This window comes from Lissotriton helveticus, chromosome 11 (assembly GCF_964261635.1).
Source record: "Lissotriton helveticus chromosome 11, aLisHel1.1, whole genome shotgun sequence".
Taxonomy (NCBI): Eukaryota; Metazoa; Chordata; class Amphibia; order Caudata; family Salamandridae; genus Lissotriton; species Lissotriton helveticus.
Genome location: NC_136072.1, coordinates 523981560 through 524053648, shown reverse-complemented (window position 1 = coordinate 524053648; position 72089 = coordinate 523981560).

Below are 72089 nucleotides of genomic sequence, written 5' to 3'. Positions count from 1 at the left end.
TTGAAGTTTCGAGAGCTGGTATTTGTGAATGCCTAGGTACATGGTATTACAATAGTCTATGCAGGATAGAACAAGGGCCACAACAACTGTTTTCCTCAGGTCTATAGTAAAAAAAGGCAAGATTTTACGCAGCACCTTTAAAAGAAAATAGCAAGCAGATGTAAACTGGTTAATCTGAGCTGAGAATTTAAGCTGGGTGTCACACAAGAAACCAAGGTTTCTCTTTTTGGTGGCCGGGGTCGGACAGGGTCCCGCTGTTGCTGGCCACCAATATTGGAACCAGATGGGGGACCCTTCTGGAATTCCATGACCTCAGTCTTGTTGGTATTCAATTTGAGGTAATTCTTATGCATTCATTTCATGATGTGGCTTAGACAACTCTGAAATATGTCCACCAGCGAGTTGGTCATTATTGAAATAGAGATAATAATTTGGGTATTTTCCGCGTACGATACAAGTGAGAAGCCATGGTCCCCAATGATCTTGGCTAGCGCGGTAACATATAGGTTGAACAGAGTAGGAGAAAGGGCGGACACTTGTGGGACTCCACCAGGAAAATAGACATTTCCTGATTCTAGGGTATCCCAGCACACCATCTGTTGTTTAGCTGAGAGAAAGGAGGTAAGAAGGGTGAGTGCAGAGTCCCCAATTTCCCTTCGCCTACAACCGTCGCGTAAGTACAGTATGGTTTACCGTATCAAACACAGCTTACTGTATCGAACACAGCTGATAGGTCAAGTAGGATTAGGATGGCTCTGCCCCCCCTCATCAATTTGCTGGTGAATTTCCTCAGTAGCCATAACTAAGGCAGACTCAGTGGAGTAGCTGGAGTGAAAGCCATGTTGTGTTGGGTGGAGAAGATTATTGGTGTCTAAATATTTCATGAGCTCTAAGTTAATGGCTTTTTCGAGAATTTTGGCTGCTAAGGGAAGACATGCAATCGGGCGGTAGTTTGTAACTTCGAGAGGGTCCAAGACGGGTTCTTTAGAATGGGTCTAACGCATGCTTTCTTCCAAGAGGTCAGAAAAACACCCGTATTGATAGCATTGTTCAGGAGGGGGGTGAGTATATTACTGACTTTGTTCGAAACCCCATGGATGATGTTTGGAGGGCAGGGGTCAGTTGGAGAGCCTGACTTGATGGCCAGTAATAGTTCATTTACCCCGTAGAGAGTCAGTGGGGAGAAGCAGCTAAGGTGACAGGTGATAGATGGAGGAGTTTCTGAAGCAAAGGGCTGAGGTGAAGAGCAGCCAGCATTCAGTCTTGCTAGCTCCTGGTATATTAATTGGACCTTGGACTGAAAACAGATGGCCATTTTATCAACGATCCCTTGATCAGGAGAGAACATATTGCCCTGTTGAAGTTTAGCTAGTGCAATGACGGACTTGAAGAGCTCTCTAGTTGAGCTTGAGTGGGTCTGACAAGGTTTTCTCAACCTGAAGACCTTGCAAGTCTCAAACATTTGCTAAAAACACACATACGTCAGAGAAACACAAAGAGAATGTGCAATTTTTGGAAAGGTTTGAGGTTTACTGGTCATTGTGGGCAAAAAAGTAATCTGGGATCTACAAGAGGCACACCTTCCTGGATACCTCTGTGTGGTGTCTAGTTTTCAGAAATATTTGGTTTCAAAAGGTTTCCTTCGATGGCCACCAATCCCAGGCTCAAACACCCCCAGCTATCCCCATTGCTGATTTCTTAGTTTGCATTTTGGGGCCTTTGGTGTTGAGGGTGCTAGGACCAGTAGCACAAGACTGGTACTGTTTGAAACTTTGGGATCCCTGCAGATTCCAGATCTTTCCTTTAGACAAATGTGAGGAAAATGCATGATTTCAGGCAAAGTTTGAGGTTTGCAAGGCAGTGTGGGTAATTTGACCTCATGAGATCCACATGCAGCACACCACAATAGACATTGAGTTCCCTGGTGTATATTTAACAAACATTTCTGTGGTTGGTAGGTTTTGCCAAGAGACAATGTGCAAGTTGACAGTGAAAGTCAGAAAAGAGAAATATTATTGCACACAAACCTTTGGTCTACTCTGTCTACATCTCCCATGTGCTTGTTGTGGTCTAGAATGTACACTGGTTTGTGCACGTCTGCTTCCTGACCTCAAACAGTCACTGGTAAATTGGTTTCATCATGAATAGTTGTGAGCATATGAACATCCTTTCTGTCTGAAAATTTCAAAGCAAGTAGCTCATTGCTACCCAAGGCACTGCTCTGCCCCTTTGACACTTCTTGCTTGCAAGCTCATTAGGGTAAACTTTTACAGTTACCAAGGATTGTGCCACATGCTGTTGTGCCCACTTTTAACAATTATTTAAATAACAGTGCACCTGTGTTGAAGTTGTCAATGTATAAATTGCGACTTTTGTGAAAAAATAGTCTGGCAAGTTCTCACAATTATTTCACTGACTCTAAAAGTGAATGGTCAAACAGTGGTGTCAAATAAGGAATCCCTTATAGTGTACACCTTGAACCTATATGCCTATTCAGTGGCACTTTCTCACAGTATATATAGCTTTGTACCATAACGTGTTCTCTTGCTCAGTATATGCTGTTTGAAAACCAAATGGCCCTTGAATAGTCCCAGAGACTCAGCCACAGCGATATATCTTGACCTGTAAAATAGATCTCTGAAAAAAAGATCAATTAAGTGGTCAAGGAAAGGCCGAATCTTAAAGCGATGGTCACAATCAGGGTAATGTTGTAGCAAAGCTGTAGCATTATCCACAAAATGGAGCATCCACTGCAGAAGCAAACACAGATCTCTACTCAGGGTTGCTGGAAAAATAGCCTTTGCCATTAAGAGACTAGTATACCATTATAAAGACCCTGTTGGCTGACTTAGAAATCCTACCATAAAAGTTAAACCCCAGAAGTGCTTCACCTCATAGATGTTTGGGTAGTCTATCTGGTAGATGTAGAATGAGTCTTAAGAGTGGCACCAGTGTCCTTAAAAAATCTGAATATATATTGGTCTGATCAACTACATCATCCAATAACACATCATCGATAAAGAGTAGGAAGAAACTGATAGGCAGAAAATGTTCTATATTACACCTTTAAACACCACTAAAGACGGGCAAAACAGCTGCACCATGATTGGGGAAACCCAGGGTTCAACACTTCTAAAGGGAAGATTTACAGTCCCTAGCTGCAGTCCAGTTTGCTCATGCTGCACAACAGTACTTTCAATGCCCTCTTCTAGATGAGGCAATTTGTCATCGCTAATAGTAGATGTATCATCATATGATTCTTATTGGACAGAAATGTCCTGCCGGCATCTTGCACTTGGACCTCAGCCTCTGATGCAGAGACTGTCTCAAAACCATCTACGTAGGCAGACTCAAAAAGCAAACCAACAACTTGCAGAGCAGTCATCCTGCGGGTAGTCATGAAGCTTGCTAATTAAACTGTCACAAAAAAACAGGAATAGACAACACTGCATCAAACTAGAATTTAACAAATTTAGGTTATAACAAACAGTAACTATGACTATTGCACTATAAAGATTTGAAAAGAATATATCAATAAAAACCATACAACAAACTTTCTAGATACATAAATGCCTCTCACTTGCCACAGACAGAGAGACTGAGCACCAATTGCACCTACTCTGCACAGACACAGCAACCATCAGAGACATCCCAATAGAAAAGAAAAAAATACCACACAAGGCAACAGATTATAGATCTTGCACAAATACAAATATGAGTTTGGAACACAAAGAAACATAAGTTAAATATTCCAAAAATAGTATAACAGTAAAGAAAAACATTCAATCATGGAAAATATACTCCTTTCAAATAAACGTTTTAAAAACATTTCCTTACCAAACACATGCATCTGCACAAACTGCAGATCTACCAATGCTGAAACCGGTTGTAGTAATGGCCACCAAGTAAATCAAAAGCTTTGTGCTATTAAAAAAATGAAAAAACACTATGTTCACAAATGCAAATTGTAAGAAACAAAACAAATAACATTATAAAATGCAATGAAATCTGCCCCAGAGGGCAGATCAGCATCAAGAACGGCTGATTTGGCCCACAGGAGGGCAAAAACCAAAGACATAAAATATATATACAACTCCCTGCTGTCTAGTGAGTTTTCACACCCTGTGGGGCAGATTGGCCAAATGACTGATCCAGTGGTGTAGCAGGGGGGGCGTGGGCAGTCTGCCCCGGGCGGCATGAGTTTTGGGGGTGGCGGCTGCAGTTTTTACCCTTTCCTTGGTTGTCGTCTGTCTCTCAAAGCATGGTGGCAAATGCATAGATCGCCTCGGGCGGCAAAAGGGCTAGCTATGCCACTGGACTGATCCACCCCTGAAGGGGCAGCAAACAAACCTAAATATGTCCCCTACATGCATACATTATAATAATTCCTGGTGTCTGGAGTGTTTCCACACCCATGGGAGAGATCAGACCTAAATAATACCTGATCTGCCCCAAAGAAAGCACAGGGGATTGGACCATCTTGAGTAAGCAACCCTTGTCCAAGGGGAGGCTCCCGCTAGCGACAAAAAATGCCCAGTCACTTAGTGAAGCATTCCTGCTGCACAATTGCAGTCCCACAAGCAATGCCGTAGCAGGAATGCACATAAGAGAGACACTCGGTGTGTCTCTTGTCACCCGGTCCCACCCTCATCAAGAACACTCACTAAAAATATGCCCCCCTTTCAAGCCTCCTCTAAGCAAATGGCTTCTAGTGCCTCCCTAAGCACTAATCATGACGTGGGTATGACATGCGTGGGCTTATGTCATGGTCTCTCAGAGGGAGGTGTCAGGGGTGGCAGCAGAAGTGCTTCCACTACCATTCCCTTTGGGGCCTGTGACAGGAGGCCCTGCAGGGGAGCACCAGCCCTTCCACTGTGAATGGATGCTAGAAAGTGCTGGACACATCCTTATCACCTGGGAGGTGGCGTTGAGAATGTGTCAGCATCCGAAGATTTTTTTTTATTTTTTTAATTTATTTATTTTTACTTAAGGCGATTTTATATAGCGCAAACATTATCCGAAGGTGTCAGAGCGCTTTATTTAAGAACCAGTTGCGATACATAAGGACTTAGGATTACATGAGTTACATAAAAGATACAAACGGAAAAAATTGCAAATGTACAAGTTATAAGTCACACAAGGAAGAGATAGAAACAGAAAAAAATTGCAAATGTACAAGTTGTAGAGTCACACAAGGAGGAGATACAAACAGAAAAAAATAAATTGCAAATGTACAAGTTGTAAAGTCACTCAAGGAAGAGATACAAATGGATAAACTCTAAGGGGCATATTTACAATAAGTGGCGCATCCCTGCATAACAGCAGGGATGCGCCACTTATTGTGCGCCATGCCTATTCCAACATGGTTGCGCTGCATTTACAATGCAGCGCACCATGGGGCAAAAACGGCACAGATGCGTCACGCATCTGTGCCGTAAAAGTGTTGCATTGCTGGAGTTGCGTCGCAAGCACGACGCAGATCCAGCAATGCTCGGGGGGCCGTATTATTCCAATGCTGCGTCAATCCTTAAGTGACGCAACGGCGGCACAAAAGTGGCGCAAGGGGCTTGTAAATATGCCCCAAAGAGTCATATAGGAATGGTAGAGAGTATAAAGGTCTACTACATATACTAGTGGTTCGAGTTATCTCTATATACATATATATATACAAATAGTAGATTTTCTCAGGTCAGGACCCAAAAAACAAGGAGAGCAGAGTTCAATTAGGTGGGGTCGGAGGGGGACGCAGACACAGCACCAAGGGAGGGTAGTAGAATGTCTGCTGTTTCGCAAGATGGTGGACCAAGGACAAGAGCGACAACAGGAGACGGTCCTATAATGGCGGGGCGCAAACGTGTTTCCAGTCCAAAAGTTAGGAGTGAGTGCTCCCCTGTAGTAAGATCCACGGGTAAATATCCAAAGATAAAGAATATAAGAGACGATTTAAAGAATAAATGTAGAAGATTTATTCTTAACAAAGACCCATGAAGTCCTATGACAATCTGAGGATTCACTACACACTCTAGAATACAAATGTGTCATCGGGAACTTCTAAGTTTTAACATTCCTTAAAGATGCAATACATTTAAGTATAATAAAAGTAATCAACTTACATACTACATCCCCCCGGGCACCTTCGCCGGGGACCGGGCGTCTCCACCCGCATTTTAATGCATTTTTTTCCCGTGGGTGAGGGCAGCAAGGAGAGGGTGGTTTCTCCTCTTGGGGGCGGGGCGGCATCTTTCCCCGTTCCGATTCCTTTCCTCCAATGGATTCATTAATTTGCAGGGGTGGGGGCAGCAAGGGGAGGGTGGTGCCTGGGGAGATGCTGCCGGGGCTGCTGCAGCCTTGCATGGTGGAGGGGATTTCACCTTTCCATTAGGCAGAAATAGGATGAAATGCAGAGCAGGCATTTGTTGACCAAGTCCCTCTCATGTTCCCAAGGCAGTCTAACACCAGTCAAGTGAGTCCCCATCAGGTGATAACTCAGACTGGCCCACTGCACATGCGTGTGTGAGAGGCAGATCGCTTGGTAGTTACTGTGTTACTCTTCTGATCGCCCCCCTCCATTCAAACACAATTCCTTTGATGAGGACCCAGAAACACTTCCTCTTTCTAGCTTACTTGTGGAGCCATTCTCCTGCTCTTCTATAATTTCCTCTTAGACAACTCCTACTTTCATTATTAGAAAGGAATGACATTACAACACTGTTACAAAGTATGGAGGGGCAGATTTACAAGCCCCTTGCGCAGCCAGTACCTCACTTTTTGTGACGCACCGGCAGCGCAATACAATGTCCCATATTTACAAGGAAAGGACAAGCCACCCTGTTTGAATTTTCCTGTCCTGGTATACATGGCCCCTTAACACGCAGCACTTTGCGTAAAAGGGGTATCCATGGGTGTTGCCGTGGGTGTGCCCACGCAACACACATGGAACGAGACGCAATTCTAGATTTACAAGGAATCGTAAATCTGGAAATGGAAGTGAATGCTACCCCTCCCCAGAGGAGGCGTAGGGAGGCGCAACGAGGAGAAATGTATTCATTTCTCCTCATTTTTGTTTCCTGTTTCCATGCTTGATGCATTCTGCAGCACATATTGAAAGAGAAAATCACCTCTACTGATTGTTTATGTGCAGGAAGGGTTCCATTCCACCACATAAACAATCATTGAAATAATGCTGTTTTTCAACTTCTATGTGTGCTAATGCAGGACACATATAAGTGAAAAACGGCATTTCAGATTGTTTTTGTGCAGGAAGGGTTCCCTTCCTGAACAAAAACAATCTCCTCACAATGCAGGCATCCGGTCACCATGGTGCAAGGGTGCCTGCGCCGGCGCATGGCAGCAGTTTGTGCGCCAGCGCAGGGGGAAGCAACCGAGATGCAACATATTGTTGTAAATATGACTTGCTGCACCGTGCTGCATTCGTTTATTGTAAATCTGCCCCAGTGCTTTTGCGAGAAATGGTATTATTATCTATTCATAATACAGGTGCCTATTCACAAAATCATCTGTCTTTTCATCCACCTTTCTGCCTTTTTTATCGAGCTGCCTGCATTTCTCTCATCTCTGCTTCCCTTCAACTGATTTTCATTTGCCTTTTTCGTCTGCTCCGGCCCCTCCTTACCTTTTAATCTGTCTTTGCCTCATTCACTTCTCATAGTTTTAATCCTTTTTGCGCTCTCCTCTCACCCGTCTGGTTATCCTTCCCCTCCTGCCTCCTTTATCTTTCAGGTTCCTTTCTGACAGTCTTAGCAGTCTCATAACTTTTTTAGCATAATCCCTGGCCAAAATGTATTTTCTGTTTATAACCTAATCCCCATTTCCATTTCTTTCTGTGGTACGTAGCGAACGACATCGGCTGAATTGATGTGCTTTCCTCAGATCTTCCCTTCATTGTGCTGCTCTTGTAATTTAAGAATATTGCTCTTGTGCTACGTTTTAAGAGCTCACATGGGATTCTGTTCATCCCTATTTGATTTCTAGTATATTTTTTTATTGTGATGCATTGAAGCTTTAAAGATCAGTGGTGGGAGATTCTGTAGAACTCTGAGGTCCCTCACTGGTCACCAGATCAAGCAACTTTTGCGTCACCAACTCCCATGAAAGTTGACTGATTCCACCCTAAACTGACCAGTTTTTCAAAGCAAACTAGTTATCAGGACCAGACTGCCATTCTTCCCGCTAGTATTTTCTGGGTGGATTGCAGACTGGGGGTTGTTTCAGAACAGGATTAGCTGCCATGACCTAACCATACCCACATGGCCCTACAGTAGTGATGGCCTCATGCAGGGCCCGATTCACAGAACTAACTTAAGACAAAATCCTAAACTTACTACCATTTTGGTATTCACAGAAGGCACTTAAGGGGCATATGTAGGTAATTTCCATTTTGCGATTCTCAAATAGCGATTTATAAGGAATCTCTATTTGAGAACTGTAAAATGGAATGTAGGTAATAAATCGCAATTTTTTTGCGAATCTCTAAAATTCCTTCATTGCGATTTGCAAATTGCGAATCGCAATTAAGGAATGAGTGTCCCATTCATTCCTATGGGCCAAGAGGCCCATAGGAAAGAATGCGGATACATTCTCAAATTGCGATTTTCTGTGAGAAAATGGCAATTTGAGAATCGCAATTCCAAGGGTGCCAGGGTGTCCAAAGGACACTTGTTGCACCCCTGGAATGTGCCTGTAAGTACATGTGGCGCACATGCATGCCCTAAGGGCATGTCTGTGCGCCACATGGCACTATGAATATTAAAAAAAATGCATTTTAACAGGAAATCGCAAAATACTATGTACTTGGAGTAGGTGGTATTTTGCGATTCCTTAAGCCAAAATCGCAATTTGCGAGGCACCCCTACATAGCATTTAAGGAATCGCAAAATTGTGATTCCTTAAATGCTTGATCAAAATAAGGAATCGCAATTTTTGCGATTCCTTATTTTGCTCGGTGGCCCATACATACCAAAGCACCGTTTGCGATTAGCAAACGCCAAAAATCTGCGAATTACGGCATTTGCGAATGGCAAACGGCTTCCTACATATGCCCCTTACTCATTTTGGTATTCACAGAATGAATTTACTCATTTTGGAATTCACAGAATGAACTTACTCTTTTTGGTATTCACAGAATGAATTTACTCATCCTAACTTTATGTCCTCACTCGAGTCGGAATTTACGGCCCGATGGCGGAAGTTCCGGGTCAGAGGAAGAGATTCTGCCATTGGGCTAGAATAATGTGCATTCTCTGGATTATACTGCCAACAAACAGCAATAATACAACTATGAGACTTATTGAATTTTGGCAGAATGGGTACTCCTAAACAAACAAGGCAGAGCGCCCTGACCACCAAACTCTGCACTGTATTTCCAAGGATACAGCGCATCCCTGTGTTTCCCCTAATGCTGACACTAAAAATAGCTGCCTAGCGCCAACACAAACACCCTTGCGCCGTAGTGCAATCAATAATGACGATTTGCTACTTCTATGTGTACTGTTTTCTGAAGCCCACATAGAAGTAGCAAATTGCCATTATTTAATTATTGTTTTTGTGCAGGACGTGACACCTTCTTGCACATAAACAGTTACTAATGGCATTTTGATCTTTCAATGTGTTTGCGTTTGTCAGGAGTACCATAAGAAAATTGTGTAAAAATACAGTTTCATATAATCATGCCCCTAATGTGTTACGGATCTATTCCAAAAAGGTTCTGTATTCATAGAAAGACTCGAAACTGACCATTAACCTTATAAATGCTGTGTACCCAAGGCTTCTTCAAGCGTTTCAAAATGCAAATTTTGCAGTAATGAGAGATGTCAGCATTTACCAGTGACTAGGACCTGATACAACTATCACATCCAAGGTATCATGCAAGTTAGCCGTGTGGATAACTCAATGTTCACCCACAGTGGTGTTCCATTCCTCATAGTTGACCTACATGGCTTCAAGTTAGTCAAACTCAACAGTAGGTGAAATGTGTCGCTTCCAGACTTACCACATATCAGGCACTTGGAATGATGCAGGAACCTGGTTCTATGACAATTGAGTGAAAACCAGTTCTAGCTCTGAAGTATTCTTCAAGTAAGAGATTTTGAGTTTGACTTACTTAATAAACCTAGCATGTGAGAGGAGCACAGGGGCCCAGCCCCCCTCAGATTGATGAGAATCATCTGCCAAAGTAATCTAGAATATTGTTCACTGTCAGCTCTAAAGTAGCATTCATAGAGTACCCCAATCAAGTCAAGGACCATCTCTTGTATCCAACCCAAGTATTCAAAATACTGCAGATCGGCGATGCAGGTAGAGGGGTCAAGGCTGCCACAAACCATTTCTGAAGGCAACATCACAATGGTGTTGTTCTAAATAGATTATTACTGATAAAGCATGTAATCTACTTCCAATTTCCTAGTGACATGTTTAAATGTGGTCATCATCACCCTGAGCAGAGGATTATGAATGTAATTTGTAAGATCTTAAACCTAAGTAACTAAAACAAACCTGTCAGTACCTGAAGTGCTCTCTCCCACATCCTGTCCTGCCTTGTCTGCAGTCTGCCAACACAAGGAAATTCACTAGTTGGGATAAATGGTTTGCCTGGAAATTAGAATCAGTATGTGGAAGTCCTGGTCTCTCTAATGCAGTGCCTGTGTTGAGTTTGCAAGGTTTCATTCTGTTCTGGGCCCCACCTTATTAGGAGCCAATAATGCCAGTCTCATTATACAGTAGCATGGACTTGTGCATCAAAAGCAGAAGCATGCCATTTATTATTATGACTTGCATCTTACACACCTGGATTCTACCATGCATGGATAACATTTATGTATGTCCACTTTGCACTGTCATTCCTCGACTTGGACACCAGAGAAACCAGGTTGTCCTCTACCATTTTTCTCCACCCCCTGCTGTCTATTATTCCAAGATACTTGAGCCTTTTAGAAACCCATTGAGTAGTCTTGTATACAGGCCACCCCACACTGATTACAGTTGACTTTTTATCCTTAAATAGGAGAGAAAGAGTCACTCAAAGACGAGAGTTGGAGAGCCATCTCAGAGCTGTTATCGTAAGCAAAATATCATACATTTCCAGAAAAGCGTTATTCTGGCTTTGGAGGCTATGGGTATCCCTGATCATATCAGAGTCTCACATGGCCTTGGCTAGGGGTTTCTATGACCAACAAGAAGAGGCGAAGGTGATAATGAGCATCCCAGACATGTTCCTCTGCTTACTGTAAGCCACCACAGCTAAATTGTTCCATTGCAGAGTTAATACAACCATTTGACCCTTTATCTGAAGGATTCACCCAAACAAGATAGTCCCATTCTACCTACTCAAAGGCATTTTCCACATCATATTAACAAGCCAGCCCATCATTTCATTGTTACTCAGTCTGCCACTAGAGGTGCCTTAGCAGTCTCGTATGATTCCTGGAAAATTTCCCTTTTACCAATCCAGCCTGCATGTCATGCATACATTTGTGCATCCCGGTTGCAAGTACTTTGTATAATGGCTTCATGTTGACAATGATTAGCAAAGAAGGATAATGGTCGGTATTGGCAAGGGTTTTTGGGGATCTTTGGGGATGAAGGAAAATAAGTTCTATTTGCTATGAGGTCCAACGATCCAGAAGTCCCTGCCACTTTTAATGTAGTACTGCTTTGGGATAAGGGACACTTCATGGATTTTGTGAAATTCTCCAGGGAAGTCATTGCTCCCTGGGGATCTGCAGCATGGGAGGTCATCTAAAGCAGAGGCTGTAATCTCAGTTGAAACCTTACACTCAGGAAGATTTCTCCATTTCGAGAAAGAATAATGACATGTTAAGAAGAGTTAAGGGCACACAAATGTTTTGGATTTCAACTGATGGCAAAACACAGGAGTCAATGTTATTCTGTGAATTGAGCAATTTAATAGGACGACTCCAGTTCAGATCAAACAGACTTTCCCTTCCTCTTGAATAATGCAGAGTCACACATTAGGAGACCCCTTAAGATGGCTTATATAGATATCGATATAGATATAGATATAGATATATAGATATATAGATATGAAGAAGCCCCGCTCTTCAACGCTCCCATTCGCTGGAGACAAAAACGAGAGTGGACCCAAAGTGAGTGCTATTTTCTGTTTATTGCAAGAAAAAAGCTCCGCCATGACGCGTTTCGGCAGCTCTTCTGCCTTGATCACATGACAGCGTTACTTTTGTGATTCACCATTTTTAAAGTGCCAGTGCCCAATCACATTTTCTAGTAGACATAGACAAAATTGTTGTTGTTATTACATTTCAAACTTTAAATAGTAAAAACTTGTACAAAGGTTGCATAAATGCCTGAGAAAAATAGAGTTTTAAAATTGTTGTAGTTCATATGAATACATTTAATTATGAACACATAAAACTCCCTATACTCCATCCACACATAAATGCATAAATGCCTGGTTTTAATCAAGTTAATTATAATCCTATAAGTAACTTGTTTCCTCTTGTACAGGTAAATTCAACTAGCCAGTTCCTAACAAATTCATTGCTTAAATGCAAAAAAACGGCATTAATCCAACATCTCTTTCGTCGATTGAACACTGTCTAAGGAGCCCTAACCATAGATATAAAAAGTGATTAATTAAATAAAACCACTAAAGTGCTAAAATATAAAGGGGAAGATTTATGAGGCCCTTGCGCCACGTTTATGCCGCTGTTGCGTCACGCAAGGCGCCGTAAACGTGGCGCATCCCTACGAACGATTTACAACGTGACGCATCTAGGCAGATGCGTCACGTTGTAAAGCCCTGCGCCGCTTGTGGGCGTTCCGGCGCAGGGTGGGCGTTCCGGGGCAGGTGCGCCTCGCAAAAGTGACTGAGTGAAATCTATAAGATTTCACTCAGTCACTTTCAGGCCAATGCTGCGTCAAAAGCCTGCGCCTGCTTGAAGCAGGCGTAGATCTTGACGCAGCATTGTTAAGATGGGGCACCCCCGAGCCTTGCTGGAGCTGCGTCGCGCTTGTGACGCAACTCCAGCAATGCGTCACCTTAACGGCACAAATGCGTCACGCATCTGTGCCGTTTTTGCCCCATGGTGCGCCGCATTGTAAATGCGGCGCACCATGGGTGGCGGAGCTGTGGCGCACTGTGGCGCACATTAACTGGCGCATCCCTGGGGATGCGCCAGTTAACATAAATCTGCCCCAAAGTGCTTGTGCAAAAATTGTAAAAATGCTTAAATTGTTTACTTGTCCCAGGCCTAATTTTCCTAACCATTGTTATATTCAGTATGGTCCTGGAAACAAGTAGAAATATTGTACAAATACATTGTTGAAGTCAAGACTAAAGGAAAAAAATATAAGATTGTTTTCATCTCTATAGGCTAAATTTCATAGGTAATTGATTCCCACTATTGTACTAAAAAATCAATATAAATATGTATATAACTATTAAATACACAAAATATCAATAAATACAATTCAATTCCTAAAAAACACCATAAAACAATCTGTTAAGAACATTTTGTTAAAAATATCCTGTCAAAAAATATCTTAATTACATGAGGATATATATATATATATATATATATATATATATATATATATATATATATATTACCTACTGGCGATAGCCAGTAGGTATATATAGTTAGGATTTTTTTCCTATGGGATTTTTGAAAATTCTATGTCGAATAACTTTGGCGTTTGAGGACAGAATTGGCTGAAATTTTCAGGAAAATGGAACATTTTGTTTTTGAGCAGCCCCTGAAAATTTGGGGGGGTTTCGTCAAGGCGGGGCCGAGAAAAAAGGGGGGTCCCAAAACGTGTTTTTCCCATGCAATTTTCCATAGGGCGGTTGGCCTCACTATTAGCCTGAACGGCTGAATGGATTTACACCAAACTTGGCAAAATTGTAGGGACTGGTAGCCCGATGTGCCTTTGCTATGTCTCAAGATATAGGCTCCAGTGGTTTTTACGAAAATTAACTTTGAAAAATATATATTGGGCTACATTGGGCTATGTATATGTTGGAGCCCAAATGTAGCCCAATGTAGCCCAATGTAGCCCAATGTAGCCCAATGTAGCCCAAAGATGGCCACCAGAGACAAAAAAAAACAAATGTAGCCCAAATATCAGCCAGATGTAGCCCAACTATAGCCCAATGACAGAATGTCCCAGAGTGTTCTAAAGAACAACTAGAGTGCTAACAGTCCTACTTATTACAAAGGTATGGCACACCTGAAGCCATCTTGATTGGAATAAAGTGGTAACTCTTAAAACATTTAATTTAAAAAGGAACAAAATGAGGGGGTTCATTTTGCCACAGAAAGTATGATTAGTGAATATATGACGAAATCCCGCATACCATCAGTCCGCAAAAAAAATCCTGCATGTACTATTAGGCCGCAAATTAAAATAACGAAAACTTTTAGAACAAATATGCCTTTAGCATACACTAAACAACTAAACTACCCTAAACCCTAAAACACTACCCCCAGCATGACCCTACACTACACAAACAGTACAACACTACCCTAAACCCTAAAACACTACCCCCAGCATGACCCTACACTACACAAACACTACAACACTACCCTAAACCCTAAAACACTACCCCCAGCATGACCCTACACTACGCAAACACTACAACACTACCCAAAACCCTAAAACACTACACCCCAGCATGACCCTACACTACGCAAACACTACAACACTACCCTAAACCCTAAAACACTACCCCCAGCATGACCCTACACTACACAAACACTACAACACAACCCTAAACCCTAAAACACTACCCCCAGCATGACCCTACACTACGCAAACACTACAACACAACCCTAAACCCTAAAACACTACCCCCAGCATGACCCTACACTACGCAAACACTACAACACTACCCTAAACCTTAAAACACTACCCCCAGCATGACCCTACACTACGCAAACACGACAACACTACCCAAAACCCTAAAACACTACACCCCAGCATGACCCTACACTACGCAAACACTACAACACTACCCTAAACCCTAAAACACTACCCCCAGCATGACCCTACACTACGCAAACACTACAACACTACCCAAAACCCTAAAACACTACACCCCAGCATGACCCTACACTACGCAAACACTACAACACTACCCTAAACCCTAAAACACTACCCCCAGCATGACCCTACACTACGCAAACACTACAACACTACCCTAAACCCTAAAACACTACACCCAGCATGACCCTACACTACGCAAACACTACAACACTACCCTAAACCCTAAAACACTACCCCCAGCATGACCCTACACTACGCAAACACTACAACACTGCCCTAAACCCTAAAACACTACCCCCAGCATGACCCTACACTACGCAAACACTACAACACGACCCTAAACGCTAAAACACTACCCCCAGCATGACCCTACACTACGCAAACACTACAACACTACCCAAAACCCTAAAACACCACCCCCAGCATGACCCTACACTACGCAAACACTACAACACTACCCAAAACCCTAAAACACTACCCCCCAGCATGACCCTACACTACGCAAACACTACAACACTACCCAAAACCCTAAAACACTACCCCCAGCATGACCCTACACTACGCAAACACTACAACACTACCCAAAACCCTAAAACACTACCCCCAGCATGACCCTACACTACGCAAACACTACAACACTACCTAAAACCCTAAAACACTACACCCCAGCATGACCCTACACTACGCAAACACTACAACACTACCCAAAACCCTAAAACACTACACCCCAGCATGACCCTACACTACGCAAACACTACAACACTACCCAAAACCCTAAAACACTACCCCCAGCATGACCCTACACTACGCAAACACTACAACACTACCCAAAACCCTAAAACACTACCCCCAGCATGACCCTACACTACGCAAACACTACAACACTACCCTAAACCCTAAAATACTACACCCCAGCATGACCCTACACTACGCAAACACTACAACACTACCCAAAACCCTAAAACACTACCCCCAGCATGACCCTACACTACGCAAACACTACAACACTATCCTAAACCCTAAAACACTACGCCCAGCATGACCCTACACTACGCAAACACTACAACACTACCCTAAACCCTAAAACACTAGCCCCAGCATGACCCTACACTACGCAAAGACTACAACACAACCCTAAACCATAAAACACTACCCCCAGCATGACCCTACACTACGCAAACACTACAACACTACCCTAAACCCTAAAACACTACCCCCAGCATGACCCTACACTACGCAAACACTACAACACAACCCTAAACCCTAAAACACTACCCCCAGCATGACCCTACACTAAACAACCACCACAACTCTACACTACACTAACACAACACTACACTACACAACACTACACTACACTACACAATCACTAACCCACGAAAAAATTAACACAAACCCACTTACCTCTCTCGTCATCGTGGTTTTCACAACGCAAATGCATTTACCATACATGCCTTTAAAACGTAATTCTTTGTAAAGGCATGCGTGAAAAATGCACATGCGTTTTGAGAAAATGCGGGATAATGGTATGCGAGGTCAATGAACTTGCGGGATAATGGTATGCGGACTGAAAGTCTGCGGGATAAAAAATGCAGGAAAATGGCTGCAAACCATGATTAGCAGCAGACTTCCCTGGTGAGCACTAGCTTTACTACAGTGATCTAATGAGCAACTAGAGTGCTAACATTCAGAATGTATGGCAAATGTGTGACACATCTGAATGCCTTCTTGATAGAACCAAAGTAAACAAGCATTGAAAATGCAATAGATCTCGCCCTCGTTTAAGGTAAAGCCATTCTGTTTGTAATGAGGTGGCTTTTTAGCTTTGCTTTTATTAGTGTTTTTAAAACTTTCATGTAAATAACATGCATATGTATGCATATATGTATATGTATGCATGCATTTATATTTATATAGATATGCAGATTATATATGTTTATATATGTATATTACCTACTGGCGATAGCCAGTGGGTATATATAGTTAGGATTTTTTCTCTATGGGATTTCTGAAAATTCTATGTCTAATAACTTTGGCGTTTGTGGACGGAATTGGCTGAAATTTTCAGGAAAATGGCACATTTTGTTTCTGAGCAGCCCCTGAAAATTTGGGGGGGTTTCGCCAAGGCGGGGCCGAGAAAAAAGGGGGGTCCCAAAACGTGTTTTTCCCATGCAATTTTCCATAGGGCGGTTGGCCTCACTTTTAGCCTGAACGGCTGAATGGATTTACACCAAACTTGGCAAAATTGTAGGGACTGGTAGCCCGATGTGCCTTTGCTATGTCTCAAGATATAGGCTCCAGTGGTTTTTACGAAAATTAACTTTGAAAAATATATATTGGCCTACATTGGGCTATGTATATGTTGGAGCCCAAATGTAGCCCAATGTAGCCCAATGTAGCCCAATGTAGCCCAATGTAGCCCAAAGATGGCCACCAGAGACAAAAAAAAACAAATGTAGCCCAAATATCAGCCAGATGTAGCCCAACTATAGCCCAATGACAGAATGTCCCAGAGTGTTCTAAAGAACAACTAGAGTGCTAACAGTCCTACTTATTACAAAGGTATGGCACACCTGAAGCCATCTTGATTGGAATAAAGTGGTAACTCTTAAAACATTTAATTTAAAAAGGAACAAAATGAGGGGGTTCATTTTGCCATAGAAAGTATGATTAGTGAATATATGACGAAATCCCGCATACCATCAGTCCGCAAAAAAAATCCTGCATGTACTATTAGGCCGCAAATTAAAATAACGAAAACTTTTAGAACGAATATGCCTTTAGCATACACTAAACAACTAAACTACCCTAAACCCTAAAACACTACCCCCAGCATGACCCTACACTACACAAACAGTACAACACTACCCTAAACCCTAAAACACTTCCCCCAGCATGACCCTACACTACACAAACACTACAACACTACCCTAAACCCTAAAACACTACCCCCAGCATGACCCTACACTACGCAAACACTACAACACTACCCAAAACCCTAAAACACTACACCCCAGCATGACCCTACACTACGCAAACACTACAACACTACCCTAAACCCTAAAACACTACCCCCAGCATGACCCTACACTACACAAACACTACAACACAACCCTAAACCCTAAAACACTACCCCCAGCATGACCCTACACTACGCAAACACTACAACACAACCCTAAACCCTAAAACACTACCCCCAGCATGACCCTACACTACGCAAACACTACAACACTACCCTAAACCCTAAAACACTACCCCCAGCATGACCCTACACTACGCAAACACGACAACACTACCCAAAACCCTAAAACACTAAACCCCAGCATGACCCTACACTACGCAAACACTACAACACTACCCTAAACCCTAAAACACTACCCCCAGCATGACCCTACACTACACAAACACTACAACACTACCCAAAACCCTAAAACACTACACCCCAGCATGACCCTACACTACGCAAACACTACAACACTACCCTAAACCCTAAAACACTACCCCCAGCATGACCCTACACTACGCAAACACTACAACACTACCCTAAACCCTAAAACACTACACCCAGCATGACCCTACACTACGCAAACACTACAACACTACCCTAAACCACTACCCCCAGCATGACCCTACACTACGCAAACACTACAACACTGCCCTAAACCCTAAAACACTACCCCCAGCATGACCCTACACTACGCAAACACTACAACACTACCCTAAACGCTAAAACACTACCCCCAGCATGACCCTACACTACGCAAACACTACAACACTACCCAAAACCCTAAAACACTACCCCCAGCATGACCCTACACTACGCAAACACTACAACACTACCCAAAACCCTAAAACACTACCCCCCAGCATGACCCTGCACTACGCAAACACTACAACACTACCCAAAACCCTAAAACACTACCCCCAGCATGACCCTACACTACGCAAACACTACAACACTACCCAAAACCCTAAAACACTACCCCCAGCATGACCCTACACTACGCAAACACTACAACACTACCCAAAACCCTAAAACACTACACCCCAGCATGACCCTACACTACGCAAACACTACAACACTACCCAAAACCCTAAAACACTACACCCTAGCATGACCCTACACTACGCAAACACTACAACACTACCCAAAACCCTAAAACACTACCCCCAGCATGACCCTACACTACGCAAACACTACAACACTACCCAAAACCCTAAAACACTACCCCCAGCATGACCCTACACTACGCAAACACTACAACACTACCCTAAACCCTAAAATACTACACCCCAGCATGACCCTACACTACGCAAACACTACAACACTACCCAAAACCCTAAAACACTACCCCCAGCATGACCCTACACTACGCAAACACTACAACACTATCCTAAACCCTAAAACACTACGCCCAGCATGACCCTACACTACGCAAACACTACAACACTACCCTAAACCCTAAAACACTAGCCCCAGCATGACCCTACACTACGCAAACACTACAACACTACCCTAAACCCTAAAACACTACCCCCAGCATGACCCTACACTACGCAAACACTACAACACAACCCTAAACCCTAAAACACTACCCCCAGCATGACCCTACACTAAACAACCACCACAACTCTACACTACACTAACACAACACTACACTACACAACACTACACTACACTACACAATCACTAACCCACGAAAAAATTAACACAAATCCACTTACCTCTCTCGTCATCGTGGTTTTCACAACGCAAATGCATTTACCATACATGCCTTTAAAACGTAATTCTTTGTAAAGGCATGCACGATAAATGCACATGCGTTTTGAAAAAATGCGGGATAATGGTATGCGAGGTCAATGACCTTGCGGGATAATGGTATGCGGACTGAAAGTCTGCGGGATAAAAAATGCAGGAAAATGGCTGCAAACCATGATTAGCAGCAGACTTCCCTGGTGAGCACTAGCTTTACTACAGTGATCTAATGAGCAACTAGAGTGCTAACATTCAGAATTCATGGCAAATGTGTGACACATCTGAATGCCTTCTTGATAGAACCAAAGTAAACAAGCATTGAAAATGCAATAGATCTCGCCCTCGTTTAAGGTAAAGCCATTCTGTTTGTAATGAGGTGGCTTTTTAGCTTTGCTTTTATTAGTGTTTTTAAAACTTTCATGTAAATAACATGCATATGTATGCATATATGTATATGTATGCATGCATTTATATTTATATAGATATGCAGATTATATATGTTTATATATGTATATTACCTACTGGCGATAGCCAGTGGGTATATATAGTTAGGATTTTTTCTCTATGGGATTTCTGAAAATTCTATGTCTAATAACTTTGGCGTTTGTGGACGGAATTGGCCGGAAATTTCAGGAAAATGGCACATTTTGTTTCTGAGCAGCCCCTGAAAATTGGGGGGGTTTCGTCAAGGGGAGGCCGAGAAAAAACGCGTTTTTCCCATTCATTTTTCCATAGGGCGGTTGGACTCACTTTTAGCTCGAACGGCTGAATAGATTTACATGAAACTTGGCAAAATTGTAGATATGGTTTGCCCGATGTGCCTTTGCTATGTCTCAATATATATGCTCCAGTGGATTTTGAGATATTAACGTTTAAAAAAATATATATCTGTGACAGCGCTCTGGTTAGCGCCCCGGTTCGCGTACCTGACGCGTAACGGAACTTCGCGAAGCGAAGCTGATTGGCTCTCCGGTGTCTGTCAACATTCTAAACAGTCCGGCGTGTCCGCCATCTTGTCTCTCGGTACGATCGAGAGACAAGATGTGGTGAAAAACGAAGGGGGAAATGAAGGAAAGGGGGCAAGGTAGACCACTCCTGACCCCCTAGGATTGATGAGGGGGATATTAAAGTGCCCCGCGAGGCAAAAAATAATGTTTTTTTTTTTTTTTGCGATTTTACGCCGTAGAGGCGCGTCCCGGTATGCGAACCGGGCAGCTCACCGGGCAGCTCACCGGGCAGCTAACCGGGCAGCTAACCGGCAGCGTAGCTGTCAACATTGTAAACAGTCCGGAGCGGCCGCCATCTTGTCTCTCGGTAGGTTCGAGAGACAAGATGTGGTGAAAAAAGAAGGGGGAAATGAAGGAAAGGGGGCAAGGTAAACCCCTCCTGACCCCCTAGGATTGATGAGGGGGATATTAAAGTCCCCCGCGATTTTTCACGGTAGAGGCGCTTCCCGGTACGCGAACCGGGCAGCTAACCGGCAGCGTAACGGGAGTCCGCCATCTTGTGTTTTTGGAGCGTCCGGTTCGCGTACCGGGTAGCGTCCCGGTAAGCGTAACAAGGGGAAAACCAAGAGAAACAGTAAAAAAAAAATTAAGGGAATAGATTTCCAGCAAACTTGGCAAAATTGTAGGGACTGTTTGTTTGATGTGCCTTTGCAAGGCCTCAAGATATGTGCACGTGTGGATTTTGTCTAATTAAGGTTAAAAAAAAAATATATATCTGTAAGCGTGCTCCGGCACGCTTACGTTACGGGTTTTGTTTGCGCTGCAGAGCCGATACGTCACGGTTATGCGACGTGTCATGAGGCGTCTCACGTGGCTACGTGATACGTCACGTAATAAAGAATATATTTTACAGCTATAGATATTAGCTTTTAGAAAACCAATGAAATTCACTGAAAAAACCATAGGTTATAGACCATATATAGTTAGGAATTTGCATTTACAAAACCTTGAAAATTCACTGAAAAAACCATAGGTTAGAGACCATATATAGTTAGCTGGACATTTTATTGACATAAAACCAATGAAATTCCATATATAGTTAGTTGCACTAACTATATATCGCGCACCCGCAATCCACTGCTGATGATGTCACATATTACATCATTCATGACATGGTCAGTGACATCACTGATGACATCACTGATGACATCTCAAATGACATCACTGATGACATCACTGATGACATCTCAAATGACATCACTGATGACATCATGACACACCAATACCAGTTACTACATACGCACTCACTGATTCCTACGTCTACACACACATTCACTCATTCACCCATACAATCACTCATACATACAGTCACTCATTATTACAACACTATCATATGCACTCATACACCTATGCAGACACTCACACACTGCCACTCATCCATGGAGTTACTCACACACCTAGTCAGTACTGTAAAGAATCAATCACACTTCCATTTCCTCATCTATACAGTTAAAACACAGAACACCATACTTCAGTGACATCACTGATGACATCACTGATGACATCTCAAATGACATCACTGATGACATCTCAAATGACATCACTGATGACATCATGACACACCAATACCAGTTACTACATACGCACTCACTGATTCCTACGTCTACACACACATTCACTCATTCACCCATACAATCACTCATACATACAGTCACTCATTATTACAACACTATCATATGCACTCATACACCTAGTCAGTCCTGTGAAGAATCAATCACACTTCGATTTCCTCATCTATACAGTTAAACACAGAACACCATACTTTTCACACATATACTAACACATACTTACTCTCTTATACAATCACTGATACAAGTACACATTGATATGCACAGAGTCACACACCTCCCAGCCAGCCACACACACACTCAGTCTTCCATACATCCACTCATTCTCCAATATGTAAAACATATTTAAACTTTACAAAAACACACAGACACTAGATGATGTCATCAGTGATGTCATTTGAGATGTCATCAGTGATGTCATCAGTGATGTCATTTGAGATGTCATCAGTGATGTCATCAGTGATGTCACTGACCATGTCATGAATGATGTAATATGTGACATCATCAGCAGTGGATTGCGGGTGCGCGATATATAGTTAGTGCAACTAACTATATATGGAATTTCATTGGTTTTATGTCAATAAAATGTCCAGCTAACTATATGTGGTCTCTAACCTATGGTTTTTTCAGTGAATATATATATATATATATTCACTGAAAAAACCATAGGTTTCAGGGGCGTTATAGTTAGTTGGACGTTTCACTTATACAAAACTATACAAATTCCACCGATATAGTAAGTTCAGCTAACTATAACTTGCACGCTGGCAATGCACTGCTGATGATGTCACATATTACATCACTCATGACATGGTCAGTGACATCACTCATGCCATCACTGATGACATCTCAAATGACATCACTGATGACATCACTGAAGACATCATCCAATCATCCAGTGAATGTGTGTTTTTATGAAAATTAAATATGTTTTATATATGTACATCTCAAGGTCTATGGAAGAATAAATGGGTATATAAGTGATAGAGCGTGCAGGTCATCCGACTACAGTTTTACCAATACTCACCTGGGCCCATAATTCAATTTTACCATTGTACTAAATCAGGTAACCTGCATTCTACTACCAGTCTATTTTATTCCACTAATTCCTATACCCTTGACTTACCAATCCTTGTCACTGGTACCTATGACCACAATGGATCAGGGAGTTATTTGTAAGACAGGCAGTCAAAAATACAAATACTGTTAGCACTCATATAATTACCACAGACTCAGGGAAGGTTTAAACTCTTTATCTAATCATCATCAAAAGTCATGATCCACAAATTAAAAGCGATTAAACTATCAATAACCAAGATTAGAAACAGTGTATAACTATGCAAAAGATATATTATGCCAACCATTTAGCACGTTGAAGTAAAGGGAAGGAAAACAAGGTACATGCTATTTGAGGACAAACCTTAACCACTCAACTAAAGGAGGGTAAAGAAAAGGAACATACTAGAGGATACAGTTTAAGTAATTATCCAAAGGTGGGGAAAAAGGGAATATAATATGCAATTACGAACCTAATTTAGAATATGACTATATGGAAGGTAAGAAAAGGAGCACACTAGTAAATCGAATAATCAACTTTCTTTTTTTTTTACCTTTTTGATTGTGTTTATTGGAAGCATTACTCAGAAATCACATGGTACATTCATAAGACAGCAGTACAGTGCAATGACTTCTTTTTCTAAAAAACAAAACTAGAACGCACAACAAAACAAAATTTAGCCGCATATCAAACAGATGTTGACAGTAGTACAAGAGAGAGCCACAGATACCCTACTGGATCAATAAGGTACAGATTGCGTGACAAGATCCTAGTGGCAACACTTTACGTGTCTAGTCCGAGGTTTGCTCCATTTGAGACCACAGATACTCCCTGAAAGGAGCCCAGATGTCCTGTGGTCTGGATGTGGATGGTAATTCTTCGGCATACAGTTCCAGTTGTTCTTGGCAATATGCCATATCTTTAAGCCACAGATTGACATTGGATTTCAACTTGCAGTCCCATGTGAACAGAAGGCGTCTTTTAGCCAACAACAAGGCCACTCTCACAAAGCGGCCTACCAGAGACTTACATTGGGGGGCATAGGTAAGAAGACATTCCAGTGGTGTACATGGCACAGCCTGACTTGTCATCTTGTGTAACAGTGTGTTAACTTTCTCCCAGTACTGGTGTACCGCCCCACAGTGCCATGCTAAATGTAAGAAGTCCGCTTCTAAGTATCCACATCGCTGGCAGCTGGCTGAATCACAGAGGCCTAATTTGTGCAATTTGTGAGGGGAGTGGTAGACCTGGTGTATGTACTTAAGGTGAATAATGCCAAGGTTGTTGTTAGATGTCAGTTTACCGGTCAGTGTACAAATTTGTATCCACATCTCTTCAGTGATCGGGGTGGCCAGAATCGAATTCCAGCGGGCCATGCTTTTATCACGGTCCGCTGGTGTGTCTGTTTGTATTGCTTTGTATAATTTGGTAATCAGTTTCTTCCTATTTGGGGCAGTTATCACCAACTGTAATGCCTGAGATGCACGTGGCTCGATGGGGAATGTAGTGTAGTGAGCTTTCATCGCTTGATGCAGGCGGAATCTAGTGAATTGGAAAAGGGGCGTGGGGTGCTCCACATACGCAAAGTCATCGTCCGTAGCATATGACCCGTCTATGTATAGGTCTCCCAAGTGCATTATACCCACCTCACTATGTGTCTGTAGGCGGCCTCGTTCCAGTCCTATCGAAAGGGCAGAGTGACCATGCAATGGCATGGCCGGCGCATATAAAGGAAGGCTATTGGTGCATTTCCCGATTTCTTGCCAGGCGTGTACTGTCACATCTATAGCGTTAATCTCACATTTGGGTGTGTGGCGACGGGCGTGAATAAGGATTCCCTTCAATGGCACAGGATCTCCATCACCTTCCTCCACCGCAACATGAGGCCAAAAATCATGTGATTTAAACCAGAAATAAGCATATTGTGCTTGACTGCACAGGTAATACACATAAAAGTCCGGAGCCTGAAAACCCACCTCTTTCAAACGTTTGTGTCAGGGTATGCCAACTAATCCTAGGCTGTTTGTTCCCCATACCAGTCTCAACAACTGTGTGCGAAGTTGTGTGAAAAAGTGCTTCGTTAGGCGGATGGGGACATTGCAGAACAGGTACAAGAACCTCGGGAGGATGATCATTTTAATCAGATCTATACGATCAGAGAGGATAAAGGGCATACCCACCCATCTGTCAACCTGCTCAGAGAGTGTAGTGTAAGCTTGGCCATAATTCTCTCTCACAACCACCTCCGGGTCCCGATGAACCCAAACTCCAAGGTACTTCACTGGCTCAGCCATCCACAAAAGAGGATATTCTAGTTGCGGGGAGGTGGTCGCCTGTGTCAGGGGGATGATAGTGGACTTTTCCCAACTGATTTGGAGACCAGAAAAATGGCCACATTTGATATATTCACGGATTATCGGGAAGAGGTATAGAGATGGCTCACGGGCGTACAGAACCATATCGTCTGCGTAGAGAGAGATCGCCACTGGTCTGTTATGAAAAGAAAGAGCTGCCGCCCTGTGTCCCTGCCTGATTCTACACGCCAAGGGTTCTAGGATGAGGGCGAAGAGGAGAGGGGACAGAGGGCATCCCTGCTGGGTGCCTCTCTGCACAGGAAAAGGATCAGAGGTGACTTCACCCACTCTCACTCTCGCCGAGGCATGTACCCACCTGATATCGATTGGGGGGAAACCCATTTGGCACAACATAAAGAAAAGACAGCGCCATTCTATGGAATCAAAGGCTTTCGCCGCGTCGAGCAACACGGCGACCGCCGGCAAATCAGGATCTAATACATGAAGCATGGCAAACAGAGTGCGGAGGTTAAGGGAGGTGGAGCGCTCAGAACTGAATCCCGACTGGTCGGGGAGCACCAGAAGGGGCATTAGGGGCTGCAAGCGGGTGGCTAATAAATTTGCAAGGATTTTGGCATCTAAGTTTATTAAAGAGAGAGAGCGATATGAGTCACAGCACTCTTGGGGTTTGTCACGTTTTGAAAGCGTAATAATCAGGGCCTGGCAGAGAGTGGGGGGGAGGTAGCCAGTGTCATGAGCCTCAGCATATAGTTCCAAAAGATGCGGAGCAAGAAGGTCTACATAGTGCTTATAAAATTCAGCAGTCAGGCCGTCAGGCCCAGGAGCTTTATTATTGGGCATCAATAGAATGGCCTCCCTGATATCCTTGTCATCAATGGGCATCTCAAGGTATTTCCTGTGTCCATCCAATAACCACTCAATGGCTGTGTCTCGGAGGTAGTCCGACATAGCGTCCTCCTCCATGCTCCCTCTGGTGGAGTATAATGACTCATAGAACTGCCTGAACTGCTCTGTAATGGCCTCCTGAGTGTGGTGCAATATGCCAGTGTTGTCCACAACATGTTCTATGGGAGAATACGCTGTCCTGCGCTGTAGTTTATACGCTAGGGCCTTGTCCGGTCTACCACCCTCACCATAGGCACGGGCGACGTGGCATCTGGATACGTGCTTAATTTCAGTCTCCGCTAAAGCATTATACTCCTCAGACAACTCTTGAATCTGCACCAATGTATCTGCGCTAGAATCCTGACAATAAAGCACCTCCAAATCCCCCAATCGACCCTCCAATTTGGACAATCTCCCTCGAAGATCTTTAAGAATCCCTGCCGATGTGCCGATACAAACCCCTCGAATCGTTGCCTTAAAGGCCTCCCATAGTGTAGCCTGACTGCTCACTGAGCCCACGTTTAAGTAAAAAAATTGCACTATGTTTGTCCTTATAGTGTCAGTGTGTGGGGAGTTGGGGATCGAGAGGTCAATCGTCACGGGGCTATGATCCGAGAGGGTCCGAGGCAGAATGTCCCCCTTCGTCACCCATGAATCAGCGGTGTCACTAATGAGCCAATAATCTAGGCGGGACCAACAGCCATACGCCGGGGTTATGTGTGTGCCAGCTAGCATATTCCTGTGTCTTAGCTTCCATGAGTCCACCAGTCCAAATTCCTCCATCGCCCCCCTGATGCAATGAGCCACTCTGACCATACGAGCACCAAGAGGGTCTGATTTGTCAAGGGCCGGGTCAAGATGCGTATTAAGATCCCCACCCCAGAGCATGATGGATTCAGGCCACGCCCACAGAACATCCAGTAGGTGGTGAAAGGGAGTGGGGTCATCTACTACCGGGCCATACATGTTCACGATGGTGACTAGCCGCATTCCCAACTTAACCTGTACTGCCGCCCAGCGGCCCTCAGTATCCGCTCTTGTACGTATGGCCTGAAAGTAAACCCCTTTCTTGATAAGGATAAGCACACCCCTGGCATATGAGGAGTACGATGCACCCAGTTTAAAAGTAGCCCACCGTTCGGCTATTTTGCCCTCTGAGTGTTTATTGAGATGAGTCTCCTGTTATAAGGCAATGTTGACGTTATGCCTGTCTAGGTACGCCAGGACCTGTTGTGTTTTCTTCGGTGTGTTCAAACCTTGGACATTCCAAGATATACATTTAATTACACTAATACACATTTACAATAAAACAGTCTCAAAACAGAAACAATCTGCAAGCATGTATGAACGTGGCACAGTTCTGTAAAAGCAGTCTCATCATTGATGCAGCAAATAAATCAACAGCGGCTTGGAACAATTAAACACTCCCCCCCCCCCACCCACTTCAGCTGCCCCAAGATGTCAAAGTTACCGCCTCCCCATACTTCAACACTCCGCACCAGTAGTGCAGGGAAAGACAACCAAACCAAGAACTGCTGGACAGTGTCCAGGTACAGCAAAATGAAAAAACATAAAGAGTAGGGAACACCCATGGGGGAACATTTGCTGTAAATTATTTGTCAAAAGCAAAACCCTTGCTGGTATTTTTATCTTTACATATTGTTTGCCCGAGCCCGCAAGGGTATATTGGGTTACCCACCTCCTTTTACTATACTTGATAGGTAATAGTTCCTTTTTGACGAGTGACGCGAAGCACAGTGTCGCGGTCTCTGAAATTTAGGAGCCGTGCAACAATCGGCCATGCCGGAGCCCTGGGCGGGGGACGCGCTGCGAGAGAGCGGTGTGCACGCTCCACCGCGAACATGGCCGATAGCTGATCCGCTCCACAAACCTCACGCAAGAGCGTCTCCACAAAATCCTCAATTCTGCCAACATTTGTGGATTCCGGAAGGCCTAGGATACGCACGTTGTTGCGTCGCGAGCGTGCCTCTATGTCCTCATTCTTAGCCTGTATCACGGACAGTAATTTGGACATGTCTGACGTTTTGGAGGTAACCTGCTTCAATGCTTCCTCGCCTTCCTAGATTCGCTGCTCCACCTCCCCCAGTCTCGCGGCCTGCTTATTGAGCTTGGAGGAGAAGTGGTCCATCCTCCCATTTAAAGCCTCTATTTCACCATCAATGGCCTGCAGGCTGGCTTGTATAGCCGCCAAGGACTACTCCAGCATTGTGGGCGGCGGGGCGGACGCATCTAGTTCAGAGTCAGACGCATCGTTCTGCGATGACTTGGAGCCCTTACGTAATTCAAAAGTCAATCGGGGCTGGGATTTGTCTGGCTTCCCCATGGTCACTGGCTGCGAGGCGGAAGAAGTGTGGTCTCGGCTCGCCCCAAGCAGGTACAGTGGCGCACCTGTAAAAGTGAACCTCCAGTGATCAAGCAGAATAGGGAGCTTATTTGCCACTATATGAGTCCACGGCACAACAAAATGTTGAATTCCCACCAGTTAATCCACCAATCAGTCACTGCAATCTCATAGCACACACCACATAAACTGCCGCACTACAAAATTCACTATGGGCACCGTGCATCTCGTGGGGCGGTGGAGGATAAGTGAGGAGGGAGCTTGCTTCTAATTCGCCCCTAGTGCCGCCATTAGCTGGTTCCCACTGCAGAAATAGGTGGTCGCGGGATCTCCGCTCATGTATTGTCGGGTGCGTGCAAGAACAAAGCAGGTTCCGATCCCACCGGAGTGAGCTCGCAGTTAGAATTTTTCCGTTGTTAATCAAGTGACCTAGTGGCAGGGGGAACCGGCAGGGATCAGATACACCACCCGCCGCCGCTTCCCGCGCTGCCGAACAGGCCCGCGCCCTACCTTCACCTCTGAAGCCGGGGCCTTGCGTTAATGTCTGTCCCGGGTCGCGGCAGGGGTGCCCACAGGGAAAGACTCCCCTCAGGACTGGTGGGGCGCCGGGGCGCCACTGCGTCCCTCACCGCGGCCTCGCCAACCTATACGCGGATGTTTGCTGCTTTGAGTGCCTGGAATGCGGATTTACCCTGACCCACGACCCTGACCCTGACTCACGAATAAGGAGTGTACAGGAGTGCATAAGTACTGATAGTATCGCCCTCAGCATCCTGTTTAGCAAACGTACCTGGAATATTGAAGTGGACGCCCTCTTTTGTCTGAGGGCACGCTCTGTGTGCACCTGACGAGGAAGCTGTCTCGTCCCTCTGGATTGTTTAAATCCTGTGTGGTTTATTTTTCAAGTACCAACAAAAATCAAAATTAGGGAGTGAAGAGGTGGTGCTGATCAGCACCAAAGGTGGACGTACCCTCCTCCAGTAAATGGTTCAGATAATCATAAAGGTCCAACCTCTAGTAGTTAACTGTGAGTCCAGATATTGTTGGCATACACAGTGTTTGTTAAAATACCCCTCACACACCAAAAGGGCCCTTGGTGTCATGCTTCATCATCGGGGTCTTCCCGTTTCGCTGCGAGACGGGGCGTGCTACGACTAGCGACTACGCTGGAGCACCTTAAATAATTGTGAGTGCTATGTGAGTTGGAGTGAGTGTAGGTAGGGTCAGGGGTGTTTGGAAAAGTGAATCTAAAATGATACCTGGCTAGGGTCAGGGGTGTTTGGAAAAGTGAATCTAAAATGATACCTGGCTTTGTGAAAGCAAAAAACTATTTATTAGTCACAAGCTGGTATCGTTAAAAAAGGTGTAGCGGAGACTGATAGGCTTGACAATGAGCTTAATCTCCTAGTGGCGCCAACATGTTTCGAGGCAGAACGCCTCTTCGTCAGGACGGGGTCTGATCCCTCTGTCACTCACTAATGTTGATTCACAGTATGTGCAATGTGTATATACAGGTGAAGATAATCTATACCTATGTGGTATGTATTCATTCTTATAGTGTACAGTCCTATCAGTATTGCTGAATAGTGGGCTGTCACAAGCAGGGGTTAATGCCCCATGAGCCGATAGGGATGAGGGTTAAATGGAACTTCCATTAGGCCACGAATAGTTCTCGCATCCTCCCTCGTCCTCGGCTTCCATGTTGTGAACCTGTATGTACACATTGTTATACACCAGTGGGGTGGCATAGACTTTATTGGCGTGTGTGTCAATACAGATGAGGAACCGAACACGACAGGCAGGGGCATGCTTAAGACACTTACACGCAGCATGGGTACATGTCGAGGTTCAGAAAATATTGGTGCGAAAATGGCAAACATTCATCACGGATGGCAACGCCCCACCCCACCTTGCCTTGCTGGATGAGTCATGTGTTGTGATTTGGGGTCTGTCCATTGCCCATGTGAGGGGGCACGACACACTGCCCATGGTATCAGCATAGTGCTCCGTCACCGAAGTGTGTCGATTGTCTGCTCTGATGACAGTGATCAGGTGAAGGGGTCCGATAGGTTCACATGTCGTGCTAGGTTGCCATGTGTGTGCTCTCCCCCAGCAGTGTGTCCGAATTGGCAACATTGCAAAGCGACACTGTGTTGCTCCGACCATGGACCTGCATCACCTTGCACAGGTGTGTGTACACACATGTTGTTCCACGCACATGCATCCAGAGTCCGGACGATGGCAGACGTATCCACTGTTGTGGTGGGATATGTGAGCAATCCCCATGATGCAACAAGTTGTTGTGACCTGTGCTGTGGGTAACAAGCGGATGTGGCTACAGGAACGTTGTTACTCGTCAATGAGTGCCCGCGCTGCTTCATGTGCCATGTGTGTCGTGTTCAAGGAACACCAGGGTGAGCCAATCCATTAACTGGTCTGGGCAGGTGTGCCCAGACCTATGCAATTTCACTAATCCGTAAACATGCCCCATTGGGGAGCGCCTCAATATGGTCACTGCACACAAGGAATTGTGCAATCTCCCATGCATTACTGCCAATACATACGCAGTATGTTAAGGCATCCCATGCAGAGCTGTCACAGTTACTCTCCTGTTTGCGATCCAACAGGGGGCGCAGACAAAAGTCATAGTTCAATTCATCTACGGTTGTGTTAGATAGGCAGACTTCCACGGGACACTCAAATGTGCATGTTTGGCAGAGGAACCAGGGCTAGACGCAGGTGACGTAGGCAATGCAGAAGCTGAGCCAGTAGCTGATCCGCAGCACTGCCAGTGGCACTGCACCCAGTAAATGCAGCATACGAGCACGGTAGTGTTCCACGTGACCGGGGTTGTGTATATACCCGGTATGGCCTGCCATTGCGTTGGTGCGTCTTGTGGAACCTGCACTTTTCTGGACTGCAGCAGTTGTGTGGAGGATATGCCACAGATCTGGGCATTGATTCGAATGTGTGTGCAACGTTGGGCTGAATGGGTTGCTGTTTCTGTGAGTGTCAAGGGCATCTCATGCGGGGGTCCCTCAGGCAGGGGCTTCTGTGTGTAGGGTGTGGATGAGTCGGATAGTCCATTTGCGCAATGTGTGGTGTGGGAGTCGTGCACATCTACCATGGCATCTCTTTCAGGGTGTTCCAGGCGCGTTCTGGTCCAAGGTCAGAGGTGCAGGTGTCCTTCCGCCTTCTGCATTGGAACAATAGAGCTTTTATTGTTGTTTGTCTGACTACTACTTGCGTTTTTGGAATGCGATGTGGCTTTGGCGCTGACATTGGGACACGGCCTTGGGCTCATTGGGTAAGGATGGCAATACGCACACATGTTGGGATGTGGAGCCAGGTGCCCTGCAAGGCCTTGCGCTGCTTCTGCAATCTCACTCCGTCTCTCTCCCTTGCTCTCTCCCTCTCTTTCCTTTGTTGGCGCATGGCACACCTTCTTCTCTTGGATTTAGTCTTCCAGGCTGTGTCCAGTGAGGGCCCACTAGGACGCATCTGAATGGTTTGTTTTGGCTTTTGTTTTTATGATGTTTTGTGTTGATGATTGCATTGCTCTATGATTGATTCTCCTTTTTCTGGCCACGCATGTATGTTGATTTTCCTGCTTGTGCGACATCAGGCAAAATATTTGTTTCGGGATCCGTGGTGTTTGTGTGCAGTTTCTTGGTCCAGGGTTGGGGGTGGGCCCGGGGGAGGTGTTGCGGGCCTGGGTGTGGTGTCGATGGGTGTTGTGGCCCTCTTGAGTGTCCGTGCTGCATGTTCAGTTGCTCTGGAGCATCTGTTGTTCTTCATGTGTGGCTCTGGGCTGTGCTCCCTTTTGTAGTGCAGACCGTGGTCTGACTTTACACCAGGTCAGAGCAGGTGTTAATTTACTGCTGCTAACGCCCCTTATCACCTGTTTTGTGTTCTAGTCGCGGTTCTGTCTGGTCGTTGTGGTGTGGTGTTGTCGTGGCTTTTGACACTGGAACGCCTGCTCTGCATCTCATTAGCAATAGTTGCGGGGGTCCTCTGTGGCAATGTTTTTTGTGGCTGCTATCGCTGGAAAACTGGTGCTGTGGGCACGACTTTTGCTGCGATAAAGTGCAGTTTATTCGGTGATAGCACCTTGTGAATATGCCTCTCAGGTGTTAGTTAGTTAACAAACTGCAAAATGGATGTTGAAGCTGGAGGATACTGTTCAACAGGTATAAACAGGGAAGCTGTTACCCAATCTACTGCGGGCAGGACATTTTCTGTGATGGGCCAGACTGAAAAACTTCACTGAAAGAGGAATCGAAACATAAAATATTGAAAGACATACATGAAATCTGGTTCCAAATGTGGGTAGAACAGTATGAGCAAATGGATATCTCCTGTTTCCAGTTGTCAGCAAAGTAGCTTTTGTTTCGACCTCAAAGTATATCTTTGCTAACCTATAGCAAAGCAAAAAAGAAAAAATAGTGCAAAAGTAGAATCGTACATTAAAATTAAACCCGCTCCAAAGCAAATAACCTGTTCTTTGACTAACAACTGGCTTTTTATGTTCATGCACCTGAGTATTTAATCATTTTATATATTTAAATATCTATTTCTTGCCACAGTTTCTTGATTTTTTAACTTCCTTTTTTTTGTATGCACTAGGGTGGGCATCTTATCAGAATTATATTCTTAGCAGGAATTCTACTATCTGTGATGTGTGTCAATCATGAAAGAATTCGGGATATTTAGTTCACATAAACTAAGCACTGGGGGGCATATTAGCAAGAACCTCATTAAAATTATCGCCGTTTTAGCGGCAGTAAAACTGCCGCTAAAACGGCGATAATGGCTTGCTAATATGCGTTATAGAATTCCAATAGAAGCCCAGGTTAGATGTCCTGCACATCTAACCTGGGCTTCTATTGGAATTCTATAACACATATTAGCAAGCCAGTTTCCTGCCGCTAAAACGGCGATAATTTTAACGAGGTTCTTGCTAATATGCCCCTGGGAGAGCTAAGTTAAGATACAATTAATGCCACAGTTTTGGGATGTCTGGGGTCTTCAATAGTCTTAAAAAGTTGAAAAGTTGGAGGAGTGCTTTTTTACCACCTTAGACAGTGGCACATGGTTGCTTTAAACAGGAACTTTCAAGACATGCTGCATTTGGCTGGAAATGCAGTGGCATTTGTTGACTAGTGTATTTACATTCATGTAGCACTTGCTACCCACTTTAGGATGAGTAGCACGCTACTACAGATGGAAGGTTAGTGAATAATTCAGTGGTTATTGGGAGTAGTCATATTGTCTCAGGAAACAATTCCATGCATTTACTTGTGTTTCTTTGTGGTCTATTAGATTAATAGAATTAAGGTGTCATCGTTGATGTGGGCGATGTGGGTTTATGTAAATGATTGATAAATTGGATAGATAGGGTGGTGGAAATTAGTTATTGTTAGGTTACAGCGATATAGTTTTAAAGGAGAGCTTCTGATCTATTTATTATGGTGTGATCCATTCGCAGAAATACAATAGCAGGCATTAAGACAGACAGGCATGCAACTGAGAGAAGGCTACCTCAGAAAGAGGAGATATGCAGAGGATGGAAGGTAAGTAGAGAGTCTCTTTGTGTAAAATAAGAAGAGAAATCGTTCAAAAGTTGTAAGTCAATGTAATGTTTTCGAGCATTGCTTTAGGAATATAGTAGAAGGCTTTCTGTGAATGCAACCTGATGAAGTAAAGCTATAAAAAGAAATAGCATTAAGTTGTGCTCTATGTAAAGGGATGATTACTTACCCATGTGAGTCTGCATGTGCAAACCATTTAAACATTAAGGGCCTGATCTTATTGCATGCAAAGCCTAGGGCAATCCTTTTAAAACACACACTAGAGTAAAAGATCTGGATACTGTGCAAGGTAAGATGGTGTAGACAACTTTAGGGAAAAAATCTCATTCACTCACCCATGAAATTCGCTTGGATGGGCTTTCTCTTACATTGCTCTTAATCCATGGAATGACCTCCCACTCCACATCAGAGCTTCCTTCTCTCTTCATGAATTATGCAATGAGCTGAAGATTTGGCTTTTGATTTAACCATCCTTCCGTAAGCAGCACTAGGCACACACACTTACTCAGCACCAGGATACCCTCATGGGTGACAGTGCACTTTACAAATGCATATAACATTACATCTTTGCGCCACAAGGTTGTCTCCCTCATTGAAAAAGAGTTATTAGGCAATTGCTGGGAGAATCCCACGTTCAGATTTCTACTTCATATTACCTAAAGCAAAATTTAAAAAAGAAACAACAGATGATAACAATGTAGTATAGACAAAGCAAAATAAACAACACAATTAAGGGCCTTATTATGAGTTTGGCGGAGCAGGAGCGGGACTACCTGCTTCCTCACCTCCAACTCCATTTGTGAACGGCCTGCCAGATTAGGAGTTTCTTTTCTGTCTGGGGGACTGTTCTATGGCGTTTCCAGGGTGGTGCCTATGAATTAGGTACCGCAATGGGAACATCAAAGGCGGTACATGCTTGGCATGGACTGCTGCCATCCATGCCATGCAAGTACTGGTGGCGATGCACACAGGGGGCCACATGTTGTCTCCCCCTGTGTGCATCCACATGGGGTGAAGCACAAGGCAGCCGCAGTGCCCCTGCCAATCATACTGAGGCCTAAGGACTGCCGATTAAACAACAGGGAACTGTGGTTCCCTGGAGGTTGCGGCAGATGCAGAGATCCCAAGCCGACCCGAACGCTCTAGTCTCAATAGAGTGGTTTGGAGACCGCCACCATGTGTCTGGTGGTCTGTGGACCGCCAGACTCATATTAAAGTCTTAAAACATAACAAGGCACATCACAACAAAACAGTCATAAAAGAATACAACACAGCAGCATTTCAATATTGCAGTACAAATACAAAGTAGCAAAAGAACAATACAACATAGTGCATCACTAGCACAACAAAATGCCCCTCTCCAAATATGCACACATGTGCTTGCCCCAAATTACAACTTATCATAGTACGGTGGGAAAATGTGGTTAAAGCAAGCTAAACCTTAAATTAACACCAAAGACACAAACTAGTGCCAGTCAAAAATACAAGGTTTTCTGTTCCGGCCCTCTCTGCCAATGTTTTGGACTGACTTAGGTATTAAGTAGTTGAAGTGCTGCAGCAGGGCTAATTTACCACCTTAGACAGTGGAAAATAGTTGCTTCTCACAGTAACTTTTAAGGCATGTGCAGCCTTTTTCTGGAAATATATCATCATTTGTTAACACATCTAAACAACTGACCATAACACAATACCATACAAATATCACAACAGAATGCAACACAATAATCACAGTACACCACAGCAAGATCATATAATATTTATGCAGCACGAAAGCAGAGCAGCACAAAAAACATTTGAACACATAACCTCCATAACAAAATCCCATGAACAAAGAAATGAAATTAAAAAGAGACTTATAAAGCACTTTTAATACCCGAAGGTGCCTAGGTACTATCCAAAGGATAAGACAACCAACTTGTAACGATTTAAATATGATGGAGGGACTTTACTAGATGAGACCAAAAAAATTGGTACCTTTCTCAACATAAGACAAACAACCATTTGCAGCAAAAAAAGATGGCAAAGGGGTGCTACTGATTCAAAAGCCAAGTTTTTAGTGCCTTTCTAATGGCCAGTAGTTTAGTACTTCTTTTAAGATTCAGGGGCAGGGAGTTCCATAATCTGGCTATGCAACCTACAATGCTTCTGCCCCCCATGATGATCTTTTAAACCAGGGAATCTCTAAGTTATAGGAGGAAGCAGATAGCAAGGACCTAGCTGGGGTATGACGAAGAAACCTTTGTCTAAGATATTTAGATCCTGTGTCTTGCAGATCTTTGAATGCAATGCAGAAAGCTTTAAAATCAATGCACTTCCTGATGGGAAGCCAATGCAACTGGTATAAAGTTTATGATGCTGGTATGTGTTTAGGAATACCCAGTAGCAGCCTCGCAGCTGCATTTTGAATAATATGTAACTTCTTCAAGAGTCTTTTCTGGGTATTCATGAAGAGGGCAATGCAATAATATGGTTTTACTACTATAAGGGCATATACTGCTGTGTCCATAGTTTTACTGGAATAAAAGTGAGTACTTTCTTAAGCAGTGTCAATGAGAAGAAAGAGGCAGGAGTGATGTAGTTTTTCTGGCCCTCAAAAGACAATTTGCTGTCAGAAAGAACTCAAGATTTTTAGCCTTTGCCACTGGGGTCTGTAAGGATCCAAGCTACTAAGTCCACCATCTTGAAGACCAATAGGAAGAATTTGTACCAAACAACAAAACTTCTATTTTGAAGAAATGTAATTTTAGGCAGTTTGCTCTCATACATTTTCTTATATGCAATATACAATTGCAGAACCTTGTGGCAGTAGCCCCAGAATTGTTGGCCACCAACACCACAATTTGGGTGTCACCTGCATAGAGCACATGCCTAAAACCATAGGATTTAATTAGGGTGGCCAGTGGAGTAACATAAGGTTAAACAAAATCGCACTCAAGCCGAATCCATGTGGTACTCTACAGGGAAAAGAGAATGGGGATGAGCTAAAACTGTCTAGTGCCACAGTTTGTTTTTGTCCTGACATCAAAGATTCTTGGAGTGAGAGCGCATTGCCCTTGATGCTTAGAGTTGTAAAGCCTCCAACAATTAATGAGTGGTTGAGCGTATCACATGCCGCAGAGAGGTGTAATGAAATCAATGCAGCTTTCCATCCATGATCAAGGACCTGCGTGATTTTCTCTGAGGATGTGATAAATGCTATAGTGGGGATATCTCGTGCCATTTGCTCTTCACCCTTTGCTCACCCGACCACAGTAAAACACTTACAAGTGACTGGTGTCCACTGCGTAGCTTTATTTTTATACCAAAACACCATTTCATTTGTGGGTAAAACCTCCCACATTGACCATTTTTATGAAATTTACCTTTTTATTAAATTCACACATAAATGATGCGCTCCATACATATGCGCCACAGGTTAACATGTATTTACAATTCAGCATCTCTAGAGGCGTGTTGTACCAGCAGGACACAACACCACCCCCTTTCTAAGCATTCTAAGCACCAGCTACTAGGGTAGGGCCAGAGAGTCCAGGACCACCAGCAGGACGGCCCCCTCTCCCGCCAGCCCAGAGCTGCCATAACTGCCTTCCCTGCTTCAGGGTCATCCATTTTCCGGCCATAAAGAGTCCCCCGGCCTTTTCTCTTATCCGGGACCCCGCCACTCACTTGTGAACTTAGGGATGGGTGGGTGGGCAACTGTTGCTCCGGCTAGCCTCCCTGTGCTGAAGGCGAGAGACAAAGAGGGCTACTCCCTGGGGCACTGTAATTTTAATACCTTGGGGGGAGGGCTCTCTGACGCCCACCTGGCATCTCACATTACTGAGAGACCCTCCCCATGACATTAACCTGGAGAATCGAAACTCTCCAGTAGTAGCCTGGAGAAACGAAACTCTCGTGCCAGGCACAGAATCCCACTAAAGGCCCCCCTCCCCTAGCCGCGGGGGTGGCCTCTCAGTCCTGTGCTATGGTGGTATTGAATCATATTGGGTTTCATCTAGTAAGTTATTTCCATTTTTGATACTCTTTGAAGGAAAAAGGGAGCTGTGAGATTGGACGATAGTTACAATCTGTTGGGTCAAGATTAGGTTTTTTCCTTAAAGGGAGAATTAATGATTTACTACATTCCATTGGAAAATAACCAGTACTGAGCATTTTGATAAAGATGTCAGTAAGTAATGAGACCATTGATTCAGGAACTGAATGCATATCATGGGGGGACAGGGCTCATCGGGGGCACCTAATTTGCAGCCGCGGCCGGTAGTGGGAGTACCTGCCGGGTGGTGGCGTGGGTTGGGGTGGGGCAGGGTGGGGGGTAAGTAAACATATAAATAAATAAAACAAATTTCGTTGTGCGCACTGCATCGCATTTGGTGATGCAGTGCACACAACAAAATTCGTTTTATTTATTTATATGTTTACTTACCTGTTAAAGTCTGTAATCCATACATTACTACCCCCCACCCTGCCCCTCCCCCACCCCACGTCACCGCCTGGCAGGTACTCCCACTACCGGCCGCGGCTGCTAATTTTATGTTTTTTAGTAATCCTAGCATTTGGTCAGTAGTAAGGGAAGAAAAGGAAGTCAAATATGTGGAGGGCTTATTTCCTGTTGGGCAATTAACAGATGATGAGACGGATACAATTAAAGGAATGTCATCATCCACTGGTGGACAGCAAATGTGCACGAAATTTTGTGTCGCATATTACCACCCCCAGAAATCACTTCATAATATCGTGGAAGAAGGTGTTTGGGTCAAGCACTGCATTACCTTTCCACATAGGACATTCAATGACCTTTCGTGATTTGGCTCATAGTCTCTACTACAGTTTTGGGCTCTCTGATGTATTAAATGGTTAAACACCTGCAGCATCACTATTCTACCACTTTAGACAGTAATGTTTTGCTTGCCAAAGGAAATATAGCAGCAATTATTAACATATCTAAGCAACTTAAAATATCATACAAAAAGTAACTAAACAAAGCAAATAAAATATAACATAGCATATCAGAACAAAATAGTCAAAACAGCATCCACACAACTACAGTGCAACACAACAAAATCAAATTATAATAATACAACACAAAAACATTTCCGCACAAAACAAACACAATGCATTACCAGTGCACCAAAATTCCACATAGCAAATGTACACAAATGTTCTTGTCACATAGTCCCACCTCCAGAATTCTGTTTTCATCATTTGATGTGGAACGGTGTTTGATATAAGAAATGCCTTAACTTACAACAAAGGAAGAGAAATATTGCTAGTCAACATTTATTGTGGTTTTGCCCTAAATGAAATATAATATTAGTCTGTGTCTGGTAAATTACATTATGTTTGATGAAAACAATTCCCTCACAAATCCTGGGTTACAGAGGTCACTTTTAGCAGAAAATGATTCAAATAATAATAAGGGCAACCACCTGAGGTAGGAGATATGTTTTAGGCCATTTGCTTTTCCAGTAAGAATCAGGGCTGCGTATGAATGTTGAGCATTCTGTTCTTACTATCAGTCAGTTTTCTTGCAATGGGTGACTGAGGGTCCTGCTTGGATGCTAAAACTGGGTACGTTTGTGAATGCAGTTTCTTATGTGAAGGCTGGATGATCAGATCTGCAATTCTGTTGGGAACTGAATATCTATAAGTGATGGATGACACACCTTCAAAATGTGTTCAATTGCTTGATTAGAAATAGAGCAAGACCTAAACAATGGTTCAGTCTTCACAGCTTAAAGGCACATTATTGACTGTATTTTTGTTTGTTCTTTATGAAATGAAATGAAATGAAAGAAAATTTATAACGCGCGAACTAAGCCCAAAGGGCATCAAGGCGCCCAGCCACCCTGCCCCTTTGCTCCTTTCTTGGTTGTGGGCTAGGAGTTTTAAAAACGTGCAGTGCCAGGAAACTCTTTTTTAGAGTTAATTTCCCATTCATCCTGGATATGGATGTCAGATTTAGGCTGTTGCTATTCCAAATGTGACATTGATTACACGCCCACTGCTTGGAAACCCCATCTGACAATAAGGATAAAAAGAAAAGTTGTTTGAATGCTTTTTATCTTTGTTGGCCCCTTAGCCTCAACATATTTTTTTAACAAAGTAGCTTTTCAGAATGTAATGTCTGCTTGTGTCCTTAATGTTTCTAACTAAAGGAAATCCAATAGTAATTGTTTATATTATATTATGCAGCTGGGTATTATGTGTGGATTTTTGTGTTATCCTTCTAATTGCTCAAACATTTCCATAATGCTTGTTTTTTAATTTTTAGTGCTAAAGTTTTTTCTCATGAGACCTTGGCGACTCCGTTTTAGCTGGTGTAATATGTACTTCGTGTAGAGCACTGAATAAAAATAATTCCTGGTGTTGATATTTTTATTTGATATTTTTAGGGAAAATTGATTTTGTCTGGGATGTGGACTAAAAGCATGTAATGTATTAGTAGTTGCTGGAGGCTGCCAGCACATCCTGCTCTGCAGTTTATTATCATGAATAAAAAAGCACACAGCTAAACAGCAATTTGCACATTATTAAACGCATAGTTGATTCAATACATTAATGAGTTGGTCTCTAACTATGCATAATACTCTTGTGATGAATTTACTTAGTCATTTCAAAAACATTGACGTGGTCACATATTAGTCTCCCCAATAAATATTTTGATGAATGAAATGTAACAAATTGTACGATCCCCCAAAAGTTCAATAAATTGTGCAACTGAAGTCTTGCAAGCAGACTAAATCAACTATTACTATAACTCGACCTTCTACCATGCACAGTGTTCTCATAAATAATGTTAATTGAGAAGGCATGAGTGTTGTTATGAATGTTATGATTTAGCATGCTGTAAGTAAAAGCCGTGCATGGTGAAGGCATACATTATAGTTGATTTAGTCTGCCTAGTGAGTTGACAACACACTGTACAAAGGTATAGAAAGTTTTATTTAGGGCAGACATTTTAGCTTTATGTTATAACTTTTAAATTGCTAATATTTGTGTAGTTTAAAGTGGTTTTGTTTAGAAATAATAAATTAAGCTTTCTTAACTATAACGTATCTTTAACCATTGTTTTTTTCATTGAATTTCAATGTTTTTATATTTTGAAAAATTGGTGTCTACTCATATAATGTTGTTTGTTTTGTATAAATTCTTCCCTATATATATATATATACCTGTGAGCTGGGCTGTGCTTGGGGCCCTTGTCAGCATTCGAGTGCCTCTTGTAAAAGGAGCCTGGACAGAGCATGATGTTAAAGGCGGCATCCTTGCCGCCAAGAGTGCAACACCCCTGAAGGACTGGGGGCCATCGGGGATGACATCCAGCATCTTTGAAATATGGAATGTCTGGCAGAGGATGAGGATGCGTTTCCTGACTGGGGCTCATTTGTGAGTTTGAATTCAGCAGAACATTGCACGTACTTTACCTGAACTGCAACTCCCAGCATTAAATGCGCAGGCTTATGCAAAGCAGCCCATAGGGGGCGCGCAATAAAGGAAAATGCCGAGCAGCAGTGAGGTGGTGTGCGTGGTTTCTCTGCACTACAAGCCTTTGAAAAAGAAGTAATTCGAAATGCGTCAGGCTAATATTGTGGAGCTGTGAAAGGTGACAGAAAAGCAACGCTCCATACCTGGGAGCTGGGCTGTGCTTGGGGCCCTTGTCAGCATTCGAGTGCCTCTTGTAAAAGGAGCCAGGACAGAGCATGATATATATATATATATATATATATCCAACCAAATCCAGGACCCAACATTGGACAGGCCACTCGGAAGCTGTTTGCCAGACATCATCTATATTGCAGCATGCTCGTGAAGCTTGGAACAGGTAGACACTCTCAATCAAATATAAGTGCCAAACGCGTTTCGAGAGTCCGCAGGCTCTCTTCGTCAGTGGCTTGGTAAGTAGAATGAAGCAGCAGCATAGTACGTTTTCTAAGTAATTAGCACCTGCCCTCCTTTGGGCGTGGCCTCACACGGCCTTCTGGGCGCTGTAGTTTCAAAGTTGTTAGATCCAAGTGGATGCGCCCTTCATAAGCATTATACATATTAAAATCCCAAGTGGGTGAGAGTGACGCATTCTGACCTCGTCTCACACCGCTTTGTTGCTGCAACAAGGTGCGGGAACGCACGCACGCCTGGATAGCGTCCGCTCTCCTTCCGCCTGTAGAATGCTGTAACCAATGTTCGTAACAGCCAGGTTGAAAATCTTTCAAAGGGCCAAGTCCGCGACTTTGGAAGCCGCTATAAATCCAACCAAATCCAGGACCCAACATTGGACAGGCCACTCGGAAGCTGTTTGCCAGACATCATCTATATTGCAGCATGCTCGTGAAGCTTGGAACAGGTAGACACTCTCAATCAAATATAAGTGCCAAACGCGTTTCGAGAGTCCGCAGGCTCTCTTCGTCAGTGGCTCGGTAAGTAGAATGAAGCAGCAGCATAGTACGTTTTCTAAGTAATTAGCACCTGCCCTCCTTTGGGCGTGGCCTCACACGGCCTTCTGGGCGCTGTAGTTTCAAAGTTGTTAGATCCAAGTGGATGCGCCCTTCATAAGCATTATACATATTAAAATCCCAAGTGGGTGAGAGTGACGCATTCTGACCTCGTCTCACAGCGCTTTGTTGCTGCAACAAGGTGCGGGAACGCACGCACGCCTGGATAGCGTCCGCTCTCCTTCCGCCTGTAGAATGCTGTAACCAATGTTCGTAACAGCCAGGTTGAAAATCTTTCAAAGGGCCAAGTCCGCGACTTTGGAAGCCGCTATAAATCCAACCAAATCCAGGACCCAACATTGGACAGGCCACTCGGAAGCTGTTTGCCAGACATCATCTATATTGCAGCATGCTCGTGAAGCTTGGAACAGGTAGACACTCTCAATCAAATATAAGTGCCAAACGCGTTTCGAGAGTCCGCAGGCTCTCTTCGTCAGTGGCTCGGTAAGTAGAATGAAGCAGCAGCATAGTACGTTTTCTAAGTAATTAGCACCTGCCCTCCTTTGGGCGTGGCCTCACACGGCCTTCTGGGCGCTGTAGTTTCAAAGTTGTTAGATCCAAGTGGATGCGCCCTTCATAAGCATTATACATATTAAAATCCCAAGTGGGTGAGAGTGACGCATTCTGACCTCGTCTCACAGCGCTTTGTTGCTGCAACAAGGTGCGGGAACGCACGCACGCCTGGATAGCGTCCGCTCTCCTTCCGCCTGTAGAATGCTGTAACCAATGTTCGTAACAGCCAGGTTGAAAATCTTTCAAAGGGCCAAGTCCGCGACTTTGGAAGCCGCTATAAATCCAACCAAATCCAGGACCCAACATTGGACAGGCCACTCGGAAGCTGTTTGCCAGACATCATCTATATTGCAGCATGCTCGTGAAGCTTGGAACAGGTAGACACTCTCAATCAAATATAAGTGCCAAACGCGTTTCGAGAGTCCGCAGGCTCTCTTCGTCAGTGGCTTGGTAAGAAGAATGAAGCAGCAGCATAGTACGTTTTCTAAGTAATTAGCACCTGCCCTCCTTTGGGCGTGGCCTCACACGGCCTTCTGGGCGCTGTAGTTTCAAAGTTGTTAGATCCAAGTGGATGCGCCCTTCATAAGCATTATACATATTAAAATCCCAAGTGGGTGAGAGTGACGCATTCTGACCTCGTCTCACACCGCTTTGTTGCTGCAACAAGGTGCGGGAACGCACGCACGCCTGGATAGCGTCCGCTCTCCTTCTGCCTGTAGAATGCTGTAACCAATGTTCGTAACAGCCAGGTTGAAAATCTTTCAAAGGGCCAAGTCCGCGACTTTGGAAGCCGCTATAAATCCAACCAAATCCTGGACCCAACATTGGACAGGCCACTCGGAAGCTGTTTGCCAGACATCATCTATATTGCAGCATGCTCGTGAAGCTTGGAACAGGTAGACACTCTCAATCAAATATAAGTTCCAAACGCGTTTCGAGAGTCCGCAGGCTCTCTTCGTCAGTGGCTTGGTAAGTAGAATGAAGCAGCAGCATAGTACGTTTTCTAAGTAATTAGCACCTGCCCTCCTTTGGGCGTGGCCTCACACGGCCTTCTGGGCGCTGTAGTTTCAAAGTTGTTAGATCCAAGTGGATGCGCCCTTCATAAGCATTATACATATTAAAATCCCAAGTGGGTGAGAGTGACGCATTCTGACCTCGTCTCACACCGCTTTGTTGCTGCAACAAGGTGCGGGAACGCACGCACGCCTGGATAGCGTCCGCTCTCCTTCCGCCTGTAGAATGCTGTAACCAATGTTCGTAACAGCCAGGTTGAAAATCTTTCAAAGGGCCAAGTCCGCGACTTTGGAAGCCGCTATAAATCCAACCAAATCCAGGACCCAACATTGGACAGGCCACTCGGAAGCTGTTTGCCAGACATCATCTATATTGCAGCATGCTCGTGAAGCTTGGAACAGGTAGACACTCTCAATCAAATATAAGTGCCAAACGCGTTTCGAGAGTCCGCAGGCTCTCTTCGTCAGTGGCTTGGTAAGTAGAATGAAGCAGCAGCATAGTACGTTTTCTAAGTAATTAGCTCCTGCCCTCCTTTGGGCGTGGCCTCACACGGCCTTCTGGGCGCTGTAGTTTCAAAGTTGTTAGATCCAAGTGGATGCGCCCTTCATAAGCATTATACATATTAAAATCCCAAGTGGGTGAGAGTGACGCATTCTGACCTCGTCTCACACCGCTTTGTTGCTGCAACAAGGTGCGGGAACGCACGCACGCCTGGATAGCGTCCGCTCTCCTTCCGCCTGTAGAATGCTGTAACCAATGTTCGTAACAGCCAGGTTGAAAATCTTTCAAAGGGCCAAGTCCGCGACTTTGGAAGCCGCTATAAATCCAACCAAATCCAGGACCCAACATTGGACAGGCCACTCGGAAGCTGTTTGCCAGACATCATCTATATTGCAGCATGCTCGTGAAGCTTGGAACAGGTAGACACTCTCAATCAAATATAAGTGCCAAACGCGTTTCGAGAGTCCGCAGGCTCTCTTCGTCAGTGGCTCGGTAAGTAGAATGAAGCAGCAGCATAGTACGTTTTCTAAGTAATTAGCACCTGCCCTCCTTTGGGCGTGGCCTCACACGGCCTTCTGGGCGCTGTAGTTTCAAAGTTGTTAGATCCAAGTGGATGCGCCCTTCATAAGCATTATACATATTAAAATCCCAAGTGGGTGAGAGTGACGCATTCTGACCTCGTCTCACAGCGCTTTGTTGCTGCAACAAGGTGCGGGAACGCACGCACGCCTGGATAGCGTCCGCTCTCCTTCCGCCTGTAGAATGCTGAACCAATGTTCGTAACAGCCAGGTTGAAAATCTTTCAAAGGGCCAAGTCCGCGACTTTGGAAGCCGCTATAAATCCAACCAAATCCAGGACCCAACATTGGACAGGCCACTCGGAAGCTGTTTGCCAGACATCATCTATATTGCAGCATGCTCGTGAAGCTTGGAACAGGTAGACACTCTCAATCAAATATAAGTGCCAAACGCGTTTCGAGAGTCCGCAGGCTCTCTTCGTCAGTGGCTTGGTAAGTAGAATGAAGCAGCAGCGTAGTACGTTTTCTAAGTAATTAGCACCTGCCCTCCTTTGGGCGTGGCCTCACACGGCCTTCTGGGCGCTGTAGTTTCAAAGTTGTTAGATCCAAGTGGATGCGCCCTTCATAAGCATTATACATATTAAAATCCCAAGTGGGTGAGAGTGACGCATTCTGACCTCGTCTCACACCGCTTTGTTGCTGCAACAAGGTGCGGGAACGCACGCACACCTGGATAGCGTCCGCTCTCCTTCTGCCTGTAGAATGCTGTAACCAATGTTCGTAACAGCCAGGTTGAAAATCTTTCAAAGGGCCAAGTCCGCGACTTTGGAAGCCGCTATAAATCCAACCAAATCCTGGACCCAACATTGGACAGGCCACTCGGAAGCTGTTTGCCAGACATCATCTATATTGCAGCATGCTCGTGAAGCTTGGAACAGGTAGACACTCTCAATCAAATATAAGTTCCAAACGCGTTTCGAGAGTCCGCAGGCTCTCTTCGTCAGTGGCTTGGTAAGTAGAATGAAGCAGCAGCATAGTACGTTTTCTAAGTAATTAGCACCTGCCCTCCTTTGGGCGTGGCCTCACACGGCCTTCTGGGCGCTGTAGTTTCAAAGTTGTTAGATCCAAGTGGATGCGCCCTTCATAAGCATTATACATATTAAAATCCCAAGTGGGTGAGAGTGACGCATTCTGACCTCGTCTCACACCGCTTTGTTGCTGCAACAAGGTGCGGGAACGCACGCACGCCTGGATAGCGTCCGCTCTCCTTCCGCCTGTAGAATGCTGTAACCAATGTTCGTAACAGCCAGGTTGAAAATCTTTCAAAGGGCCAAGTCCGCGACTTTGGAAGCCGCTATAAATCCAACCAAATCCAGGACCCAACATTGGACAGGCCACTCGGAAGCTGTTTGCCAGACATCATCTATATTGCAGCATGCTCGTGAAGCTTGGAACAGGTAGACACTCTCAATCAAATATAAGTGCCAAACGCGTTTCGAGAGTCCGCAGGCTCTCTTCGTCAGTGGCTTGGTAAGTAGAATGAAGCAGCAGCATAGTACATTTTCTAAGTAATTAGCTCCTGCCCTCCTTTGGGCGTGGCCTCACACGGCCTTCTGGGCGCTGTAGTTTCAAAGTTGTTAGATCCAAGTGGATGCGCCCTTCATAAGCATTATACATATTAAAATCCCAAGTGGGTGAGAGTGACGCATTCTGACCTCGTCTCACACCGCTTTGTTGCTGCAACAAGGTGCGGGAACGCACGCACGCCTGGATAGCGTCCGCTCTCCTTCCGCCTGTAGAATGCTGTAACCAATGTTCGTAACAGCCAGGTTGAAAATCTTTCAAAGGGCCAAGTCCGCGACTTTGGAAGCCGCTATAAATCCAACCAAATCCAGGACCCAACATTGGACAGGCCACTCGGAAGCTGTTTGCCAGACATCATCTATATTGCAGCATGCTCGTGAAGCTTGGAACAGGTAGACACTCTCAATCAAATATAAGTGCCAAACGCGTTTCGAGAGTCCGCAGGCTCTCTTCGTCAGTGGCTTGGTAAGTAGAATGAAGCAGCAGCATAGTACGTTTTCTAAGTAATTAGCACCTGCCCTCCTTTGGGCGTGGCCTCACACGGCCTTCTGGGCGCTGTAGTTTCAAAGTTGTTAGATCCAAGTGGATGCGCCCTTCATAAGCATTATACATATTAAAATCCCAAGTGGGTGAGAGTGACGCATTCTGACCTCGTCTCACACCGCTTTGTTGCTGCAACAAGGTGCGGGAACGCACGCACGCCTGGATAGCGTCCGCTCTCCTTCCGCCTGTAGAATGCTGTAACCAATGTTCGTAACAGCCAGGTTGAAAATCTTTCAAAGGGCCAAGTCCGCGACTTTGGAAGCCGCTATAAATCCAACCAAATCCAGGACCCAACATTGGACAGGCCACTCGGAAGCTGTTTGCCAGACATCATCTATATTGCAGCATGCTCGTGAAGCTTGGAACAGGTAGACACTCTCAATCAAATATAAGTGCCAAACGCGTTTCGAGAGTCCGCAGGCTCTCTTCGTCAGTGGCTTGGAAAGTAGAATGAAGCAGCAGCATAGTACGTTTTCTAAGTAATTAGCACCTGCCCTCCTTTGGGCGTGGCCTCACACGGCCTTCTGGGCGCTGTAGTTTCAAAGTTGTTAGATCCAAGTGGATGCACCCTTCATAAGCATTATACATATTAAAATCCCAAGTGGGTGAGAGTGACGCATTCTGACCTCGTCTCACACCGCTTTGTTGCTGCAACAAGGTGCGGGAACGCACGCACGCCTGGATAGCGTCCGCTCTCCTTCCGCCTGTAGAATGCTGTAACCAATGTTCGTAACAGCCAGGTTGAAAATCTTTCAAAGGGCCAAGTCCGCGACTTTGGAAGCCGCTATAAATCCAACCAAATCCAGGACCCAACATTGGACAGGCCACTCGGAAGCTGTTTGCCAGACATCATCTATATTGCAGCATGCTCGTGAAGCTTGGAACAGGTAGACACTCTCAATCAAATATAAGTGCCAAACGCGTTTCGAGAGTCCGCAGGCTCTCTTCGTCAGTGGCTTGGTAAGTAGAATGAAGCAGCAGCATAGTACATTTTCTAATTAATTAGCTCCTGCCCTCCTTTGGGCGTGGCCTCACACGGCCTTCTGGGCGCTGTAGTTTCAAAGTTGTTAGATCCAAGTGGATGCGCCCTTCATAAGCATTATACATATTAAAATCCCAAGTGGGTGAGAGTGACGCATTCTGACCTCGTCTCACACCGCTTTGTTGCTGCAACAAGGTGCGGGAACGCACGCACGCCTGGATAGCGTCCGCTCTCCTTCCGCCTGTAGAATGCTGTAACCAATGTTCGTAACAGCCAGGTTGAAAATCTTTCAAAGGGCCAAGTCCGCGACTTTGGAAGCCGCTATAAATCCAACCAAATCCAGGACCCAACATTGGACAGGCCACTCGGAAGCTGTTTGCCAGACATCATCTATATTGCAGCATGCTCGTGAAGCTTGGAACAGGTAGACACTCTCAATCAAATATAAGTGCCAAACGCGTTTCGAGAGTCCGCAGGCTCTCTTCGTCAGTGGCTTGGTAAGTAGAATGAAGCAGCAGCATTCTACTTACCAAGCCACTGACGAAGAGAGCCTACGGACTCTCGAAACGCGTTTGGCACTTATATTTGATTGAGAGTGTCTACCTGTTCCAAGCTTCACGAGCATGCTGCAATAAAGATGATGTCTGGCAAACAGCTTCCGAGTGGCCTGTCCAATGTTGGGTCCTGGATTTGGTTGGATTTATAGCGGCTTCCAAAGTCGCGGACTTGGCCCTTTGAAAGATTTTCAACCTGGCTGTTACGAACATTGGTTACAGCATTCTACAGGCGGAAGGGGAGCGGACGCTATCCAGGCGTGCGTGCGTTCCCGCACCTTGTTGCAGCAACAAAGCGGTGTGAGACGAGGTCAGAATGCGTCACTCTCACCCACTTGGGATTTTAATATGTATAATGCTTATGAAGGGCGCATCCACTTGGATCTAACAACTTTGAAACTACAGCGCCCAGAAGGCTGTGTGAGGCCACGCCCAAAGGAGGGCAGGTGCTAATTACTTAGAAAACGTACTATGCTGCTGCTTCATTCTACTTACCAAGCCACTGACGAAGAGAGCCTGCGGACTCTCGAAACGCGTTTGGCACTTATATTTGATTGAGAGTGTCTACCTGTTCCAAGCTTCACGAGCATGCTGCAATAAAGATGATGTCTGGCAAACAGCTTCCGAGTGGCCTGTCCAATGTTGGGTCCTGGATTTGGTTGGATTTATAGCGGCTTCCAAAGTCGCGGACTTGGCCCTTTGAAAGATTTTCAACCTGGCTGTTACGAACATTGGTTACAGCATTCTACAGGCGGAAGGGGAGCGGACGCTATCCAGGCGTGCGTGCGTTCCTGCACCTTGTTGCAGCAACAAAGCGGTGTGAGACGAGGTCAGAATGCGTCACTCTCACCCACTTGGGATTTTAATATGTGTAATGCTTATGAAGGGCGCATCCACTTGGATCTAACAACTTTGAAACTACAGCGCCCAGAAGGCCGTGTGAGGCCACGCCCAAAGGAGGGCAGGTGCTAATTACTTAGAAAACGTACTATGCTGCTGCTTCATTCTACTTACCAAGCCACTGACGAAGAGAGCCTGCGGACTCTCGAAACGCGTTTGGCACTTATATTTGATTGAGAGTGTCTACCTGTTCCAAGCTTCACGAGCATGCTGCAATAAAGATGATGTCTGGCAAACAGCTTCCGAGTGGCCTGTCCAATGTTGGGTCCTGGATTTGGTTGGATTTATAGCGGCTTCCAAAGTCGCGGACTTGGCCCTTTGAAAGATTTTCAACCTGGCTGTTACGAACATTGGTTACAGCATTCTACAGGCGGAAGGGGAGCGGACGCTATCCAGGCGTGCGTGCGTTCCCGCACCTTGTTGCAGCAACAAAGCGGTGTGAGACGAGGTCAGAATGCGTCACTCTCACCCACTTGGGATTTTAATATGTATAATGCTTATGAAGGGCGCATCCACTTGGATCTAACAACTTTGAAACTACAGCGCCCAGAAGGCCGTGTGAGGCCACGCCCAAAGGAGGGCAGGTGCTAATTACTTAGAAAACGTACTATGCTGCTGCTTCATTCTACTTACCAAGCCACTGACGAAGAGAGCCTGCGGACTCTCGAAACGCGTTTGGCACTTATATTTGATTGAGAGTGTCTACCTGTTCCAAGCTTCACGAGCATGCTGCAATAAAGATGATGTCTGGCAAACAGCTTCCGAGTGGCCTGTCGAATGTTGGGTCCTGGATTTGGTTGGATTTATAGCGGCTTCCAAAGTCGCGGACTTGGCCCTTTGAAAGATTTTCAACCTGGCTGTTACGAACATTGGTTACAGCATTCTACAGGCGGAAGGGGAGCGGACGCTATCCAGGCGTGCGTGCGTTCCCGCACCTTGTTGCAGCAACAAAGCGGTGTGAGACGAGGTCAGAATGCGTCACTCTCACCCACTTGGGATTTTAATATGTATAATGCTTATGAAGGGCGCATCCACTTGGATCTAACAACTTTGAAACTACAGCGCCCAGAAGGCCGTGTGAGGCCACGCCCAAAGGAGGGCAGGTGCTAATTACTTAGAAAACGTACTATGCTGCTGCTTCATTCTACTTACCAAGCCACTGACGAAGAGAGCCTGCGGACTCTCGAAACGCGTTTGGCACTTATATTTGATTGAGAGTGTCTACCTGTTCCAAGCTTCACGAGCATGCTGCAATAAAGATGATGTCTGGCAAACAGCTTCCGAGTGGCCTGTCCAATGTTGGGTCCTGGATTTGGTTGGATATATATATATTACCTACTGGCGGTCGCCAGTAGGTATATATAGTTAGGATTTTTTCTCTATGGGTTTTTTGAAAATTCTATGTCTAATAACTTTGGCGTTTGTGGACGGAATTGGCTGAAATTTTCAGGAAAATGGCACATTTTGTTTCTGAGCAGCCCTTGAAAATTTGGGGGGGGTTCGTCCAGTGGGGGCCGAGAAAAAAGGGGGGTCCCAAAACGTGTTTTTAACATTGAGTTTTCCATAGGGCGGTTGGCCTCACTTTTAGCCCGAACGGCTGAATGGATTTGCACGAAACTTGGCAAAATTGTAGGGACTGGTAGCCCGATGTGCCTTTTGTAGGTCTCAATATATGTGCTCCAGAGGATTTTGAGAAATTAACGTTTAAAAAAAGATATATATCTGTAACAGCGGACCGGTTAGCGCTCTGGTTCGCGGACTTTTCGCGCAACGGAGCTTTGTGAAGCGAAGCTGATTGGTTCTCCGGCGTCTGTCAACATTCCAAACAGTCCGTAGCGGCCGCCATCTTGTCTCTCGGTAGGATCGAGAGACAAGAGGAGGTCAAAACAAAGGGGGAAATAACTATAAGGGGGCATAGTAGATCCTCGCTGACCCCCTAGGTTTGATGTGGAGGTTTTAAAAGGGCCCCGCGGGGCAAAAAAAAATAATAAAAATAATAATTGAACGGCTGAATGGATTTGCACGAAACTTGGCAAAATATTAGGGACTGGTAGCCCGATGTGCCTTTGCTAGGTCTCAATATATGTGCTCCAGTGGATTTTGAGAAATTAACGTTCAAAAAAAGATATATATCTGTAACAGCGCTCCGCTTCGCGTAACGGAGGTTTGCGAAGCTGATTGGTCATTCTGTCACTGGGCTATAGTTGGGCTACATCTGGCTGATATTTGGGCTACATTTGTTTTTTTGTGTGTCTGGCGGCCATCTTTGGGCTACATTGGGCTACATTGGGCTTCATTGGGCTACATTCGGCTAATTAGCAAATAGCTCATCGCAAACTAGGAATGGTAAAGAATCGCTATTTATTCCTTAAAGTTCGCTATTTAGGAAATGCAAATAACTTTGATGATACATATGGCGGTTCATCTCTAACAAGATAAGAAGCATAGGGATAGATTTATGATGACTGGCGCATCACCAGGGATGTGTTAGTCATTCTGTGCCGCTGTTCCGTCACCTATGGTGTGCTGCATTTACAATGCGGCGCATCATGGGGCAAAAACAGCACAGATGCGTGATGTATCTGTGCCGTAAAGGTGGCGCATTGCTGGAGTTGTATCGCAAGTGTGATGAAGCTCCAGCAAGGGTCGGGGGTGCCCCTGTCGCAGGGTTTCTGTTCTCACACAGAACTGTGGACAGAGGATTGGAACCTCGGCGAATTAGGGTGTCCCAAAACTCACGTTAGTAATCAAAAACTATTTAGCAAGCTAGGTACAGTGTCACATTGGATATAACAAACTCTCAATGTTTAGACAATCCAGAATATGAACTTATAGTACCTCAGGATACGTGGAACTCATGAACAGTCGGTCGTTATAGATTTCTTAGAAACCAGAACATGGAGTTAAGAAGAACAGATGTGTATTTGAAATGTTTATTTACTAATGCCGTCTTCTCAGGCGTAGTACCTTAGATAATAAAAGTACACATATTATCAGTAGCAAAATTACCAGCATAGTTACTAGTACATAAAAAGCGAATGGTGACAGTATGTTAACATGCTGTAAATGAATAAGAGTTAGCAACACTTATAAGCAGCCGCGGGCCGTGGAGGGAGTTACGGTGGGGCAGGGAGGCGGGGAGGGGGAGGGGCAAGGTAGAGAGGGCTCCACCCTGCTTCTCCCCCTCCCCGCCTCCCTGCCCCATCGTAACTCCCTCCACGGCCCGCGGCTGCTTATATCTCACCCTCCCTAATACACATATTATATTATTTGCTAAGAAGGTCTCTTTGTGTTGGTTTAGGGCGTGTCCATACTTTAGTGTCTTAGATTTGAAGAAATCACATCAGCATACACCAGCTCTCTCTTCATGTGAACCGCATCAACTGTTGTGTATGTGTGTTCGGCAAAGCAATATAAAACCCGCCTCATGCCCAGAATTGGCAGAAGTTGCACTTATGTTATGAGTATGAAGTCGTGGAGATCAGACCTCATAAAAATTCTGTATCGTGTTGTTCTTGAAACTTTAGCACTCGCTGTACAGATATAGTTTAACAAGTAAAGCAGATAGTAGACCAATAACATATTATTCTCATGTAAACCACGATGAACTACTAGGTGGAAAGCTAAAGCAACAACTAAGTGTCGTGTGCAGAAGTTGCAAAAAAGGAAAAATGGCGTTTAAACCGGTAATGAGCCCATGCTAACTTAACACGGTGTAAAGATATCCAGGACCTAGATGACACCTCCTCATGATCCGGAAACGAACTGAATAAGATAATAGAAGTGCCATCTCATGAGAGCAGATTGCAAGTTTATATGTGGACGGTCCGCAAGGTAAAGCATTAAAAACTAGGAAAATTCAATGCTAAAGAAAAATAAAACAGCCAAGTACTTTATCGAGTCTTAAGCCAATAGGCAAGGTAAATAATAAAAACTTGACAAATAAGTCAATGAATTGTCAATGAAATGCTAGTACTCAGCATATCAAACATGAAAAAGGTCTATGACATAACTGTGTATGCAAAATAAGCTGCAACAGCCTCCAATAGGAAGTCACCGTCTTCATCCGAAAACAGTTCAGCCATCCAATTTAAAAGCGGAAAAGAACATACGTGCTCTCCCAGCACCGGATCCTCTATCACCATCAGAGGACAGCTCGGTGGGTTTTCAAGAAAGCTGTGTTCCAAGAAAGACTGTGCTGCCGCCAGTAAATTCCAGGGACCAAGTAGTCCATGCATCAATGCCACAGCCATAATCCTTTCGCCAGGACAAATCAACTCGTGAGTAATGATAGGAGTCATCAGCTGATTAAAGTCGACGTCAGGAGAAACCGGTCCGCAGAGACACAAATCAATGGCCCAATCGAAATCACAGGTCAGGCAGTGAAATACAGGCTGGACACAGGTGAAGTAGGAGAACCGAAAAGATAATCCATATGCCGTGCTTAATATCGCCAACGGCATTGTGCCATAATATTCTAGCATGCGATTGCAGAACAGTGTCAGCAGCTGCAGGGTCGGAGGTTGCATAGGAGGGACATCCATATTTAAAAATGTAAAAAAGCACAAGAGCGTCCGCTGGTAATGCAAGTAAAAATGCCAATCCACGAACCAGAGTGCAGAAAATACAATGAAAGGGAGCAGGGATGACTCCAAAGATTTTCTCAAATGAAGTCACGAGACCACTGGTAACAACTTTAAAAAAGTGTGCCAGGGATTTTGTGGAGGATGCGTTAAAGATAGTCGGAAACATGTTGCTGAAATTGAAAGGCAAACCTGTGTACGGGTGTTCGCTATGTGAAGTACGAAAGTTTCACGGGCCGAACTCAAGGCCACCTCTCTCTGAGACAAAAGAGCTCTTATTCTTGTCATGCCGTTGAAACGTGTCCCAAGGTTGGTATTTTTGGCCAGATTGAAAACTCCCTATGTTCATGTGTGGGAGGAAATAGAACATTTCTGCAGCAAATAACCCGTTCACTTACTGTTACGATAAAAGGAATACTTTTAATTAACTCAGAACAATCTTCATTATTGAGCATCAAATAACTACCATTTTCCAACAACTTGAACGTGGGGATGATAGCAGGAACTGGCGTGCCTTGCAACACGCAAGCCATATTTGGTCGGTGTTTGTTGCATGAATCGTGTAACTGTATGTGCCTACACATTAGTGAATGATCTGGCGTCTCAGTGCATTCCTCTCCATTCAGATAAACTTCTTGATCATCTTTGAAGCATCTGTATGTGTATGGAAGCGACCAGACCTCATGAACAAAAGCACTACCTAAAGGTTCATAAAGACCTATTGGTATATATTTCATACAATTTGAAAACTTATATAAAGCAAAAGGCAGCGTTATTAAACCGTGGATAAGGCATGTTGCCAAAAAACCCGCAATCCTCTGCTGATGATGTCACTGAGCATGTCATGAATGATGTAATATGTGACATCATCAGTAGTGGATTATGGGTAATAGTATCTCTAGTTTACTCCCCTATAGCTGTCTTTCTTTTAACATAAGTGTGTGTTTCCTTCCCTTATACTTACTGTTTTTGGTTCGCTTCCAGTTCGCGTACCAGCGAGCGAACTAGGAAGCGAACTAAGAGAAATAGAGGTTGGCACAGTTCCAAATATTGTACCAATTTTTTAATAACGGGGAGGTAGTTCTGAAAAGAACTTTTTTTTTTTTTTTTCTGAACATTTTTTTACTGTTTTTGAATTTTTCGGAACAGTTTTATATTTTTTTGGGTTTTTCTTGGAGGGGGCAATGAAAACGATTCATTGTAAAGGGCTCAACAGGAGCAACAAAACAAAAAAAAGAAGTATTTATTATTTTGGGCGTTTCGGACAAACTTGCATATGATAGTCAATAGCTCTGTTGATCAGAGTGATGCTTCTTTCTCCGTAGGAAATGAATCCATCGCAAAATACGCAGGTGTGTTTTACTTCACCAAATCTCATTTGTATATTTGGCACCATCTCCCTGCCCTCTGGTCCCGTTACTTCCGGTACAACAGATCTTCTGGCCATAATAGGGAGATTATCTAGGTCGTTCCGAAACTGTGCAGCACTGTAGTTGTTAGGATGCCACCTAGTCATATGGCGATGCATTGTGTAGTTTCCGAAACTGTATTTTTTGTCGGTCCCTCTGGACAGTCTATCTTGACATATAAGGCAAGTTACGTATCTTGCATTTACTTTTTTCTGACCTTTGGGAATTTTAAAAAATTGCCAAATGAAGTTTTCTTTCCGGTGAGACGTCTTGGGCTGCTCAGGCAAAAACTGCCTCTCTTCGTGCTCGTCCTCCTGTTCCTCTTCTTCTTCTTCTTGTTGAATTACAACTTGAGCAGGTGGTCCACTCTTCCTTGGATGTGGTGGAGGTGGTGGGGAAGCACCAGCTGAAGCTACTAAAGAAGCCATTGCTCAGTGATCACAAAGGGTCTTTCTCTCACAATGATGAAAGTCAGAGTGAGGAAAGAAGGAGGGATTTTCATCATTTGGGAAAAACAAGAGTTCTCAACCAATCAAAAGTGTTCATTTTAGATTATATGACCTAGTCTTACATCATTAGGAAACCAAAAGTGAAATGAACCAATGAAAAGTGTTATTACCAAGTCACATGACTTGCTGTGTTTACGTTAAGCGCTTTGCAGGGCCTCCCGGTTTGCTTCCAGAAACCTGCGCTTTGGCACTCGCTTCGCGTACCAGTTCGCTAACGTAGCACGTCATATGACGTATCACGCGACAACGTGGAACGTCATGCGGACGGGAGGCGTCACGATGTTGTTTTCTAACGCGGCACTTGCGGTAAAGAAACGTTTACCGGCTCGCGGTCTATTTCGCGGCATCAAGGTCAGCTAACGGGAAGCTTCCCGATTCGCGAAGCGGGAACGAAGAAAAAAAAATATTTTAAAAAAAAATTATTCATAAACATATAAAATATATTTTTGGATTTAAAGAAGAATACATTTTACAGCTACAGATATTAGCTGTTAAAAAACCAATGAAATTCACAGAAAAAACCATAGGTTATAGACCATATATAGTTAGGAATTAGCATTTACAAAACCTTGAAAATTCACTGAAAAAACCATAGGTTATAGACCATATATAGTTAGGAATTAGCATTTAGAAAACCTTATTTTACTCACACAAAACCATTGAAATTCCATATATAGTTAGTTGCACTAACTATATATCGCGCACCCGCAATCCACTGCTGATGATGTCACATATTACATCATTCATGACATGGTCAGTGACATCACTGATGACATCACTGATGACATCTCAAATGACATCACTGATGACATCACTGATGACAACATCCAGTGACTGTATGCTTCTGTAAAGTTAAAATATGTCTTACATATTGAAGAATGAGTGGATGTATAAGTGTCTGGATGAAGGATTTAGTAGGTGCATGACTGACTGTATAAGTGAGTGATTAAATGTGTCTCACTGAGTGCATGGGTTAGTGACTAAACTGTTTTAAATTGTGCATCATTGTGTCTGTTGTTTTGTAATCTGATGCATGTGTTGATCATTAGCTATATGACTAACTATATGGGTTATTGATTAGCTGCCCAAGTATTTGTATGGGAGACTGAGTGTGTGTGTGGGTGTCTGGGAGGTGTATGACTCTGTGCATAGATGTGTGAGCAGTTGATTCACTAGATGTATGGGTTCAAAAGTGCATGTGGAAACATCTGTATGGGCGGTTGACTGTGTGCATGAGTGTATTGGTGAGTGAATGGATATCTCAGTGCTACATGTCAAAGTAAGTACATATGTAAAACACAGTACATGTGATAGTTGACATATATAAATAACTGTGCATAAGAGCCAGTGAATGTGTGAGTGGCTGTATGGATTATTGTGAACTTGTATCAGGGATTGTATAACAGAGTAAATATGTGTTATTATATGTTCCAATAAGTAAGGTGTGTATAACTATATAGTTGAGGAAATCGAGGTGTGATTGATTCTTTGCAAGACTGACTAGGTGTGTGAGTAACTCCATGGATGAGTGACAGTCTGTGAGTGTCTGTTTACACTGAGTGTATCTAAGGTTATATTAGAGTCTGAAGAGGTTCATTGTATCATCACATGAATGATGTCATCAGTGATGTGCTCAGTAATGTCAAATGAGATGTCATCAGTGATGTCATCAGTGATGTCATTTGAGATGTCATCAGTGATGTCATCAGTGATGTCACTGACCATGTCATGAATGATGTAATATGTGACATCATCAGCAGTGGATTGCGGGTGCGCGATATATAGTTAGTGCAACTAACTATATATGGAATTTCAATGGTTTTGTGTGAGTAAAATAAGGTTTTCTAAATGCTAATTCCTAACTATATATGGTCTATAACCTATGGTTTTTTCAGTGAATATATATATATATATATATATATATATATATATATATATATATATATATATCAACCACAAAGTGCCCTGAAGCTGCAAGGATGCACACAGCAGCGAGCCCACCATATATATATATATATATATATATATATATATATATATATATATATATATATATATATATATATATATACACATACATACATATATTTACATTTCAATATTACAGCGATACTTTACATTTCACGTGGAGTGGTGTAGATTTGAGTGGCATGGAGAATTGTGGTGTGGATGGGGTACAGTGGAGTAGAGTAGAGTATACAATGGGGAGGAGTAAAGTGGCTTGGAGTGGCGTACAATAGAGTTGTGTAGAGTACAGTAGCATAGAGTGCAGTGGCTTACAGTAGAGTGATGCAGAGTATAGTACAGTGTGTAGAGTGCAGTAGCATAGTGTAGAGTGGTGCAGAGTAAAGGAGAGTGGCATGGAGTGGAGTGTGGTACTGAATAGTGGAAAAGAGTAAAGTGAGGCAAAGTGAAGTAGAGTAGAGTGGCATGAAGTGAAGTTGGATAGAGTGAAGTAGGGAGAGTAGAGTGGCATAGAGTAGAGTGCCGTGGAGTAGAGCGGTGTGAAGTACTGGGTTTTTAAGAACCCAGCGGTGCCAGGGAACACACCCTATGACTTCGAGCCCTTCCTGTCCCAGACTACAGAAACACAGAGTCTTCTTGGTGAAGTCAAAGATCGAATTTATTGGCTGCAGCCAGTAACAGGTATCCTAGAAGTACAACACGGTGTATGTTCTCAGGAGACTGCTCAACCTTACAAAGCCAGCCATCCCTTTTTATACAAAATATTATGCTTTAGGCGAACATTCCTTAGTTTACAGTTGACCATTCACATATTTTGTATTTTGATGACAAAGAAAAAGCAGATTCATGATGACAAGCCCATTTTCAGTTTGTACAGCCCACAATCAATTTCCCGGCAAGGCCCAACATTTTCATCAGATATCGGACGGACCCCTAATAAAATCGGTCACCTCCTCCTCATAAAGCAAGTCATAAAGAAAGAAACAGAGACAGGTGTGTGCGAGATTAGGCATAGTTGTGTGCAATGAAAGGTTTATGGCATGCAGCACCTTGATCCTAATCTCATTCGGCCACTGGGAAAGGAACTGGCCAAACAGGTTTGGCTTCGGGCATTGGAGTCAGCTTACCCAGGTCACACAAAAGTCAGCTAAAGGTGTACGTGTCCCAAATGACTTTTATTCGGCCTTAGTCATCGGCCTATGTGAGGGCAACCACAAAATGTCTGCCATACACAAAATGGAACTCGAGGGTTCAGGACGAGATCCCTGATTTCAGGGTGGTCTCGCCACTTGAATGCGACGAAAATGCTCGTATATAGTGTACTCGTCATTCCAGGTCCGCTGATACCAAAATCGTCATGATACGACGATGTTTATGACACGGGTCCAGAATTTTCAGTACTACAGACCCTCCTTTTGCCCTTACATAGGCAATCAACCTACACTCACGCTAATCTGAGTCCAGGTCTATATTCCTAAAATCATTGAGGTGTTGCTGTAGCATCTTCCTATTACTTAGCTCGTCCCTCGATACAGGTTTCCTTACACATAATGCAGCACAGAGGCCATATAAAGCAGGAGCACACTGTACGCATAGACAGAACAGGAAAAGAATGGCTAAGATCATCCCAATGACCATCAGAATCTTCCATCCCCAGGCCGATAACAGTTCCCAGAACCACCCCATCACCGACCAATCTCCGTTATCCACATGAATTGATTCAGAGATTTTATGTAGTTTGGAGATGGCCTGGTACACTGTTGGAGCGTTATCGGGAATGAAAACACAGCAACTTGATTGGATCACTTTACATACCCCACCTCGGTCTGCAAGTATGATATCTAGCGCAACTCTGTTATGAAGAGTCATAAGACGATCCGACTGGAGCTCAGCAATCAAGTTACTAAGGGCACCGGCAGTTTCAACTACGGTGGATTCAACCACCCTCGTTAATTGCCTTATGTTCCTGCTGTTAACCATGGGTCCCCAAAACGGCAGAAAACCCTTCAAGAAGTCTCCCAATTCTTGTCCTGCAGTGTCTTCTTTACTGAAGACACCTCTAACTATCCTTGTCTTGTGGTAATCTGCTGCAGCTGTGTAGGTGGGTGGCAACAGGAATGAAACAAAACATGTGCCGAGAAGTCAGGGGGCAACCATGTGTAGGCTCTATCATGACAGATGAAATAGGTACCCTTAGCTGCTAGGAACGAAGGGGAAGTCTGGGACGCAAAGACGTATGTCTCAGTGCAGATACTGTTCCCTAACTGAGCTCTGGGATTCTTGCCATTACCTTGCAGACATAGGTGACCCCGATGGGGTACAATCCAAATCGGGGAAGATCTCTTTGCTCGCTGGTTTTCACTCAGAGTAACCCCATACCCGGTCACGTTCCATCCAATATACGCTAGTGTCTCATCTCTCGGGATAGTCTCATAGGAAACAGCTTCTCTAATCATATCTACTATTCCCTTAACTAGAGCACTATTCTTTGGATTATCTTTTTCAGAAGGTAGGGGGTGGACTTCATGAGCATAGATGAACATCGTTCTGTATGCCCATACAGAACCATTGTAGCTAAATGGCAGGACCAGATAAGGGATACCTTTATCAGTAGTATGAGGCATAAGACCACACACCCAACAGTTAGTCGTGTTCATTACTAATTGGTGTTGGTGCAAAAGCTGAACGAAAGAGTTATTGATAAACTCTAATCTCCTAACGGATTCATGTTCAGGAAAAGGGTGAAAAGAATGTGAGGAAACAGTAGAAGGAGGCATGGGCTGTATAGTGGGTGCAAATGTCACTCGAAAATAAAATAAAACATATCCTATTAAAAACATCATTACACTAAGCAACATAAAAACCCATAACATCAAAAAACGTTTCTTGGTCATCATTATACCCATTTTGTTTTTAAAGTTAATCTCTTTGGCAGGTCTCTCCATCTCGAAAAACTCCATCCTCTAACCTTGCTGCTCGCGGAGGTAGGGTGTTCCGTGCTAAGGAATGCGCCTGTCAGTCCAAGGGAAACGCCCAAGAACCAACCAGAACCGTCAACCTTGTGTCTTCGGCTTGCACTCCAAAGACTTGTCGCCCGCGACCCTACAGCTGAACCCGGATGGTAGTTCGAAAAACAAAAATAAAAAAGTTTCTCAGATGAGAGAGCTGCACTTTCAAAAATAGCAAAGAGAAATGTTTTTATTTGTCCATAGTTCAGATTATAACGGCTTTTTCCAGGTAATGTCTGGTCTTGGAACAAGAGTTCAGGCTCGGTAGTGTCCAATCGAATTGACGGTGGCACAGCTTCCTGCAAAAGATTGTCACTTTCACGCTCAGTATTTGTTCCTTTTACACGTGCATCGCTGAAAGGCAGGAAACGAGGCACAGTCTCAGACTTAGAGTCAGCAATACCCTCCTGGACCCACCGGTCGTACGGCAGAGGCAAAGGGACCCTCTTACAATGTATGCCGTGGATCCAGTTCCGCTTGCCTTCCACTCGCACGGCGGATCTCGTTGACAAAAGGACTAGGTGGGGTCCAGTCCAGCGGAGCTGATCATTCTTTGTCCGCTGGAAGTTTTTAACCAAGACCCATGCACCAGGATCGATAGTGTGTCCTGGAGCTTCAGAGACCTGAGGCAGAGTATCGTGAACCTGTTGGTGTAAAACACGCAATTTAGCCGTCAAATCATACAAATAATCAAGCAATACAGGGTGTTCAATTTCACTGAATTTTGTCGGCCTAGGCACTCCCCATATGTTGGCCGGGCGGCCGAACACGATTTCATAAGGACTATATCCCACTCGTGAATGCACATTCTTGTCGATAGGAGTGCTAATGGTAAGGCTTCGGGCCATTTAAGGCCAGAGCTTGCTTGTATCTTGGCCAGTTTAAGTTTTAGAGTGCCATTATAGCACTCTACTAGTCCAGCTGATTGGGGGTGATTTGCAGCGTGAAATTTTTGCTGGATTCCTAACCCTTCACATACTTTCTTCATCACTCGACCCACAAATTCACTCCCATTATCTCTCCAGACCATTCTCGGCAACCCACATCTGGGGAACAATTCTTTGACAAGGGCTTTAGCTGTGGACATGGCAGTGTTATCTTACAGGGGATATGCTTCTACCCATCTCGAAAAGGCACAAACAACAACGAGTACGTATTTCAAATTGTTGCACCTTTCCATGTGGATAAAATCTAGCTGCAAAACCTCGAACGGGTACGTTGGAGGCGCAAAATGACCAGCTGGAGTTGGGGTTCCCCTACCAGGATTGTATTTCAAGCACACCATGCAATTCTTGACCACATTCTCTGCACATTTAGGAATTCTAGCATTTTGCCATACTGGAGCCAACAACTTACAAATCCCTTTCACACTGATGTGAGCCATTCCATGGGCCATTGTAACCACTGCAAGCACATATGCATCGGGTAACAACCATCGCTGATGTTCTCACAATTCAACCCAACAACCATTCGCATCCAATTTACCCGTACTCTCTCTCCACACACTCAACTCTTTCTCTGTGGCTTCAGCTTGAATAGACTTTACACTCTCTATCGTATCTTCACACATTCCAATGTCACCAACCCATCTCGCAGGGCCTGCAACATACATTCGACTCATCACATCTCTTGCTGTTTCTTTCGCGACTTCATCAGCAAATGCATTGCCACGACCAACATCATCAGTAACCTTCTTATGTGCACTGCATTTCACAATTGCGACTTGCAACGGCAAGGTAAGTGACTCAAGAAGCTCATTCACCAACTGACCATGCTGAATCTTGGCTCCATGCGAGGTCAAAAACCCACGTTCTTTCCACAATCGTGCAAAACTATGGGCCACACCAAATGCATACTGGCTGTCAGTGTATATGGTCACTTTCATTCCTTTTGATAACACACACGCTCTTGTAAGTGCAATCAACTCTGCTGCTTGAGCTGAATTATGTGGGATACGTGCAGCTTCAACAATCGTATGCAAAGTCGTAACAGCATATGCCACAGTCGTATCACCATTCGGAAGCTTGAAGCATGAACCATCCACCCATAAGGTACCATCACATTTCGCAAGAGGAGTATCCCTAAGATCTATTCTCCCTTTCGTTTCTTCCTCTGTCTTAAGAAAACAATCATGCTGTTCAGAAACATCTGTTTCTGCTACAATTGGCAACAACGTAGCTGGATTCAATGTGTTGCATCTTTTTATGTGCACATGACTCGCTAAAAGTGTCAACTCGCAACCTGACAATCGAGCACTAGTTAAGTGCTGTGTCTTGGTTCTGTTTAACAAAATGTCCACTGCATGTGGAACCATTACAATCAACATATTATTCATCACTAACCCAGCAGACTGCCGAATAGAAACTGCTGCTGCCGCTGTGGCTCTCATGCAACTTGGCAACGCTCTAGCTACCGGATCCAAAGTTGACGAAAAATACGCGCATGGACGTTGCTTGTCCCCAAAAGACTGTGTCAACACTGACAATGCACAACCTTCTTTCTCATGGACATACAGTGTAAAAGGCTTGCTGTAGTCGGGGGTACCCAACACAGGAGCCGAACACAATGCATCACGCAATTCGGTAAAACTTTTCTGACAATCCTCAGACCATGGAAGGGGATTTGGTGTATCTTTACGAGTCAATGCCACCAAAGGTTTGGCCAGTAAAGAAAAATTCGGTATCCATTGTCTGCAATATGACGTGATACCCAAGAAAGCACGCACTTCTCTCTGTGTCCTTGGCACACTCAATTTTGCAATTGCCTGAATTCTTTCTGGGGTCAGTTTCCTTCCCTCCTTCGATAAGAGATGACCTAAGTAGGTCACTTCTTGTCGACAATATTGTAACTTTGAAAGGGACACTTTGTGATGCAAATCAGACAAATGACGCAACAATGACAATGTTGCTTCTTTACAAATTTCCTCAGTATCTGCAGTGACTAGTAAATCGTCAACGTACTGAATAAGGGTAGCGCCATCAGGTAGAACAATTGTATCAAGCTGCGTTTTTAAAGCCTGACTATATATCGATAGACTCTCACAATAGCCTTGGGGAGCGCGTTTGAAATGGAAGCTTCGTCCTCCTAAACAGAAGCCAAAAATATCCCTGCTCTCCTCGGCAATCGGGATGCTGAAGAAGGCATTCTTCAAGTCAATCACCGAGAACCAAGTCGCGGAAGCTGGAATCATAGTCAATAAGGCAGTGATATCAGGGACAACTGGAAATTGCGGCACAACGATTTTGTTCACCTCTCTAAGATCAATCACAAACCTGTAAACAGGTGGCTGAGAAGGGTCAGTACGCTTCAAAACAGGCAAAACCCAGCTATTGCCAACGTTGCCTCTTGTCTCCTCAATTACATCTTTTTCAATCAAATCATAAATGATCGCTAGCAACGCTTTTTCACCTTCACTAGAGATCTTGTATTGGGGAATACGTGGCATTTTAACATTCGCTTTTAATGTCACAACATATGGCGGTATTTCCAAAAGACCCACATCATTAGGACCAGGAGCCCAAAGAATATCAGGAAGAAGCGACAATTCTGTCGGAAGTTTATCCTTCGACAAATACATTGGGGAGACCACTTTCTTACCCAGTGTAAGCTGTACTCCTGAAGGAGAACAATACAAGGTTGCCTACAATCTTTTCAACAGATCCAAACCTAACAAGTTCTCACCACAACCTGTCGTCAAAATAAGGGGTGCTTCTAATTCACAAGGTCCAACAGAAAGGGACATAGGACTAGAAATCGTGTTCCTAACCTGGGCGCCAGAAAAACCTACTGAAACATTCATTTCGCCAGACAAAGGTGCGCCAGGGAGTTTAGAGTGCATAATAGAACTCTTTGTAGCACCAGTATCCAACAGAAAAGGCTCTGACACACCTGATGTAATCACCTCAACATAAGGTCCACTCTGATCTACTGGAACTGAAACAACTCCCTCTCTTTGTCTATGGCTGTCCTAGCAATCATTACCTTCCATATTCTCATCTTCCGCATAGTAGTCATCAGCATAGTACTGAGGCGTCCTACCTGACGCGTTATTCTGCTGATCAAAACTATTCATTGAATTTCGAGGCGGAAAGGAACGTGCATTCTGGGGGAACCTCCATGTTCTCTACCTCTAGATGCTTGTGGAACACCTCGACCTCTTGCGCTAGAAACACCATTCATACGCTGTAACAAAGCAGGGCAGCTACTTTTAAAATGACCCTCTTCTTTACAATATGCACACTGATTAGGGCCTACAGGAAAAAGTTGTTGAGAAAACTCGAACCTCTGCGAGTTTCTCTGGAACTGTTGAGGTTGCTGATATTCACGCTGACCACCACTAGGCGGATAAGCTTGTTGTAAAAGAACCTTCGTTTTTAACTCTTTAGTTTTCTTGTCTGCTCTATCTTTTTAGTCCCTATCTCTATTCTCGTAGTACTGTGCAGTAGCCAATATCTGTGCTGATGAGGAAACGGCCCAAGAACTCTCTGAATCTTTCAATTTTTTACACAACTCAGGAAGCAAATTATGTACGAACTTGTCAACGAACAACCATTGACCACCTTCGGGACTCATATCTTGACCACTGTGGTCGATAAACGTCTCCTCAAACCTGGTGAAGAAATCAGACACGGTTTCCTCTTTCTTCTGCGCACATGCAGACAATTTGTCCCAGTTCACTCGCATAGCAGGCATTAAAGTCTTCATATAAGTAACGATTTTGCCAGGAAGTTCTGCAACTAAAGGCTCAGGTTTAGCACCACCAACTTGTCGGCCATCTGCAGTAGCAATATTAGCCCATGTATCACCTAACTCCGGCGCATGATCTGTATGACGAATCAATCCCCACAAAGGCTGTGGAACCACATTCCCAAACAACATGTCTATGTCAGCTAAATTCATAATACATGAGTCTGCGGTCTGTGATAGTTCCTTATAATACCCTGCAGGATTTTTACAGGGGTCAGGCAAAGTCTGCTTAAGGGCCAAAACTTCAGCTCGCTTCCATGGAACATGTACCCAAACACGCTGAAAATGTGCTGGTACAGCATCTCCGTGATTAGCGACATCAGCTGCAACTGCATCCTTCCATACCGGAGGAACTTCTCTCATGGGATACTGTCTCGCTTTCCTCCTAACAGAGGGATCAGGCTCAAACAACGACCGAGAGATAGCCTCCCTCCTAAACGACAACAATGTCGCAACTGCTCTTTCAACATCGGAACCCACTATCGTTCCTTTTGCAAACTCGAACCGTACACGACACAACTCAGGTGGATTGGGCTCCAAATCATTATCCTACAAATCCTCACAAAGAAAAGCACACATTTTATCAAAAACTTATCTTTGCTTCGGTGCTTCTCACTGATGGAAGACATCCATAACAGACTCTAGCGCATATCTTGTGGGGTCTGTAACCCATTTATGTGCCAAATAATCCAATGTTTCCCGCTCTCTAGAGTCGGGCAGTTGACTGCGCAGCTGTTTGTGCGTTGAAACAGGGGTCATACTTGCTGCCCCAAAAAGAGGAGATAGGAGACTAGCAACAGTGTCAGTCATTCTCTGTCGAACAGAAGGAGAAGTCGACGAAAGAACAGGAGGAAAAGCAGAGTAAGGCAAGGCAGATGCAGATGCAGACGCAGAAGCAGTAACAGTAGGAACATCAGAAGAGGTAGTTGATGCAGTAGGCAAAGTTGTAGGTAGTAGAGAGGGAGCAGGTAGCAAAGTCAGCGGCCCTTGAGGAGGCTGAGCCGTAGCAGTAGGAGCCAACTGAAAAGGAGCTGGCGGTTGTGGAAGAACCTGAGGCACATCAACCGGAGGTTGCACAACTAAAGGTTGCGGAGGTGCAGTAGCACTCTGCGCATAGGGGGGTGGTGAATTCAACAAATGCGACATTAAAGGATCTTTCTCATGTTCCTTTGCTGCATCCTGCTGGAGAGGTGACAAAACTGGATAGCATTTATCGATTGCCATTTTACGTTGCCTGTGCAACTGCTCACTCGCTTGTTCTTCTTCATCATCTTTATATTGCATAGCAGCTTGCATTATCGACATGCCCTTTTCTCTTTTATTCCTTTTAGCTAATTTAATTTCTTTCTGTTTGGCTTCCTTTCGCCATAGGCGGAAAGAGTCAAACATCGCCGGCTGGGCTTTCTTCTTAAAAAGTCTAACCTCTAGATTATCTAATATCTCAGTGTCAAAACTACCATATTGGGGCCATTTTAGGACACCATCCTTCCTGGTGTATCGGATCCATACTTCATTATATGTGATGGGGCCTACGCCGTGCTTTACATAGAGTTCATAAGTTGGAGTTCCAATTGGAGGAACCGGACACGAGTCCTCCAATCGGGAATCCCTATTACAACCAAGACAAAACAAATTTCCAAGTCTGCTAAGACCAGGCATCTTCGCTCTCTAGTCTAGCTTCAAACTTCAAAGGATTATCAAAATACGATAGTCTCGTGAATACACGAGTCCCTCGGCTTTGGTACTTGCAAGTTCCAAATCAAAGATTCCTAGGGGATACCCAAACTAAGAACCAAACTAAGGACTGGGAGACGCTCTACTCATACTTAACTGAGGTATCGATGACGTCACCAGAAGACTCGTCTATCGTTTCGCTCTACAAATCATCAAAGGGTCCAAGACAGGGCGATAGTCAGGGCAGCAGTCCTTCATAGCCGTCGGGAAGCGGGGAACTTCGCAGCAAAGACTTTCGGACCCCGAACGACATACAGGGCTCGATGAAGTGGTTGGCCTTCCTCCAGAATTTTCACACGAAGCTCCTCACGAACGTCTGGCTTGGACCGGTACCGCGGAAATCGCCCCACGTTGGGCGCCAACTGAAGTACTGGGTTTTTAAGAACCCAGCTGTGCCAGGGAACACACCCTATGACTTCGAGTCCTTCCTGTCCCAGACTACAGAAACACAGAGTCTTCTTGGTGAAGTCAAAGATCGAATTTATTGGCTGCAGCCAGGAACAGGTATCCTAGAAGTACAACACGGGGTATGTTCTCAGGAGACTGCTCAACCTTACAAAGCCAGCCAGCCCTTTTTATACAAAATATTATGCTTTAGGTGAACATTCCTTAGTTTACAGTTGACCATTCACATATTTTGATGACAAAGAAAAAGCAGATTCATGATGACAAGCTCATTTTCAGTTTGTCCAGCCCACAATCAATTTCCCGGCAAGGCCCAACATTTTCATCAGATATCGGACGGACCCCTAATAAAATCGGTCACCTCCTCCTCGTAAAGCAAGTCATAAAGAAAGAAACAGAGACAGGTGTGTGCGAGATTAGGCATAGTTGTGTGCAATGAAAGGTTTATGGCATGCAGCACCTTGATCCTAATCTCGTTCGGCCACTGGGAAAGGAACTGGCCAAACAGGTTTGGCTTCGGGCATTGGAGTCAGCTTGCCCAGGTCACACAAAAGTCAGCTAAAGGTGTACGTGTCCCAAATGACTTTTATTCGGCCTTAGTCATCGGCCTATGTGAGGGCAACCACAGAATGGCTGCCATACACAAAATGGAACTCAAGGGTTCAGGACGAGATCCCTGATTTTAGGGTGGTCTCGCCACTCGAATGCGACGAAAATGCTCGTATATAGTGTACTCGTCATTCTCGGTCCGCTGATACCAAAATCGTCATGATACGACGATGTTTATGACACGGGTCCAGAATTTTCAGTACTACAGGTGTAAAGTGAAGTGGAGTAGAATGAAGTGGGGTAGAATGAAGTGGAGTTGATTAGAGTGGCGTAGAGTGAAGTGGGGTAGAGTACAGTTGTGTAGAGTAGAGTGAAGTAGAGCAGAGTGCTGCACAGTGAAGTGGGGCCGAAAAAGTGGGGTAGAATAGAATGATGTAGAGTAGAGTGGTGTACACTAGCGTAGAGAAGCATACAGGGGGATATAGTTGAGTGGCATAGACTACAGTGGTGTACAGTCACCTGTAGTAGAGTTAAGAGGGATAGAGTGAAGTGGGGCAGAGTGAAGTGAGGTGGAGTACAATGCTGTAACGTAGAGTAGCGTATAGTGGAGAAGTGTGTAGTGCAGAGTGCAGTGGCGTAGAGTAGGGTGGTGCAAGGTAGAGTACAATGGACTGGTCTGCAGTGGTATAGAGTAGAGTGGTGAAGAGTAGAGTGGTACAGAGTAGACTAGAGTGGGGTAAAGTGAGTGGGGTAGAGTGAAGTGGGTTAGAGTTAAGTAGGGTAAAGTGAAGTTGGGTGGAGTAGAGAGGCATAGCATACAATGGTGTAGAGTGAAGTGGAGAGAGTGCAGCGGGGTACAGTAGAGTGGCCTACAGTGAAATGGTGTAGAGTGAATTGGGGTAGAGTGAGTGGGGTCGGTAGATTGGCATATAGTAGAGTGGCATAGAATACAGTGGCCTAGATTGCAGTGGCATGGAGTAGAGTGGTACAGAGTAGAGTCCAGTGGTGTAGGCTGAAATGAGTGGTAAGTGAAGTAGGATAGAGTAGAGTGGAGTACAGTAGAGTGGCATACAGTAAAGTGGAATAGAGAGCAGAGATGCAGAGTAAATTGCAGTAGCATAGAGTGCAGTGGCGTAGATACAGTGAGGAAGAGCGGCATAGAATGGAGTGGAGTACAGTGGCTTGGAGTGGAGTATAGTAGAGGGACATGGAGTACAGAGTCCCAGAGATAAGTGACACTGAATAGAGGGGCATAGGGTATAGGGGCATAGAGGGAAGTTGCACTGAGTAGAATGGCATAAAGTGACTTGGGGTGGAGTAGAGTGGTGTAGAGAAAAGTGGCATACAACAGAGTGGCTTACAGTGCAGTGTGGTAGAGTGAAGTCGGGTAGAGTGAAGTGGTGTGGAGTAGAGTGGTGTAAAGTAGAGTGGAGTACAGTGGAATTCAGTGGCATGCAGTACAGTGGCTATGACTGGCAGAGGGTAGAGTGGCATAGAATGAAGTGGCGTAGAGCAGCATACAGTAGAGTGGTGTAGAGTTATGTTATGTTATGTTAATAACATTTCTATAGCACACAGATGCCCCAGCCAAGGGGCGTCCCAGAGCTTCTGGAAGAGTACCCAGACACAACACAGCGGTATGAAGGAGGAGACACACAAATCAAAATCCTAAGAGAGATGAAGGAACAGATGCGTTTTGATGGCTCTCCTGAATTTCAGCAGCTCATCAATTTCGCGGATATGGGACGGTAAAGAATTCCACAACTTTGCAGCCAGGACTCGGAAGGAACGTCCTCCCGCTCTACACAGTCTGAAACGTGGGACCACAGCCAAGTTTTGGCCCATAGATCTCAAAGGGCGTGAAGGAACATAAGGCGTCAAAAGATTGTCAAGAATTGGAGGGGAGGCCAGCCTGAGGATCTTAAACGACAGGCACAGGGTCTTAAAATAGATCCTCTGTGCCACTGGCAGCCAGTGTAGAGAGCGAATAGTACTCTCTGCGGAGCAGAACCTCGGTAGCCCCACCAGGGCTCTAGCTGCCGCATTCTGGATACGTTGCATCCGCACAATTTCAGCCTGATTAGCCCCCAGCAATAATGAGCTGGCGTAATCAAGCCGAGACAAAATAGATGCTTGAATGACCAGCTGCCTGGTTGTAGCATCAAAGAACCTCAGGATAGGTCTCAACCCTAGCAAGATGCCAAAACAATGGCCGCTACTTTTTTCGTATGGCCGCAGAAGCTGAGGGCAGAGTCAAGCCAGACCCCCAAGTTCTTTACCTCTGACACTGGAATAGGGGTTGCACCCAGCTCAGGGGGCCACCACTTGTCGCCCCAGAGGTCCACTCGCTTACCCACTATCATGACCTCCGTTTTTTTGGCATTAAGCTGGAGACAGTTGGTATTCATCCAGCTGGCCACTGCTAAAAGTCCTTCCCGAAATCTGGGGGCATCATGGTCGGAGTCCCCACTCAAGGTGACCGCCAGCTGCGTGTCGTCAGCATAAGAGGCCATAGTCAGACCCCAATGCTTGACGACAGCAGCCAGCGGCCTCACATATAGATTAAAGAATGTGGGGCTCAATGACGAACCCTGAGGCACACCCAGATCCAGGGGCTAGAGTTTGGACTCAAACGGTGGAGTGGCAACCTTGAAGGTCCGATCAGATAGGAAGGAGCGGAACCAATCGAGTGCAGTACCGTCAACACCTGCCTCTCGAAGACGTTGGAGTAAAATTTTGTGCGAAACCGTATCAAAAGCGGCACTGAGGTCAAGAAGTATCAGTGCCGCAGTCTGGCCGGAATCAAGCACGGAACGAAGATGTTCCGTCATAGAGAGCAGGGCAGTTTCCGTGCTGTGACCCGCACGGAACCCATTCTGGGAAGGATCCAGAATACATTCCCTCACAAGATGTTCCGTCAGCACCTCATTCACATGAGCTTCCGCAATTTTCGCGGCCCAGGGAAGGAGAGAGATAGGGCGGTAGCTCTCAAGTTTGAGG